The sequence below is a fragment of the Hemitrygon akajei genome, chromosome 13 (genome assembly GCF_048418815.1).
Source record: "Hemitrygon akajei chromosome 13, sHemAka1.3, whole genome shotgun sequence".
Classification (NCBI taxonomy): domain Eukaryota; kingdom Metazoa; phylum Chordata; class Chondrichthyes; order Myliobatiformes; family Dasyatidae; genus Hemitrygon; species Hemitrygon akajei.
The window spans coordinates 50677726-50749814 of record NC_133136.1 but is presented as its reverse complement, the minus strand read 5'-3'; positions in this window follow the sequence as shown (position 1 = coordinate 50749814).

Sequence of the window (72089 nt, the reverse complement as noted above, 5' to 3'; positions counted from 1 at the left end):
ATAAGTGTAGGAAAATATATATCATTCACTTTGGTAGAAGGAATAAAGGCATAGACTATTTCCTAAACAGGGAGAAAGGACGTGTTGCCATTGAAGATGAGGGTCACGAGAATGATCTCAGGAAGGAAAGGGTTAATGTGTGAAGAGTGTTTGATGACCCTGGGCCTGTACTCTTTTGGTTTCACTCACTAAAAAGAAACCGAGCAACACAGTTGATAACAACCCTTCACTCCCAGATGAGCTCAAAGCTTTCTATGCTCACTTTGACCATCAAAACATGGAGGAATTTTTTTGAACTCCTACACTTCCCAATGGCCCTGTGATTCCTGTCTCTGAGGCTGACATCAGAGCATCTTTCAGGAGGGTGAACCCTCAGAAAACATCCGGCCCAGATGCAGTACCTAGCCAAGTACTAAAGATCTGTACTGATCAACTGGCTAGAATTCACCAGCATCTTTAACCCCTTGTCTTGGCAGTCTGTGGTGCCTATCTGCTTCAAGTTCATCATCATCCAATTATGATGGTGTCTAAGTAACCAGCCTCAGTGATTATTGTCCAGTAGCACTGTGATGAAGTGCTTTGAGAGATTGGTGATGAAGCATATCAACTCTTGCTTGAGAAATGACTTAGATCCACTCCAATTTACCTACCAGCTCAACTGGTCCACAGCAGATGCCACTTCATTGGCTCTTCACTCAACCCTGTAAATTCTGGACAATGAAGATGCATACATCAGGATACCCTTTTATCGACAACAGCTTGGTATTCAGTACCATCAGCCCTTCAAAACTAATCAATAAACCATAAAACCTGGGTGTCAATACCCTCTTGTGCAATTGGACCCTCTATTTCCTCACTTACAGACCCCAGTTAGTTTGGATTTGCAACAACATCGCCTCCTCAATCTCCCTCAGCGCATGTACATCACAAGGCTGTGTGCTTAGCCCCCTGCTCTATTCGCTTTATAATCATAACTGTGAGGCTAAGCACAGCTCCAATGCCATATTTAAATTTGCTGGTGACACCACTGTCACTGGCCAAATCAAAGGTGGTGACAAACCAGCATATAGGAGGGAGATTGCAAATCTGGCTGAGTGGTGCCACAACAACAACCTCTCACTAAATGTCAACAAGACCAAAGATTTCACTGTTCAATTTTTTTTTTAGAAGTGTTGCTTCCTCAGAAATTTATTTTGTTTATGATAGACTGCAATTTCAGACTACGTGTATCATGTAGGAATTAGGAGAAATAAGAAATTAACTTTTACTGAAAATAATGCAGTTAATTGCATAACGTGTCGACACTTTGCAATAATTCAGCTAATCTAAAAATGTGTTGTTGGTTCTTTTCATTTGTATTCAGTGTCTGAGGCTTCTCACTTAAGAGTCCAACAATTATCAGCCAGCATTGATGGATTCCAGTTGCCCTGATGCCATTTCTCATATCCACTATGCCCTAGTGAAACCTTTCACCATGCTCTTCACAGACAGTACCAAGATTTATAGTCTAAATGGGAATGCAGAAAATGAACCTTTAGTGATACGTTGCACTTCACGGTTTTGTATGCTTGAAGCATGTTGTCAACCAACCACACGTAGTTTGGTGCTCTGTAGTTCCTAAGAAAATTTTAAACATCCTGAATGCCTTCCATGCCATTTTCTCCAGTCCCACTAGTTCTTCAAATTGTCTGACATTGATGACTTGTTTGATTTGTAGACCAACAAAAATACCTTCCTTAACCTTGGCATCAATTCTGACTCAAATTATGAATTGAATTAACAAATATAGGCAATTTCAAAAAGATGGTACATGATATGGAGATTTCATGGTGATTTTCATGATCAGCAGCCCAAATTCCATATGATTCACCTGAAAATATTCAAAAAGCAAGATTTTTGTTGCCCAGTGTTTCAGAAGGAGGAAACCAGAGGTCCTCAACAGAGGATCAGAGGTGGAGAGGGTCATCAACTTCTATTTCCTCGGTGTTAACATTTCAGAGGATTTGTCCTGGGCCCAGCATGGAAACACCCTTATGAAGAAAGCAGAGCAGCACCTATACTTTCTCAAAAGTGTGTGAAGATTTGGTATGACATCTAAAACTTTGACAAAGTACTCTGAAGTATATTGACTGGTTGCATCATGGCCTGGTATGGAAACACCAATGCCCTTGAATGGAAAATCTTACAAAATTGGTGGATACAGCCCAGTTGATCATAGGTAAAACCTTCCCCGTCACTGTAGTACTCCCTGTCACAGAAAAGCAGCATCCATCATCAAGGACCTGCACCACATAGGCCATGCTCTCTTTTCACTGCTGCCATCTGGAAGGATGGTCAGGAGCCTTAGGAATCACACCACCAGATTCAGCAACAATTATTACCTCTCAACCATCAGGCTCCTGAACCAAAGGGGATAACTTCACTCAATTTCAATTGCCCCATCACTGAAGTGTTCCCACAAGCCATGGACTCACTTTCAAGGATTCTTCATTTCATGTTCTTGATATTTATTGCTTATTTATTTAATTAATTAATTATTTGGATTTTTTTTTTTTTTTTTTTGTTTGTTTGTATTTGCAGTTAGTTGTCTTTTGCATACTAGTTGTTTTCCGTCCTGTTTGGGCTGGTCCTTCATTGATTCTATTGTGTTTCTTGGATTTACTGTATATGGTCACAAGGAAACAAACCTCAGGATTGTATATGGTGACATATATGTATTTTCATAATAAATTTACATTAAACTTTGAACTTTAGAAGAATGTGAGGAGATCGCATTGAAACCTATCGAATATTGAAAAGCCTAGATTGTGTGATGTGGAGAGGATGTTTCCTATGGTGGGGGAATCTAGGGCCAAAGGGCACAACTTCGGAAAAGAAGAATGTCCCTTTAGAACGGAGATGAGGGGGAATTTCTTTAGCCAGAGCATGATAAATCTGTGGAATTCATTGCCACAGAACACTGTGGAGACCAAGTCAATGGGTATATTTAAAGTGGACATTGATATGTTCTTAATTAGACCAGGCATCAAAGGTTATGGGGAGAAGGCAGGAGAATGGGGTTGAGGGATAATAAATCATCCACAGTAGAATGATGGAGCCAACTCGATGAGTCAAATGGCCTAATTCTGCTCCTATGTCTTATAGTCTTATAGCTACATCTGTGCCATAAACAGGTGCCCCAAGAGCAGGTGGCCAAGTTCTTCCCTGTTATTGAGAGACGGTGCTGTTTCCTTAATCCCAATTTTGCCTTGAAGTTTGTACTCCATTCCAGCCAACTCTTATCAACTGTATTTTTGGAGCCTGCTTTTTATTGCATCGTGACTAAATCTCATTGCATATTGTGATTGTTAAGGGAGCATTTCCCTTCATTCACTAATAGTATTGTTAGGTGATCAAGACAATAAAATAATGTTCTTCATCATGTTGTGGCCACTTGCTTCAACTTACAGTAGTGTTCAATTTATCAGAGTCCTTTCCATGCTCTATTCTAACTGTCTTTATATGATAAAGAAAGGACTATACAATTAGCCAATGAAATTGCGATTTTGTTTATCATCACCTTTACAGTAATGGGAATACGTATCTTCCATTTACCGAAGTTTTACGCAGCGGAAGGAGTCAAAGTCCATGATTTGCACTTTTCCTGCTTTCAACTTGTCTTAGACACTCACCAATTGTCTTCCCAAAGCCTTCCCACCATCTACAGTGCACTAGAATAAAATACCTACAAAGCATGTATTCAGCTCAAGCGACAATGCTTACCATCTTTTATATTGCAGAAGATATAGCTACAGTAAGCAATTAGGAAGGTAAGTGCTATGTTGGCCTTTATTGCAAGAGAATCTGAGTATAAAAGTACCTGTGTTTTGTTGCAATTATATATAGAGCCCTAGAGAAAAAGCATTGGGATGGAATATTGTGTATAGATTTGACATCCCTACCTAAAGAAGAATATGCTTATGATAAAGTGCAGTGTAATTTCACAAGGTTTATACCAGAGATGACAGATATTTGAGTGAGAAGAGATTAAGCACATTATATCTATGCTTTTCATTCAGAAGAATGAAAGATGGTCTCACTGAAGCATGCAACGTTCTTATGGGGCTTGAAAGGGTAAATATTGGAGTTGATGTTCCCCGTCTGGAGCATCTAAACCCTGGTTTCACTATCTCATTAAAAAGGACTGAGATGAAAAAAAACTTCTTCATCCAGAGACAGTGAATTGTCCACCCGAGAGGGCTGTAGAGGACCAGTCACCGAGCGTATTCAAAATACGAGGAAAATCAGGAGCCATGGGGTTAATTCAGCAAATTGGTGCTCAGTTTGAACACCAGCCATGCTCTTATTTAAAGACAGTGCAGGCATGAGGGAGCCAAATGGCTTACATCTTTTCTATTTTTTATGTTCATCCAGTTTCATCAATGCTAATATAATGTTGCCAAACACATCATTTCTCAAACATTCAAAGTTTGTCAGAAGCACAGTTTACACCACAGGCCAATGGGGCTATAAGGAAAAGCTGGCAGAATTTAATGGGATGGACAATCAAATTGCCCCACTAATGCTTCTTCAGACATATCATTAAATGTTAAAAGTGTAAAAAGCTGCTGACATTAACATGATGTATAAAACAAATATTCAGATCCAAGTGCAATCATTCTCATCTTATTAGTGTTATTATCATATGTAATCTACATCTCAATTCCTTTCCAGAGAATTACTGTCATAAATGTTGTAAGTGCTGTGATTGTGAAAGGTCTTCCAATGGGTTCAGCAAGTCTGGGTAACTAATCATAAATCCTGTCATTTTGGATAAAACCGTTCACCCAGAGAAAATAAAGACTTGATTTTGCTTATGCAAAAATAAACCAAGTTCAAGTCAGCTGAGGCTTATGATACTGATGTGGGCTTAATACAAACAAAGCTGTTTCCTTGACACTTGATGCCAATCATCGTATAAAAGACTACACACCTGCCTTATTATTGATGTTGAAAATTTCACCAACCTCATTTGATGACTGAGCAATTTTTGAACTTAATGTAGCTGCTCATTGTTCTGCATATTTCATCTGATGAAGGTCATCATCACCTCTTACAGTCATTCATCATTATTCTCAGGCAGTGTACTGTCATATCTCACCAGTAAAGACAGATTACTGCCCTAAAGAAGAGATCATTCACTAAAGTACATAAGATACAGGCTTTCTGGTATTACTGAGTAATCATAATTATTGTCAATTCTGTCTCTTATTATGTAAAGCACAGAAAAGCACAATAGATTTTTACTTCTTGCTAAGCATGAACATAATACTAAAACAAATAGCAGCAGGTGAGTGCATTGCCTGCATTGGTAATTGTGGCTTATTTTTCTGTTATTGTACATTATTTTCTTCCTACATTGTACACGTAACTATGGCAGTTTGACTTAAGAATGGTCTGCAGAAATCAGAAATGTTGTGTTATGCATGCAATGATAATAACTTGGACAAAGATTTTACTTATAAAATCCTAATTAGGTCAGTTATGTTATTTCTACAGCTTTGGAAACTTCCTTAGATCAGTTAATACCATGGGAAAAATGTAGTCTATTTTGCAGTAATTCTTTTTTCCATTCAGTTCTCTGTGTTATTTCAGAGAGTCATGATCTGCAATGCCAAGCTTAGTGCTTTCTCTCTCCCCTGATTTTTCACACACACACACACTCACTTCAATCAGTTTTAATTGGAACATTATGTGTGTGGGAGAATCACAGAGCAGTAGTAAATGAACAGGCCGTTCAGCCCACTTTACTGTGCACAATAAATTATGCTAATGTTGCATAATTACTTTAAATCCTAAGGATAGTGTTGGTACAGGAGATATGATCATCTGCAGGTTTCCTTGCAAAGGAACACACACCGTTGTGGAAAGGGGTCACCGCATCACAAACTATCCACGTACTTGCACCATCAGACACCTCCTACTCCACCTGTATCAAAAGTTGAAGTTTTCACATTGGTCTCTTTAGTCATCTCATTACCCAGAGAACTGGAGAGCAAGTTACCCTTGACTTGAAGAAGAAGGAAAAAGCAAATAACAATCAAGAATGCATTTTAGGTAATGGAGCTGTAATCGCATTTGTCCGCAATATTTGAAATTTAAGTTCATTCACACAGGCTGGTTTGAAGTGGGTATGGTGAACAATGCTGGTAATCAAACATTTAATCTGAAGCCCCATTGAATTAGATCCTTGGATTTCATCTGAATCATGAAAGTGAGTGTCAGGGCAAATGTCAGTCCTCCAAAGCTGCATTGTTAGATGACTATAATTTAAGCCATCTGCATTGTTGGCAGCAATCCTCAGATAAGTCTCAAACGAGTATGAAAGAGGAAATTGAGGGTAGAGAGATCATGAGTCGAAAATAGACCTCGAGGTCTCTGAGTAGCAAGGACATTTCTGCTTCTCTCATTTCCACGTGAAAACCATTTTAACAGACTGCTATTGATTGGTACCTATTTGTTACAGCTATGTCGATGAGGAAACCCATCATCTGTCAACAACAGCATTAACAAGGAAAAGAATTTTAAAATGGGTGTGAGGCCACTATCCACATAATGAAAGAGCCTGCATCTGCTGAAGGAAGCTGGCAGCAATGTCTAACAATCGTCCACTCAGGGAAATGGCCTCTTCCAATCATCTTCAGGGTGCAGAGTTTCTCCTTTGGTTCTTCTTTTACACGAAATAGCAAAATCCAGTTTCTATTCCCAAAGGTTTTATACTTCATCCTTCTTAATTAAGCAGCATGTTCTAATTTACTCTAAAGCATCCCTAACTTTTTGTTTATGCTAGAGTCACTATTACCTGTGACAGAGCGAAGAAATGTGGCACGTGATTCAATCTTCAATCGTCAGTACATTTCAATGTCCAGAAGATGAAAAAGACCTGTTTAAGGTTGATAGGCTCTCTTTAAGTACTTGAACATGATACAACCAGAAAGTATCAATGGATCAAGTCACTAAATATATCAACCAAGAAGCATTGTCAAAGAATAGCACAAAGTGAAAAATGTCTACAAAGCAACACCATAAAATCACTGTTGAGTATTGTAACTGTATTTTTTTCATTTTTATTCATCCACAGGACGTCAGTGTTTTTTGCATGACCAGCAGTAACTGCTTATCACAAATTAAGCTTAAGAATCTTGCAGTGAAAAACTTTTGAACCATTGCAGTCCAATTAATGATGTTAGAATGAAGAAGATGAAGTTCTTCTCCTTGGAACAAAAATGTGTGAAAGGCCATTTGAGAGATGGTCAAGTTCACAATGGTTTTGGGTAGCAGAAATGCAGTGAAGCTGTTATTTTAGTGGATAATCCAAGAAATGGGGACCCAGTTTTAATATTCTGGATTACAGATACAGGAAATATTCTTTTATTATACACAGCCATTCATGCTTGATGCAAAGTTCTCATCTAGTAAATTATTGTAGGAGCACTTAGCTCTGTCCCTATCTTGCTGCTTTTGCCAATAAACATATATTATATTGTCATTATCGTTAAACTAGAGTTGCTCCCCTAACTTGACAGATGGAATTTAAAGCAGACAAGTGCAAGGCCCCATGCTATCCATGTATTTATACAAACTTTTCTTAAATATTGAAATCAAGCTTGCATGCACCACTTGTGCTGGCAGCTTATTCCACACTCTCACGACCCTGTGAGTGAAGAAGTTTCCCCTCATGTTCCCCTTAAACTTTTCACCTTTCACCCTTGACCCATGACCTCTTGTTGTAGCCCCACCCAACCTCCATGGTAAAGTCCTAATTGCATTTACCCTATCTATACTCCTCATAATTTTATATACCTTTATAAAACCTCCTTTCAAACTTCTACATTCTGAAGAATACAGTCCTAACCAATTCAATCTTTCCTTATAACTCAGGTCCTCCAGACCCGGCAACATCCTGTAAATTTTCTCTGTACTCTTTCAACCTTATTTAAATCTTTCCTGTAGGTAGGTGACCAAAACTGGACACAATACTCCAAATTAGGCCTCACTAACATCTTATACAACTTCAACATAACATCACATCTCCTGTACTCAATACATTGATTTATGAAGGTCAATCTGTCAAATGGTTTCTTCACGACCCTGTCTATCTCTGACACCACTATCGATGAATAATGGGCCTGTATTCCCAAATCCCTTTGTTCTACACAGACTCCTCAGTGCCACTGTGTAAGACCTCCCCTGGTTGATCCTACCAAAGTGTAAAACCTTGCACTTATCTGCATTAAATTCTATCTGCCACTTTTCCAGCTAATGCAGGTCCCTCTGCAATGCATGAAAGCTTTCCTCACTGTCCACTACAGCCCCAATCTTGGTGTCATCCACAAATTTGCTGATCCAGTTAACCACGCTATCATCCAGATCATTGATATAGATGACTAACAACAAAGGACCCAGCACCAATCCCTGCAGCACACCACCTCGAGTCAGAGAGATAACCATCTAGTTCACTTCTGTTATGTATAATTTATGTAGATGCTTTTGATATGAATGTATACAGCACGATTAACATGTTTGTTGATGATACCAAATTAGGAGGTCTTGATGACAGTAAGGCAGGATGATCTTGATCAGTTCAAGAGAAGGGCTAAGGAATGACAAATGGATTTCAGCTGAGATAAGTATGAGGTGATTTATTTTGCACATGCAAACCGAGGTAGGATTTATACAGTGAATGGCAGGGTACTGACAAATGAAGTGAAATAGAGGGATAGGTACACAGTTCACTGAAAGTAGCTGCACAAGTAAACAGGAAGGCCTTTAGTGCCATGGTCTCCATCAGTCGAAGCATAGAGTTTAGGAATAGAGGCATTATATTGCAGTTATGTAAGTCATTAGAGAGGTTGCACTTGTATTATTGTGTGTAGTTTTGATCAGAGTATTATAGGGTAGACCTTGTCAAGCTAGAGAAGATGCAGAAGAGATTTTTGAGGACACCACCTTAACTAGAAGGCCGAAGTTATAGGGAAGGGTTGGCCATGCTGGATCTTTTTCCTGGGGCACAGGAAAATGAGGGGTAACCTCAGAGAAGATTATAAAATCTTGAGGGATATGGATAAGGTAGGCAGTCATAGTCTTTTCCTTATGGTTGGGGAGTCTAAGAATAGAGGACAGATACAAGATAAAAGGTGAAAGATTTAAAATAGACCTAAGAGGTAATTTATTTACACAGAAGGTAATGAGTGACTGGGATGAGCTGCCAGAAGAAATGGTTGAGGCAGGTCCAAGTGTAACATTTAAAAGACATTTGGATAGGTACTTGGAGGGGAGAAGCTTGGAGGATTATGGTCTGAATGTGGGCATCTGGGACCAGCAGTGGATGCTGGGATGCTGTGGTCAGTATGGATCAGTGGACTGAGGGACCTGCTTCCGTGCTGTATTACTCTAAATATTTACTGAGCATCTTAATTACTTCATAAATTTAAATTGATCAGACATGAATCCTAACTAAAATGAACAGATGATTTATTTAAAATACTCTTTAAGAATAAGTCCACATTAAGAGATTTATGTTCTTAATTTCTAACCACAGCTACTGCTCCCTCATTCCCCATCCATCTCATAGCATTTGATCATATTCTTAATTTCCTCATTAGCCTATTGACCTAATGGTCACTACAATTTATTCCCACAGTAACCCTACTTTCATCATCTTGGAGATATTCCTTTTGCCCTGTCTATTCCTCCATGTCTTAAAGCTAACTTCTTTTTTTCTCATTCCTAACTCTTGTGAAGCATGTAGTACTTGAATCATTTCTGTTTGCACATATGCTGCTCCACCTGCATTTTCTGCACTCAGTTCAGATTTCCAGGACCTGCAGTTTTTATTCCACTGTCACTGATGTTTAGCTTTCCATCCGGCTTCCCACTAGATAGCTTGTCCCATCTGAGGCTTCTTGATCTTTAGAACTGGAGGAGAGAAAATGCTACAATGGTGATTAAGATTTTTAGATGAATCTCCACCAGCTTTTGCAGAAAGTAAAACAGTTAATGTTTCAGACAGAAGTTCTGATGAAAGGCTACACGCCTGAAATGTTAACGGTTTCTCCTTCCAGAGGTGCTGACTGACCTGCAGTATGTTTCAGTGGTTTCTGCTTTGTTTTCAGATTTTGATTGGTTTTCAGACTTTGATTGATTTTCCTCTGTTAGCTTTTCTCCCAGCCTAACACCTGATCTTTTTGAGTCTCACTGCTTGCTGGTTCCTCCAAAACCTGAAGCTCAAAGATATCTGCTTTATCATTATCTGAGCTGGCAGCTAGAATGGTAAGATCAAGAGATGATATTATTTCATCACACGATCATCTTCCTCTCTATTCTTTAACTGGCAAGATAATAAACCTACCAATGGCCACAGATTTAAAGATGTGGGATATCTTTGTGTTCTTTTCCTCCAGATTTTTGCAGCTGCATGTTCTTATGTGCACTTTCTCCAGCAAGGAAGAGGAAAGTGTGTCGGCCAGCACCCTGCAATGCTTGGGTAATGCAGCAAAATCAAGGGTAAGCAACTGCCATGTGATCAAGTTGGTAGTTGTAGGAGTAAAGTTTGCTCTTACTCTTCAATATCAGGATGTAACGAGGCATTTGAAAGGTAAACCGGAGCCCTCGTTGTTAAAGATTGTTGGTAAGGGTGATGATAGCTTTAATTATGTTTTATTGAATTGCGTAGTAGTTAAAGCCAGAAGTATGATTGATACAGTTGGTCAGTTGAAGAGTAATGCTCTGATCTTGCTAACTTATATCAAACCTCTAGCACCTTGCATCAATACCTAATTTCTTGATTATTTGTCCAAACTTCACCATTTGTGTAGAGATTCCATGCATCTCCCCTTTGTTATTCTGCCTGTCTTAAAGCTAGATGTAGCCCTCATGTAAAGTGCTGGCTATGAGGCAACAAATGAATGAGGCATAATCCTCACATCAGTTTAGAAAGACTGAACAAGTTCTTCCCTCATGCTGACCAGAAGTATAAAAACTCCAAAGCCACACTTCCAAATACTTCTCAATGCTGGATAGATTAACTTGAAAGTAGAGATAGCTGACACTTCAATATGAATACTCAATGTTATTAACTTCCCCCTTATTTTACTTCATAACAGAAACATTAAAACAATTTTGTGTTAGAATACTAAATATCTGTAAAAGAGTAATTGTGCTATGATGGTATCTTGACAAAATGTCATAAGGCAGGGGCAGTGAAACTAATCTCAGGTGAGTAATTAAGCAAACCAGTTTATTTGTATAGCACTTATCAAACACAAGGCAGTTCAAAGAACAAGATATAAAATTCAGACATCAAATTTCAGACAATATATAAGAGAATAAAATCACACAACAAAATAGATATGATAAATAGAAGTTACAGTTCAGGAGGTTCTCATTAAAAGCTATAGCAAAAAGAAAAGTTTTAAGCTTTAACTTAAAAGAGTTTAAAGTTGGGGCAGACTTCAGATCCTCTGGAAGGTTATTCCAGACATGTAGAGCAGAGTAACTAAAAGCTGCTTCACTATGTTTAATTTTGACCCTAGGGTCAGTTAGCAGACCCGCACCAATCAATCAGAGAGCTCCGGAAGGTTCATAATGCAGCAAGAGATCGGACATGAACTTTGGCCCTAGACCATTCAGTGCTTTATAAACCTGTAGTAATATTTTAAAGGCAATCTTCTGATGGACAGGAAGCCAGTGTAGTGATCTGAGAACTGGAGTGATAAGTTCTACTTTCTTGGTCTCAGTGAGGACTCTAGCAGCAGGGTTCTGAATGAGCTGCAGCTGTCTTAGGGATTTTTTACAGAGACCTGTGAAAACACCATTACAGTAGTCAAGCCTACTAAAATAAATTCATGGATGAGTTTTTCTAAGACATAAGCCCTTTAACTCTTGCTCTATTTTTAAGATGGTAGCAGGCTAAATTTGTAATTATCTTAATGTGGCAGTTAAGATTTAAGTCTGAGTTCGTCACAACACCAAGGTTCCTGGCTTCGCTCGTGGACTGTAACAACAGGGATTCTAAGTGAGCACTGACTTTTCATCATTCTTTTTTTGGCATCAAAAACAGTTATTTTCAGTTTCTCATTGTTTAATGGAGGTAATTCTGGCTCATCCAATCAGTGATTTGTTTAAAACAGTTTTGCAGTGATTGTATGGGACCACAGTCACTTGATAACATAGTTATATAAATCTGAGTGTCACTAAATAGCCAACAGCAAAACAACAGCTCTCTTCACAACTCATACAATTTACAACTCCAGGGGAAAGTAAATGGGTCTGTGCAACATGACCTCTCAATTTATTGCCACCCGTTTCATGTTTTCACCAGATTAATTTAAAGTAAGTTCTTGTCTGAACTTGTAATAGCACCTAATATACATAAATGAGTTTTATTTTTCTAAGTTGTTCCATTAGTTGCACTGTTTCACATTATCTGCCTGTCACCATGACAAAAACAATGTTCAACTGATATCACTGAAATTTATTTCTTGTGAGATAAACAGATTTAGATTACATTTTCTTTCCTTCAGATTATAGTGTCCCTAAAAAAGTGTTTAGAAGAACATCTAGATTAAAAACAAAGAAAACTCAAAAGAAACAAACAAATTCAATTAACAATTAACATTTGTTTGGCACTGTTGGATGAAAATGTGGAACAGCACATTTAATTACAGCCTTGACATTACTACACAGATCAGAACAATTCTGGAAACCAATTTAACCAACTTTCTCACATGGGGCTAGTAAAGAAGGGCAATAAATGCTTTCTTAGCTAGCATTGCCTGGATCCCACACAGGTACTAGGAAAGTCACTTTGCAATATCCTATGACTGTATATTTTTATATAAATCCATTGGTTTTTCTTTCCTCAGTCCAAATTGCATAATTTTAAGAACATAAGAGATAGGAGCAGGAGTAGGCCATCTAGCCCATTGAGCCTGCTCCGCCATTCAATAAGATCATGGCTGATCTGGCCATGGGCTCATCTCCACCTACCTCTGCCTAATTTTTCACCCAGTCACCTCATTGCTTATTTCCTTTATGCACTCTGTTTTTCAAAGGTACTGCTCATGTTGTAGAGCTCAAGGTAGATCAAAAATTTGGTATCCGTGAATTTTTTAAAGGATTAGTGAATTAGATAAAATATATTTGCCTTGAGACTAGAAACATCGTGAACAGCAGCGTTGAATAGAGGGTAGCGTATTAGCAACCAGATATATACTCTGCTTCGACACATACAAACAAGCTGGATGAACTCCGCGGGTGGGGCAGCATCCACTGAAACAAGCAGGCAACATTTCTAGCTGAAACCCTTTGTCTCGGCTCAAAATGTTGACCGATTGTTTCAATGGATGCTGCCCGACCTGCTGAGTTCCTCCAGCTTGTTTGTACGTGTTGATTTGACCACAGCATCTGCAGTGTATACACTCTGCTTGATTTGCTTGTTCATTAATGGAATCTAGAAAGCTTTGCTGATTTTTCAACAATTGATACTACCTAACATGAATTTCATTTCAAATATTTAATGGATAGAGGCCCCGCAGAACTGCATGCCCATCCCGTCAAAATGATTATCTGAGGGAGATTACAATTCATTTTATGGGAAAGGACCAAATGCTTTAAGCTATGAAATCCAGAGATCAATGGGAAATTGCAACTTGCACTTTTAATAAAAGGTAAAAAAATAAACACTTGCTCCTAAAATAAATCTATCCACTCTGCAAGCACAAATGAAACAATATGCTGTCAGTAGCAGCAGACACATTTGTACTCTAACCATTTATGTCACAATTTGAGGAAATTGATTCAAATTCAGAACTGAACAAATCTACATGAAGAGGGTCACTTTGTCTGATTCCGGCAAATGCTTACAATATGCTGCCTGTTTACATCATATTGCAGGCAGTAATAGTGTTTGGGGAGCCAAGAAGGGGTAGCATCTCTGGTGAAGCGACTTATCCCGTCATTTCTGGGGCAACTAGCTCACTTCTGGTTTTTAAGGGACAATTAGCTCTCACCTGTGACTTCAAGTAGCTGTTTGCTTGCTACAGTAGCCACACCCTAGTATACTGCTTTGACAAAGGGGCTAAGCTAGATGAGGGTAACCAGCAGTCCTCGTACCCCATTGAGACAGGGACCATGCCTTCCCGCGTGCAAAGTCAGCTCTGAGGGATGAAATCGACAGTGAGATCCAACGGCCAGGAAAGTGGTTCTGCAATGCTTCGTGGAGAGCAAAGGCGTGACAAGTGTTACGTTCCCCAGTAACCGGGTAGTTTTCCAGCAAAGATAGATGGATCCACCGAAGGCTGATGCTACTATTTTCAAACGTTTTTATTTATAAAGGGGCACAAACGTATGGTTAATACAAAACATTCAGATCATATACGTCGTCACAACTCAATCTAAAGCACAGGTATAGTAATAATCAATCAGAAATAAGCTCTACAGTTGTCTAGGGGTAATGTAGATATATATTGTTTACTGGATATTTAAAAGTCTTTTTGCGGTCACTGCAGTTCCACCAGCCGCCGTCAGTTGTGGTGTCGCGTTGGTGCACTTTTGTTAGAAAGAGAGAGAGAGAGATGTCATTAAACAGCTTCACCTGCCCGGGTCCCTACGGAGCACCGCCGTGGAATCAGAAGAGCAGGCTTCCCGGTTGTTAGTTAAAAGCGATTGTCCGTGATTCCATCCACAGACTCCCGATCCGGAGTCAAACGCACATGGCTTCCTTCAGAATGGTGTCCCGCTCCGACGGGAAGCACTATCGTGTCTTCCTTGTGTCTCTCCTTGGTGCGTCCCTGAGCCCCGCCTCGGCAGCCCACCTTTCTATCTGGACTGGCAGGGTTGTAGATGTCAATCAGGGTGGGGGGGGGGGGGTGAGGCGATTTTTCCCCCATTACCTATCTCACATGGCCCTGAAGGGTTGCACGTAGCCCACGTCCTTATTCCACAAAAGGTGCCTCCCAAGACAATGGCTGTGTCCAAGGCTTTGTCTTGCTGAGTGGCCAGCCCACATTCCAGACCGTAAGGCTCTCTCTCTCTTGCGATTCTCCCAAAGGAGGGGGCTGAGGTCATAACACAAGTCATAGAAAAAGTCATGGTCATCCACTGCAACCAGGGAAGACCACATTCGTGACAAATACTAGTACCTCTGGATCTGGACTTCCAAGGCCGAGCGAGTGGAACTATCCCAGTTCAATGGCTTTTCCTCTTTAAAAACTCTCCCTCACAGGTTTCAACTGTCATTGTCAGATATGACATAATATGTACATGGGATGTAACACCAAGTTTGATTAGCTTTGTTTTATTTGAAAGTGCATTATTGATTGATATGAAGTTGTATTTAAATAAGAGTCAAAAAATAAACTTTTGGTTAATTGAATGAATCATAATATTTTTTGAATAATCACTTACTCTTTTTTCACAAGTCATGGAAGTAACCACAATAACCTTTAATTCTTAAGAATTTGCTCTCTGAATGAAGTGGCCATGATTAAAGCCAGGACATTATACATTTAAAAAAACAGGAGAATAGAATGACCTGTCAACAGTGTTTCTGTTAGCAATTGCAGTATTCATTGCAATGCATGGAATTCTAGATAATCCTGACCTCAAACCCTGCACTTCCTTGTCTGATAGAGATTTATTTCTGCATGCTACTACAACTGAGGACTAAGGATGAATGACAGCTACATTTCTAAGTATTTCCTCTAGTGAAGGACAGATGCAGTCTTCAGATATATTGCACAACTACCGATGGCAATTATAGCTGAGAAAGGACTAAGAAGTAATTGATTTGACAGCTAGTTCTTTCTGGTTAACAGGTTAATTCTTAATGTAAATTATAACCTTTTAAAAATAGAGCAATGGTGTCAGTTACATTTTGTTTCTTTTGAGAAAAGGTGAACAGCTATATAAAAAAACGTAATACCGCTGAAAATGTTCTTTTGTAATCATGGTGATGTCTCTTTTATATTGTCGCCATATTTAGATAAAAATAGTCTAAAATCCTCGAATAATAATAGTATGGAAGGCAGCATAGCAACCAGCAACGTAAAACCAGTGCAGCAGTCTGTCAAAGAATAGCGCAAGTAGTTTATCAGCAATGAGCTCTGCATTCAGTTTTCAATTGGTCTTTGAACTGACTCTTTGCAGACAACCTTCATAGCCATCTGCCAGAGGTTTTAACATAGTGGATCTGATACTGATTACTCAGTCTGTGCCATGGAGCAATCAGTTATATGTTGGTTAAACTCCCAAGATCTATGAATGGTTAATTTCTTCTGATTATTTGTAGGTCAATAGCTATGTTTCTAACTGACACATATGTATTTACAACTTGTTTATGATACAGCTTTCTTTACTGGTACACACAATAGCTGAATATCCAGTATGTTGTGATGTTCTGGATCTGACAGCAATAATGTAACTGCAACTGCAATTGCTGGGGAAATTATTCTTATAATTAAATTAAGTGTGACCAATATCAGTACCAGTTGAACCAAATATTCAGCAGACTTAACTAATTTATGCCAAATTGCCAAATTCAACTCTGAACTTATTTCATGAGTGTCACAAAACAAGTATAACTATCATCAAAGTTTACAATCCATGTTTAGTAATACTATTTCTTGTGATAGAAAGCGATGCTTTGTAAAAGGAGCCGTGAACCTGCCAGATTGTTGTGTAATCACAGCTGGTTCAGCAATATAAAGATAAAGCGTGTTCCTTCTCACTACAGCCTACATTTGAGTTCAGTCCCATAGCAAGACACTCTGCCTTCAAACTACCTCTTCAGTGACCTCAGCACTATTCGGTGATTGAAAAGCCAACAACATTTGATACACAGACAACTGTGCAGGCCAATTCATTGGGTGTATTTAAGGCTGAAATTGATAGGTTCTTTGACTCAACATCAAAGGTTATGGGGAGAAGGCCGAGAAATGGGATTGAGGAGGGGAGAAAAGGATAAGCCATGATTGAATGGTGGAGCAGAAGTGGGGATGTTCACAGATGTCTGCACAATGTCCTGCACCATTCGTGACTCCTCAGATAGTGAAACAGTCTATGCCCAAATGCAGCAGGACCTGACAATATCCAGGCTTGGGCTAACAACTGGCAAGTAAGATTTGAGCCATGCAAGTACCAGGCAATGAGCATCTACAACAAGAGAGGCTCTAACCATTGTCCCTTGACATTCAGTGGCACCACCATCACTGAATCAACATCCTGAGAGTTACCATTGACAGGAAATTGAATTGGTCTAGCCATGTAAACACTGTGGCTACCAGAACAGGTCAAAAGCTACGAATCCTGCTGCATGTAGCTCATTTCCTGACTCCCCAAAGCCTGCCCACCATCTACAAGGCTCAAGTCAGGAGTGTAATGGAATACTCACCACTCACCTGGATGAGTGCAACTCCATCAACACTCAAGAAGCTTGACACCACCAGTACAAGGCAGCCCACTTGATCGGTACCCCTTCCACAAGCATCTGATCTCTCCACCATCGATGAACAGTTGCAGCAGTGTGTACTATCTACAAGATGCACTGCAGCAGCACACCGAAGTTCCTAAGGCAGTACCTTTCAGACCCACAATTCCCTCCCTAACTGTGGGTCTACCTACATCTCAGGGACTGCTGCAGTTCAAGAAGGCAGTTGACCACCACCTTTACAAGGGCAGCTAGGGATGAGCAATAAGTGCTGGCTTAGCTGGCGATGCCCACATCCCGTACATGAATAAATAAAAAATGAGTTGTTGGGCCAAATTGTCTAATTCTGTTCCGATGTCTTATGGTCTAACATCTGAGGACAACCAGGAAAGGGCAACAAATAACAGTCCTGCCAGTGAAGTCCAGATCCTAATCAAAAACCAGAAAAAAAAAATCACAAGCAACTACGTTCAATTATCTAGGATTTTCTAACATGTCCTGCCTGGGTGTGGATACCAGTGTGGAGCTAGTATGTAAAATAGTGAAAAGAAGCGTCTGGAGAAAGGTATCAATGAATGTGTGAAGAAACTGAGTGTTAGGGTGTCTCAGGAAAAGGTGACAAGCTCAGATAGTTCCTTGACGAACTCAGTGTGTTCAGCAGAACGAGATACAGAACAGGAGAAACATCAATCCTCCTGAGAAGGAGGCTCCTCTAGTTTTAGACGAAACCAGAATAAATATCTGTTTGACATTGAACAGCTGGTGAAACATATTTTTGCAGGAAGAAAATAGCCCCTAATAGATTCCATTTTATAGGTTATAAGTTAACAGCAGGTGTGAAGACATTTACAGCAATGTCAGTAACAAACTAGAGTTTGGACTGAGTTCAGGAAAACCAATATACAAGGGGTGATTGATAAGTTCATGGCCTAAGGTAGAAGGGGTCAATTTTAGAAAACCTAGCACATTTATTTTTCAGCATAGTCCCCTCCTACATTTACACACTTAGTCCAGCGGTCATGGAACATACGGATCTTGGACCTCCAGAAAGTGTCCACAGCAGGGGTGATTGATAAGTTTGTGACCTAAGGTTGAAGGAGATGAGTTATACAGCTCTCGTTACATGCACATGCAGTTCAACTCTTTGATTATGCAGAAAGTTTGAAGTTAATAACATCTCCTTCTACCTTAGGCCATGAACTTATCAATCACCCCGATAAGTTATTAACTTCAAACTTTCTGCATAATCAAAGAGTTGAACTGCATGTGCATGTAATGAGAGCTGTATAACTCATCTCCTACCTTAGGCCACGAACTTATCAATCACTCATGCTGTGGACACTTTCTGGAGGTCCAAGATCTGTATGCTCCATGACCACTGGACTAAGTGTGTAAATGTTGGAGGGGACTATGTTGAAAAATAAATGTGCTAGGTTTGCTAAAATTGACTCCTTCTACCTTAGGCCACAAACTTATCAATCATCCCTCGTATTTTAGACAAAAAAAACCTAAATATATTAGTTCAAGCCCAAGTATTTAATGATAATGTTTCCAAGAAAAGGCACAAAGAGATGGACAGTTGGGAGTGTACAATAACTGCTGGCTTTTCCTCTGATTCCTACATATTGAATAATGAATCATCTTCATGGGAAAATAGAACTTGCTGATGAGGAAGGTAGCAATTTGAATTTAATAATTATAATGACAGGGAAGGGGAAGGGAGGTGGAAAAATAATTGCAACAGTTCTTTAAAAATAAAGCCTATGAGGCTTTCAATGTCAAATTTCACAAGTAGGATCTGAGGCAGGCGTTAGAAGTCAGAGATATAGCAAAGCAATTAAAATCCCATTCAGAAGTTAAACAGTTCACAAAGATCTCAAGCAAAATTTTGAAGCAGTTATTTGTGCTTTTATTCCCTTATGGGAAATTCCCCTACCATGCAGCACAGTAGTGTAGTGGTTAGCGCAACAATTTACAGTACTGGTGACACGGGTTCGATTCCTGCTGCTGCCTGTAAGGAGCTTGTACGTTCTCCCCGTGACTATGTGGATTTCCTCTGTGTGCTCTGGTTTCATCCCACAGTCCAAGTACGGACTGGTTGGTAGGTTAATTGATCATTATAAATTATCCTGTGATTAGGCTCAGATTAAATCAAGGGATTGCTGAGTGACACAGCTCAAAGGGCCAGAAGGGCCTATATTTTACCATATCTCAATAATTAAACACAGTAATTAAATTCCCATTTTTGGCATGGCCAGTTTTTTTTTGGTTTAACCCTAAAAACCCTCAAAAAGAGTAATGGTGAGTCTCCTTTTTAAATCACTGGAATATCTTTTTCTATCTTGATACATATGAATGAATGGCGAGGCCAGGCAGACTGGTCAAGAATCAGGCATTCATTCAAATCCTCCCCTATAAGATGCTCATGAACCAGCAGGGCTTATAAATTGGTAAATTGGTATATTATTGCCACATGTACTGAGGAGCAGGGAAAAATCTGCCTTGCATATTGTCCATGCAGACCAATTCCTTGCCACAGTGCATTGAGGGAGTATAACATAAAAATAATAACAGAATGCAAAATAAATTGCTTCAGTTACAAAGAAAATAAAGTGTTATTGTTACGGAGAAAGTGCAGTGTATGTAGACAATAAGGTGCAAGCAATAATGACGGTACCATTCACTAGTCTTAGAACAGCAGGACAGAAGCTGTTTTTCAGCATTGTGTCATGTTCTTTCGGTCTTTTACCTGATGGGAATGGAGAGATGGTAAAATGTATGGGGCGAGAGGAGTCTTTGATTATGCTCGATGCTTTGCTCCAGTTGATAGACAGATAGATAGATAGATAGATAGATAGATAGATAGATACTTTATTCATCCCCATGGGGAAATTCAACTTTTTTCCAATGTCCCATACACTTGTTGTAGCAAAACTAATTACATACAATACTTAACTCAGTAAAAAATATGATATGCATCTAAATCACTATCTCAAAAAGCATTAATAATAGCTTTTAAAAAGTTCTTAAGTCCTGGCGGTAGAATTGTAAAGCCTAATGGCATTGGGGAGTATTGACCTCTTCATCCTGTCTGAGGAGCATTGCATCGATAGTAACCTGTCGCTGAAACTGCTTCTCTGTCTCTGGATGGTGCTATGTAGAGGATGTTCAGAGTTATCCATAATTGACCGTAGCCTACTCAGCGCCCTTCGCTCAGCTACCGATGTTAAACTCTCCAGTACTTTGCCCACGACAGAGCCCGCCTTCCTTACCAGCTTGTTAAGACGTGAGGCGTCCCTCTTCTTAATGCTTCCTCCCCAACACGCCACCACAAAGAAGAGGGCGCTCTCCACAACTGACCTATAGAACATCTTCAGCATCTCACTACAGACATTGAATGACGCCAACCTTCTTAGGAAGTACAATCGACTCTGTGCCTTCCTGCACAAGGCATCTGTGTTGGCAGTCCAGTCTAGCTTCTCGTCTAACTGTACTCCCAGATACTTGTAGGTCTTAACCTGCTCCACACATTCTCCATTAATGATCACTGGCTCCATATGAGGCCTAGATCTCCTAAAGTCCACCACCATCTCCTTGGTCTTGGTGATATTGAGACGCAGGTAGTTTGAGTTGGACCATATCACAAAGTCCTGTATCAGTTTCCTATACTCCTCCTCCTCCTGTCCATTCCTGACACACCCCACTATGGCCGTGTCATCAGCGAACTTCTGCACATGGCAGGACTCCGAGTTATATTGGAAGTTGTGAGAAGTGTAGACAAAGTTCATGGAGAGGAGTTTAGTTTCTGTGATGTGCTCAGCTGTGTTTACAACTCCCTGCAGTCAGGGGTAGAGTAGACATCATAACAAATTGTGATGCATCCAGACAAGATGCTTTCTATAGTGCATCGATAAAATTCAGAGAAGCTCAAAGGCTCATGCCAAATTACTTTAGCCTCATGAGGAAATAGAGGCATGGGTGAGCCTTTTTGGCCATGGCACCTATATGGTTGGACCAGGACAGGATGCTGGTCATGTTCACACCTAGAAACGTGAAGCGTTCAACCCTCTCAAGCTCAACACTGGTAATGCAAACTGCCTCCCTTCCTGAAATCAATGACTAGCCCTTACCCCATCTTCCCGTTGCCTTAACATCCATCACATCATGCTCTGCAAGTTCTGCCATCTTCAATTGAATCCTGCCACCAAACCCCCATTCTCCATTTGCCACAGGGATCACACTCTCCATGATTCCCTTGTCCATTTGTCTCTCCCCACTGTAGATAGGGAGACCACTTTGTAGAGCATCTTTACACCACTCACACAAGCAGGATTTGCTGGTGGCTAACCATTTTGATTCCACTGCCCAGACCCACACTCAGGCTGGAGGCGCAACATCTCATATTCCATCTGGGTAGCCTCCAATCTGACACTAATTTCTCTGATGTCTGGCATTTTCTTCCCCCTTACCCTTTTCTCTTTTACTATCCCAATTCTGGCTCCCCTCTTTTCTTTTCCTCACCTGCCTCTCACCTCCACTTGTGCCCCTCTTCCTTCCCTTTCTCCCATGGTCCACTTTCCTCTCCTATCAGATTCCTTCTTCTTATCCTTTACCTTTTCCACCTGTCACCTCCCAGCTTCTCACATACCCTCCTCTCTTGTCCACCTACCTTCCTTCTCACCTGGTTTCATGTATCAGCATCTAGCCAGTACTCCCTTCCATCCCCTTCTCCACCTTCTTATTCTGGCATCCTCCTCCTCCCATTTCAGTCCTGTTTATGTGTATTACTCTGGTTTTCCAGCATCTGCAAGATCTTTTGTGCTTATGACCAGCTTTTCTGTTCTGCTGACACTGAGGGTAAAATTGTCGTGACATCATGTCACTATGATCTCTATCTCTTACCTGTACTCAGAATCATCATTAATTGAGATACAGCCCACTGTGGAGGTATTTCTGCAAACCTGTAGATGGAGTTAGAGCAGAATCAATCTTGGTTATACAGGGAGCAGATCAGGACACTGCCTTGTGAGGCACCAGTGTTGAGGATAATAGTGGCAGAGGTTTTCTCCCTATCCTTACTGATTGCGATCTGTTGTTCAGGAGGTTGAGAATTGAGTTGTAGAAGGTTTGAGTCCCAGGTTTAGGAGTTAGCAGATGGGCTTAGATGAATTTGTTTGGAATTATTGTATTGAAGGTGGAAGCATAGTTAATAAACACAAGACTGATGTAGGTGTCTTTATTGTCCAGATGGTTTCATAGAGCTGCTTCAGCAGCAGGCAAATTGCAATGGATCAAAGTTGTCTCGAAGGATGAAGTTAATGTGGGTCATGACCAGCCTCTTGACGCACTTCTTGATAATGGATGCCAGAGCCATGTGGCAGTAGTCATTAAGATATGTTCCCTTGTTTTTCTTAGATATCAAAATGATGGCAGTCTTCCTAAACCAGGTGGGAACCTCAGAATGAAGCATGGAAAGGTTAAAAATGTTTGCAGTTGTATATAAAAATAACCCCCACCAGCCAATGTACACAGGACACTGTCCAGGTGTTCACTCTTAGAACTTTGTTAGCTCTCCAGTTGACTGCTCTTATGCCTACAATGTTGACTGCTGGTTCAGGTTCACTTGAGGCTATGGGCAGTCACATTCCAATCTCCTTCTATTCAAAAGTGCATAGAATGCATTAAGCTTATCAGGAAGGAATGTGCTGTTGTAAGCTGTGCTGCCCAACTTTGTTTTGTAACCCATTAGATCAGGTAGGCCCTGCCACAACTGGCTGCTGGTCTGGAATCAGTTTTGGACTGAAATTGATGCTTTGCGAAGCTGATAACTTTACCGAGGTTGCATATCTATTTCTTATTCTAGTCAGTTTACATTTGCATTTCATAATGTCGCTAGCCTTATAATTCTAGATAAAATTAATTACACAAATTTAAATTACTGTTAATTGTTTTTACAATGATTGATATGCTTGTATTTAAACCTCTGAAAATTCACTTGTTACATGCCAATGCATTGGACTTTGTTTTCCCTTACATTGTCATGGCGACTGAGAATCTAGAGAAGCCAAACACTATTGGGAAAACATTGAACTTGATGTGTAGTTATTGTCACACTGGGATATGCTGTCATCAGTTGAATCAATATAATGCCTGTCTCCATAGGCACAGCCACTGACAGAATCCATGATATATGCACTGATGCTTGTGAAGAGTTGTTTAATCATGTTCAGTAAAGCATGTACTTTGCAACTGAATATGTTGAAGCTAGTCATGCTGCGTTCCCAGCCCAGTTGATTAGATTCATCCACTTTGAATTTAAAAAAATTGTATACAAAATATACACCTAGAGGCCAATTTACTAAGTACACTTGTAAACCTGCTCATTAATGCAAATATCCAGTCAGACAATCATATGGCAGCAACACAATGCATAAAAACATGCAGATATGATCAAGAGGGTTTGGTTGTTTTTCAGACTAAACATTAGCATGGGGAAGAAATGTGATCGGAGTTTGACCATGGAATATTTGGAGCCAGACACGGTGGTTTGTGTAACTCCTGGGATTTTTACACAACTGTCTCTAGAGTTTACCGAAAATGGTGCAAAAAACAAAAAAAAATCCCGTGAACGACAGTTCTGTGGGCAGAAAATGCTTTGTTAATGAGAGAGGTGTGAGGAGAATGGTCAGACTGGTCCAAGCTGACAGGAAAGCAACAGTTACTGCAATAATCGTGTGTTACAACAGAGGTGTGCAGAAGAGCATCACTAAACACACAACACATCAAACCAAGAAGATAATGGGCTGCCACAGCACAGGACCACAAAGATACACTCAGTGGTGACTTTTTTGCATACAGGCAGTACCGAGCTCAAGATTGTGGATCAGATTTAGTTGTTTTTTAAGTTCATAGAAATGGGCTTGGGAATAGGGGTGGAGTTACAGATCAAATTAGGGTTTAGTGACAGTGGTGTGGAGAAGTTAGAGGTTAGATTAGGGGTTAGGGGCAGGAAAGTGGAAGAGTTCAAGGTCAGGCCTCTGTTCTACACTCTTTTTGTGATAGAAGTCATGACCATAAGATATAGGAGCAGAAGTAGGCTATTTGGCCCATCGAGTCTGCTCCACCATTCAATCATGGGCTGATCCACTTCATCCAGTCATCCCTACTCCCCTGTTTTCAACCCGTACCCTTTGATACCCTGGCTAATCATGAACCTATCTATCTCTGCCTTAAATAAGACCAATGACTTGACCTCTACAGCCGCTCATGGCAACAAATTCTACAGATTTACCTCCCTCTGACTAAAGTAATTTCTCCGTATCTCAGTTCTAAAAGGACGTCCTTCAAACTTGAAGTCATGCTGTCTTATTCTAGAATCCCCTACCACGGGAAATAACTCTGCTATATCTAATCTGTCCAGCCTTTTAACATTCGGAATGTTTCTATGAGATCCCCCCTCATTCTCCTGAACTCCAGGGAACACAGCCCAAGAGCTGCCAGACGTTCCTCATATGGTAACCCTTTCATTCCTGGAATCATTCTCATGAATCTTCTCTGAACCCTCTCCAATGTCAGTATATCCTTTCTAAAATAAGGACCCCAAAAGTGCACACAATACTCCAAGTCCTGCAACATGGATAAATACCAAAGGTAATCTACAGTCTAGTCGTCCACACTACGCTGGAAGGCCAGTGATGTGAATGGGTGGTGAAGGTCATCCACAGCCCAGGTCCCCACTCTACATCTGACAGCCAGCGATCTGGCCAGCTGATGAAGGACATCCATAGTCCAGGCCTCCAATCCACACTCAAATGACAGTGGCCAGGAGGCACAAGGAGCACAGGTGAAGTCTGCTGGCATGCCCAGACTAGAGCTTTGGAATTCTGGGTCCCGTGTAATGAAAATTATTTTAAAAATTATTCTGTGTTCTTTTTCGATTCAGCTCAGGGCATTAGCATATGTATTCACAAACAAAGGAGACACTGCACCTGTGTTAAGCCACCTTATTAGAACTAGCACAAATGTTTACAGTAGTGGCAATACAGAAATCAAAATAATATTTATTATCCACTAAATAAGCTGATGTGCAGAATGTTGACAAATTTTCACAGTCTTTTCTCTCCCTCTCACTCTGACTTGACATACTCTAACTCTCTCAATGTACTTATCCCCTATTTTCTCCAACTCTTACCACTAGTACAGGTCGTGACAAAGCTCTCCCCTGCACGAAGGAAGTGCCTCAGTTTTATACCCTTTATGATTCCTTCAAAGCATAGTATCATGATTACTCCGATACTTTTCTATCCCTTGGTGGTACAAGCTGCACCCCCTTATTTCTTACATCCATCATCCAGAACCATGTGTTTTTCCACAATTATCCACTATTATGTCTGTAGACATGGACTCCCTTAGCTTTCTCAAAACATTGCTATGGACTGGTTCTCTTGTAATTTCTCAAAACAATCCCACTCCAAGCTAACACCATTTTGTCTTAAGACTTCCATTTTATTTCAGCATATACCAAGGAGAAATGACATTTAACTCTTTCCTTACATCCCGTTATCATCTAGTCCAGGGGTTGATACCAATGATCGGAGCCCAAAGGTCAATTGGTAGTCTGGAAGGTGAAGCATGAACTGAAGACTGGAGACTGGAGGACTGTTTATGTACTTGTGTTGCCCCAGCACACCTCTAGGTTGTGTTGAATGTTAATGCAAAAAAGCATTATATGTTTCAGTGTTCATATAATAAATAACTCTGAATCTGAACATTTGCACCCTTCTTCCAAGTAACGTTCTCACCCAGTTTAGTGTACAGTAACTGGCAAAACCTGCAGTATTATCTTCTTTTTCCTCACCAAAATCAACAATATAAATTGGAAGTAGCTGAGGTCCCAGCACTGTTCCAATGGGAACCCCACTAATCATTGCCTTGGACTCTGATAAACTCCTACTCTGTTTAGTCTCCATCAAACAGTTTTCAATCCATGTCAATACATTACCCCCACCCCCCAATAACACACAATGCAATGTGGCACTCCAGGAGCATGGTCGACAGTCCACCCACACATTCCTCGTGGCCAACACTATCTATTGTTCTTGTTTTAAAATGCATTCATGGGATTATGGTGGGATGTTCAAGTTAATTTATTGTTGCATTTTAGCTTGGGTTATACAGTTACTCTCTGTGTGTTTGTAGGTCACCCTGACTTGTTGGGAGTGGGCCAGTGGTGAGAGTGGGAGTGTCAGGCTTGGCTCAAAGAAGGCTTTGGCTCAGGAGAGGCATTGGCTCTGGGAAAATTGACCGTGTAAGTTTCTGTTAAGTTTCCTTTTTTTCTTACTGTGTCACGGGTTCTTAGTGCAGTTTAAATGGCCGCTGTGTGTTCTTCAGATGTTGGAGACCTGGGAGAGCCAGATTCCCCCAGGGAATAACATCTGCATGAAGTGCATCTAGCTACAGCTCCTTGAAGACCGTGTTAGGGATCTGGAGCAGGAGCTGGATGACCTTCGGCTTGAAAGGGAGAGTGAGGAGGTCATCAAAGTTACAGGGAAGTAGTCACCCGTAAGTTGCAGGAGGCAAGTAAAAGTACCCTGATGGCAGTTATATACAAACAGTAGCTGGGATATGGACTACAGATTACAACAGGATATAGAAAAGGCATATCAAAAGGGCAATATTATGATAGTCATGGGAAATTTTAACATGCAGGTCAATTGGGAAAATCAGGATGGATCCCAAGAGAGTGAATTTGTTGAATGACTATGAGATGGCTCTTTAGAGCAGTTTGCCATTGAGCCAATTGGCCATATATTGAATTGGATGTTATGTAAAGTACTGGAGGCAATTAGGGAGCTTAAGGTAGAGGAATCCTAAGAAGACAGTGAATATAAAATGATTGAGTTCAACTTGAACTTTGATTGGGAGAAAGTAACATCTGATATAGCAGTATTTTAGTGGAGTAAAGGAAACTAGTGGTCTGAGAGAAGAGCTAACCAAAGTAAATTGAAGGGAGGTGCTGGCAGAGATGTCAGCTGAGCAACAATAGCTTGAGTTTCTGGAAAAAGTGAGGAAAGTGCAGGATAGATGTATTCCAAAAACAAAGAAATACTCAAATGGCAAAATAGTACAACTGTAGCTGACAAGGGGAAATCAAAATTAACGGAAAAGCAAGAGAGCATACAACAAAGGGCATACAACAAAGCAAAAATCAGCAGGAAAATAGAGGATTGGGAAGCTTTTAAAAGCCTACAGAAAACAACCAAAAGAATCATTAGGAAGGAAAAGATGAAATATGGAAGCAAGTTAGCAAACAATATCAAGGTGGATAGAAAAAGCTTTTTCAAGTACATAAAATTTAAAAGAGAGATGAGAGTGGATCTAGGACTGCTAGAAAATGAGGCCAGGGAAATAATAATCAGGGACAAGAAGTTGGCAAATTAACTAAGTAAGGATTTTGAAATAAGAACATAAGAAATAGGAGCAGTAGGCCATCTGGCCCATCAAGTCTGTTTCGTCATTCAATAAGATCATGGCTGATCTGGCCATGGACTTATCTCCACCTACCTGTCTTTTCCCCATAACCTTTAATTCCCCCAACTATGTGAAAATCTATCCAACCTTGTCTTAAATATATTTACTGAGGTAGCCTCCACTGTTTCATTGGGCAGAGAATTCCACAGATTCACCATTCTCTGAGAAATTCAGTTCCTCCTCGTCTCCATCCTAAATCTACTTCCCCAAATCTTGAGGCTATGTCTCCTAGTTCTCGTCTCACCTACAGTGGAAACAACTTTCCTGCCTCTATCTTATCTATCCCTGTCATAATTTTATATGTTTCTATAAGATCTCCTCTCATTCTCTAATGCAGCGAGTACAGACTCAATCTCTCCTCATTGTCTCACCCCCACATCTTTGGAATCAACTCCTCTGCACTGACTCCAAAGCCAATATATCCTTCCTCAAGTAAGGAGACCAGAACAGCACACAATACTCCAGGAACGGCCTCACCAGTACCCTGTACAGTTGCAGCATAACCTCCCTGCTCTTAAATTCAATTCTATTTGCCTTCTTGATAGCCGGCTGCACCTGCAAACCAACCTTTTTTGATTCTTGGACAAGCACTCCCAAGTCCCTCTGCACAGCAACATGTAATTCTTTACCATTTAAATAATAATCTGCTCTTCCATTTTCCTTCCAAAATGGATGACTTCGCATTTACCAACATTGTACTCCATCTGCCAGACTCTTGCCCATTCAATTAACCTACCTATATCTCTCTGCAGATCCTCTGTATCTTCTGCACAATTTGCTTTTCCACTTAATTTAGTATCATCAGCAAACTTAAATACACTATACTTGGTCCCCTCTTCCAGATCGGTAATGTATTTCGTGAACAGTTGCATGCCCAGCACTGACCCCTGTGGCACACCACTCCCCACTGATTTCCAACCAGAGTAACATGTATTTATCCAAACTCTCTGCCTTCTATTAGTCAACTAATCCTTTATCCATGCTAATACACCACCCCCCCCCCCCAACTCTGTGCATCTTTATCTTATGGATAAACCTTTTATGTGGTACCTTATTGAACGCCTTCTGGAAATCCAAGTAAATAACTTTCATCTGTTCCCCTCTATCCACTGTGCTCATTATATCCTCAAAGAACTCCAGTATGGTCTTATGGCAACTGGGGTGTGTTATAATTACCTCTTCCATGTGTAGGAGTGGGTTCTCTCCCCTGCTCATAGCATCCAGTCTACTTTTGTGCTTATCACAATAAACATGTCAGTTGAGCTAAATGAGCCTCTCTCATTTGTCATAATTGACAGAATGCTCACCATGGTACTAATCTATAATGTGGGAGTTTGTTAGACTTTCTGAAATTCCAAGTACACCACAGTCACTAATCTTCCCTTGTCTGTCCTATCAATTATAGACAGAGCACTATGTTGTTGAGTGGGTTCAGCACATGGTCATTCAGTGAGCAACATTATACCAAAGGGAGCTGGTAAAATAACATAATTTTAATTCAATAGTTTCATTCCTCCTGACATGGTGGGTGACAACCTGTATGCTTTAGTTGAGGCTTGGAAGTTCAGGGATTTGGCCAACAAGATTGAATTGCTGGGTTTTGAACTCTCAGTTAATCTGTGCAAAGTAAAAAGAAGAATATTTTTCTTCCTTAACTTGGCAAAGTCTTTGCTGAATAATGTATCAGCATTCTACATCTTTATTTGGCTTTTTCCTTTTCTGCCAGTTTAAGATGGCACTGGTGAAGCACTGCAACTACTTGCTGTTAGCAAACAAAACAAACAAAACTACAAACTACTTTAGTAATCACACTGTAGACAATCACTGCAAACAATAGCCTGTAACTTCCCTTTCGGAGTTAAGCGTTTGAACAGCCAGCACAGCCTGGCATTTTTGTGGTGTAAACTGAAGTCCCAAAGATACAGGACAGTTGTCAGATCAACGCAACGGGGCCTGGGTCCAAAAGCAGGAAATGAGCCCAATGTTTGGCCATCACTGGAGTAGACTTGGAGCTGATTTGATGCAGCAGAACCAAGGCAAGGCAGAGACGAAACAGCTGGACCTGAGCTTGGGCCCAAGAATCAGAATCAGGTTTAATATCACCAGCATACATCATGAAATTTGTCAGCTTAATGGCAGCAGAGCAATGCAGTACATGGTGAATATAGAAAAAAAACAACTTTAAAATTTCAAAATTGTGCAAAAACAGAAATAATAAAGGAAGGTAGAGTTCATTGGTTCAATGTCCATTTAGAAATCAGATGGTAGAGGGAAAGAAGCTGTTCCTGAATCACTTAGTGTGTGCCTTCAGGCTTCTGTACCTCCTTCTTGACAGTAACAATGAGAAGAGGGCATGTCCTGGGTGATTGGGGTCCTTAATAATAGACACCACCTTTCTAAGGCACCACTCCATGAAAATATCTTGGATACTACAGAGTACCCATCATGGAGCTGGCTGAGTTTACAACTTTTTGTAACTTCTTTCAATTGTGTGCAGTAGCACCCCACCTCCCCCCCCCCAACCCTCCACCACCCATACCAGAGAGTGGTGCAGTCTATCAGAACGCTCTTCATGGTACATCTGTAGATATTCTCGAGTGTTTTAGGTGACAAAACCAAATGTCCTCAAACTCCTAATGAAATATAGCTGCTGTCTTGCCTTCTTCAAAACTGCATCAATATGTTGGGACCAGGTTAGATCCTCAGAGATATTGACACTCAGGAGCTTGAAATTGCTCACTTCTGATTCATCTATAAGGATTGGCTTGTGTTCCCTTGTTTTACCCTATCTGATGTCCACAATCAGCTCTTTAGTCTTACTGACATTGAGAGCCAGGTTGTTGCTGCGACACCACCAAACTAGCTGGTATATTTCATTCCTGTATAAGCTCTTGTCTCTGTCTGAGATCCTGCCAACAATGGTTGCATCATCAGCAAATTTATAGATGGTGTTTGAGTTATGCCTAGCCACACAGTCATGGGTATAGAGAGAGTGGAGCAGTAGGCTAAGCACACATCCTTGAGGTACACCAATATTCAGCATCGGCAAGGAGGAGATTTTATTATCAATCCGCACAGATTGTAATCTTTTGGGTAGAATGTCGAGAATCCAATTGCAGAGGAAGATACAGATGCCAAGGATCTGCAGCTTTCTGATCCGGACTGAAGGATGATGGTTTGAAACACTATACGTACTTTAGTTAATGAACAGCGTCCTGACGTAGGAGTTTGTATTGTCCAGGTGATCTAAGGCTGCAGGAAGAGCCATTGAGATTACGTTTGCCATAGACTTATTGTGATGAAAGGCAAATTGCAGTGGGTTCATTTCCTTGCCGAGACAGGACTTGATCTTATCCATGACGACAGTTATTAAGGCAGTTCACACTACTCTTCTTCGGCACTGGTATAATTGTTGCTTTTTTGAAGCGGGTGGGAACTTCTGACCATAGCAGTGGGAGATTGAAAATGTCTGAATAAACCCATCAGTTGGTTGGCACAAGTTTTCAGAGCCTTAACAGGTACTCCATTGAGGCCTGCCACCTTGCGAAGGTTCACCCTCCTGAAAGACAGCCTGACGCCAGCCTCCGAGCGGGAGATTACAGGGTAACTGGGTGTAGCAGGGATCCGCACAGCTGTGGTTACAATCTCCCATTCAAAGCTGGCATAAAAGGTGCTGAGCCCTTCAGGTAGTGAAGATTACTGCCATTCATAATGATGAGTTTCACTTTGTAAGAAGTAATGTCCTTCAAACCCTGCTGGAGTAGACATGTATCCAACGTTGCCTCCAACCTCGCATGGGATTGTTTCTTTGCTCATGAAATAGCCCTCCATACATCATACCTGGTTTTCTTGTCCAGTCCTGTAAAAGAGCAAGGAAAGATCCAAAGTTTGATCAATTCACGCACAGCGCTGAATTGGAAAGGTCAGGTATGGGCCAAATTGAGGCTGCAGGGCCCAGGCCAAGAGCTTATCAGAAGTCAGGGTATTGGGGCCAGAGGCAAAGGACAGTCCAGATTAGCTCACAGCCCCACAAGGTTAACTCATTTCTGAGCTAAGGCTGTGGGCTTCTGAATCGGCTGCAATGATAACTAGCTTTGTGGCTGCGGACTCACTTTGGTGAACTTCATTTCTGAATGCTAGTTGTTTACTTTTATTGATTGCACGATTTGTTTTTTTTGTGCACTTTGGGTGTTTAACGGTCATTTTAGTGGGTTCTATTAGGCTTCATTGTTTCGAGGCTGCCTGTAAGGAGAATAAATCTTAAGGTTGTATAAAGTACACGCACTTTGATAATAAATGTACTTCATACTTTTGGTACATTGTACTGACAGAAAACAATGTTGCCACTTTCTCACCTACCTAGTCCATTTGTGCAATTGCACAGTTGAGGTGGTGGAGGAAGATCTACTGTCAATGTCTGCCACACCCTTCCCAATAAACCAAATGCAAACCAGTAAAAAGAACTTGAATTTATTCAGGGTCAACTACAATATATTTACTGGCTAGTCATCTTATTGATGCCTATGCAGGCATATGATAACCAAGTTTATTAGAAACAGTCAGAATTTAATATAGTTTATAGGTAAACCACTTTGGTACATCTTAGAGTAATAGTTATCATTGTGTTGCCCTTAAGGCATTTGTTTAGTTTATTATATTTTCACTTTAGTAATTCATTTGTAATCATTTTCTAGTTAAAGTTAAGGTTGTTGAAAGTAATTTCATTGTCTGTGATATATCGCGGCATGCGATGATGTCACACCCGGTTTTGCTGCGTCTTGTGGGAAAATACCGGTTTGGAGAAACGGGAAGGAGGGGGCTTGTGCGTGCATGATCAGCATGAGAAAAGTTTTCTTTCTACCCACTAGAAACATCATAGAAGCAACGCCGTAAGTTGATAAGATAATCGATATGTTGAAGCAAAAATGTTAACGCTGATTCTGTTAAAAGTAATGATGGTTGATAAAGTTTATGTTCTTTGTTATTTAAAGAGTTGTGGATAGTTTGTGTTGAAGTATTTAAAGCAGTTGATGGCGTAGGTAGATTCTGACTGTATGTTGTACTTTAATGTAATATTGTTTGTTGTAGTTTTATTTTTCCAAGTATTTATGATGTAAATGTGATGCCAAGAAGGAAACAAATACTGTATATATTCTGTATTGTTTTATCAACAGTTTTCACCATATGATAATGTGGAAGAGTGAACAGTAAATAGTTAATCTTACTGGGATCGTGCTCATTGACTCCAGTTTATACTTGATGTTTAGTTCAGAGTTTTTACACCTGTGCGAGAACTCTACAATCATATAAATTAAACTATTGTGATATACTATACATTGTAATTTTGGCCCCAATATTAAGCTTTTTTATGATGGATGGAAAAATGTAAGAACATAAGAAATAGAAGCAGGAGAAGGCTATTTGACATAAGAACATAAGAAGATAAGAAATAGGAGCAGGAGTAGGCCATCTGGCCCATCATGCCTGCTCGGCCATTCAATAAGATCATGGCTGATCTGGCCATGAACTCATCTCCACCTACCTGCCATTTCCCCATAACCCTTAATTCCACTACTATGCAAAAATCTGTCCAACCTTGTCTCATACTTACTGAGGTAGCCTCCACTACTTCATTGGGCAGAGAATTCTACAGATTCACCACCCTCTGGGAAAAGCAGTTCCTCCTCATCTCCATCCTAAATCTACTCCCCAGAATCTTGAGGCTATGTCCTCTAGTTCTAGATTATCTCTCACACCTGGTTCGATATTCAATAGCATCATGACTGATGTTTTTTTAGCTCAGTGCCACTACCGATTTGACATAAAAAATGTATTAAACTCTGTCTTAAATATACATAGTCGCTAAGTCTTTACAGTAGCCTTGGGTGAAGAACTAAAAGGACTGACTGCCCTCAAATCAAGTAATTTTGTCTCATCTTGATCCTGAATAGCCTAACTATGTCTAACCTGAGAACACAAACCCCTAGTTCTAGGTGAGGTAGCTGCTGAATTCAGAAGAACTTGAAGCTGTCTACCATCTCTACAGTAGCTTTGTTGATGATGACAGGGATGTACTTAAACCCCACACCCCACCGCTTAAGTCAACAATCAGCTCTTTCGTCTTGCTGAGGGTAAGATAGGTTTTTGCTCTGACACCATGCAATGAGGTTCATAATCATTATCTTGTACATCCCAGTTAGAAGAGGGAACTGCAGAGCTGACAAACTGCACAAGGGTACAACAGGTACAGTGGTCTAGCTTTGACCGTGACCTCCAAAGCTGAATGTGTGGAATTTGCACATTCTTCCGGTGACCACGAGCTCCCACATCCCCAAAACATATTTATGGATCAATTTGTCATTATTATGTATTTGTTATTTCAGTAATATTTGAGTAATCTTGTAAATATGTTGCCGATCAAGCATACTTTGTTTAAGTAATTCATTACGGGTTATATGAGGGATGATTGTTAAGTTCATGGCCTAAGGTAGAAAGAGACAATTTTAGAAAGCCTAGCACATTTATTTTGCAACATAGTCCCTTCCTGCATTTACACATTTAGTCCACCGGTCGTGGAGCATACGGATCTTGGACCTCCAGAAAGTGCCACTAATGGGTGATAGATAAGTTTGTGGCCTAAAGTAGAAGGAGATGAGTTACATACATGTGCAGGTCAACTCTTTAAGTGATTATGCAGGAAGTTTGAAGTTAATAACTCATCTCCTACTTTAGGCCACAAACTTATCAATCACCCAGATGAGTTATTAACTGATGAGTTATTAACTTCAAACTTTCTGCATAATCACTCAAAGAGTTGAACTGCATGTGCATGTAACGAGAGCTGTATAACTCATCTCCTTCTACAGTGCATAGTTCCCTGAAGGTGGAGTCTCATGTAGATAGGGTGGTGAAGAAGGCTTTTGGAACGCTGGCCTTTATAAATCAGAGCATTGAGTACAGAAGTTGGGATGTAATGTTAAAATTGTACAAGGCATTGGTAAGGCCAAATTTGGAATATTGTGTACAGTTCTGGTCACCGAATTATAGGAAAGATATCAATAAATTAGAGAGAGTGCAGAGACGATTTACTAGGATGTTACCTGGGTTTCAGCACTTAAGTTACAGAGAAAGGTTGAACAAGTTAGGTCTCTATTCATTGGAGCGTAGAAGGTTGAGGGGGGATTTGATCGAGGTATTTAAAATTTTGAGAGGGATAGATAGAGTTGACGTGAATAGGCTGTTTCCATTGAGAGTAGGGGAGATTCAAACGAGAGGACATGATTTGAGAGTTAGGGGGCAAAAGTTTAAGGGAAACACGAGGGGGTATTTCTTTACTCAGAGAGTGATAGCTGTGCGGAATGAGCTTCCTGTAGAAGTAGTAGAGGCCAGTTCAGTTGTGTCATTTAAGGTAAAATTGGATAGGTATATGGATAGGAAAGGAGTGGAGGGTTATGGGCTGAGTGCGGGTAGGTGGGACTAGGTGAGATTAAGAGTTCGGCACGGACTAGGAGGGCCGGAATGGCCTGTTTCCGTGCTGTGATTGTTATATGGTTATATATGGTTATAACCGCTGGACTAAGTGTGTAAATGTAGGAGGGGACTATGTTGAAAAATAAAAGTGCTAGTTTTTTTAAAAATTGACTCCTTCTACCTTCGGCCATGAACTTATCAATCACCCCTTGTATGTATAAGTACATGAACTGCATAGGTCATCACGCTACCATGTGATTTGCGCACACCTTGCTTAAAGTAAAACACAAAATTAGACTCACATTTCAGATTCCTGTGTCTTCCTTTGAATTAGTTTAATGTTTTGAAATTACAAAACATAATATTCATGATAAATCTCCCCTAGTTTAAATGGATAGCAGGACAATTAAATGGGAATTAATAAATATGTGAGCGAGAATAAGGCATTGAATGGTAAGACAGTGAAACAGTCTTGAGTGCTTTAAGAGCAGGTCCAGACTCAATAGACCAAATGGTTTTCTTTCCTGTTGTTAGGAAGTATTAATAAAGTCATGTCTACAACTACCCTGTCAAGAACTGTACAAATTTTGTATGTTTTAATGAGGTAATTTCTCCTGTGGCTGAAATCTAAAGGTTACAGGCCAAGTCTGATTAACCTTTCTTGTTAGGACAATCTTCTCCAACCAGGAACTAGGCAGGTGAACTGTCATTACATTCCCACTATAGCAAGATTCATACAAACCATTCCAGGAATATTCTCATCAGCACTCTATTTTCAGAGACTTACATCAAACACATTTTACCCCCCCCCCCCCAGCCACTCTCCTTTTTCCCTAGGGATCCCTCTCTCCATGATTTTCATCCCTCCTGGCACTTATCCCTACAAGCAGAAGAAGTGCCACACCTGGCCATTCACCTCCTCCTTCACTTCCATTCAGTGCTCCAAACAGTTCTTGCAGGTGAGGCAACACTTCAGCAGAAACTCTGTCAGGGTGATCTACATATTCAGTGTTCCCAATGTGGTATATGCTCCAGATCGGTAAGACCCGACGCAAATAGGGTCTTTGTCGAGCACTTTCGTTCCGTCTGCAACAAGCAAGATTTCTGGGTGGCCATCCATTTTCACTCCAGTCCCCATTCCCATTCCTACATGTCAGTCCATGGGCTCCTCTACAGCCACAATAAGGCCACTGTCAGGTTGGTGGAGCATCTCCCCATATTCCATCTGGGTAGGTACCAACCTAATGATATGAATATCAATCTCTCCAAATTCCAGGATTGTTTCCCTCTTCCCCTTCCCTTTTCTTCAATTCCTCACTATAGCCCACCTTTTACCTCTTCTCTTCTCTTCACCTGCTTGGTGCTCCTCCCCCTTCTCTTTCTCCCACGATCCACTCTCCTCTCCTATCAGATCCATTTTCCCCAGCCCTTTACCTTGTCCACTTATCACTTTCCAGCTTCTTACTTCATCCTCCCTAACCCACCTACCTGGCTTCACCTTCTGATTTGTACTCCTCCCCTCCCCCCCCCCACCATCTTATTCAGGCTTCTTCCCCCTTCATTTCCAGTCCTGGTGAAGGGTCTCGGCCTGAAAGGTCAACGGTTTATTCCTTTCCACTGCTGCTGCATGACCTGCTGAGTTCCTTCCCCCACCCCCACCTTTGGTGTGTGTTATTCTGGATTTCCAGCATCTGCAGAATCTCTTAAATTTACATTATTTCAGTAATATGTCTTAACTTTCAATTCAAATCCTCTTATAAATGCCAACATAACATTTGCATTACTCACTGCCTGCATGCTGAATTTCTGTGTCTCATTTACCAGGATGCTCAGATTTTTCATATCAACAACACATTTCAATCTCTCAACATTTAAAACGTGAGTGTCCTTTTTTTTTAAACAAAGTGAATGATCTCACATTTTACCACATTGCTTTCCATCAGCCATGCCCATCACTTGGTGTTCCTATATCCCTTGAAGCTCTTCTGGATCCATCTCACAAGTCATACCAGCAAATCATCAGCAAATCTGGATATAGTATAATGGTTATTCTCATCCATATCCATTACCAAACCTCACGGCACTCTTACATCCTCCCAAACATAAAATGATACATTTGTTCCTACCCTCCTTATTTTCTGCCCATTCATTTATATTGCATATAAATATTACCACAACAGGATAAGGAGTGCATGATGAGATATCAACGAATCCACACCACACCTATATTTCCTAGGCTGATTAAGCTATTAAAGCATATCTCTCCCTGAATTCTGAAACACAGCATACTACTTTTGTCTCCATAGTCACCTTTTACACTTTACTTAAATGGCATCTATAAGTTCACTGACGACACCACAGTTTTCAGCATAATCTCAGATAGCGATGAGGAGGTGTACAGGATTGAGATAGATTGGCTGGTTGAGGATGTGTTGCAACATCAGCAAGACCAAGGAATTAATTGTGGACTTCAGGCAGGGGAAGTCAGGAGAACACACACCAATACTGTGCTCAGTTCTGGTCGCCTCACAACAGGAAGGATGTGGAAGCCATAGAAAGGGTGCAGAGGAGATTAACAAGGATGTTGCCTGGATTGGGGAACATGCCTTATGAGAATAGGTTGAGTGAACTCGACCTTTTCTCCTTGGAGTGACGGAGGATGAGAGGTGACCTGATAGATGTGTATAAGATGATGAGAGGCATTGATCGTGTGGATAGTTAGAGGCTTTTTCCCAGGGCTGAAGTGGTTGCCACAAGAGAAGACAGGTTTAAGGTGCTGGGGAGTAGGTACAGAGGAGATGTCAGGGGTAAGATTTTTACACAGAGAGTGGTGAGTGTGTGGAATGGGCTGCCGGCAACAGTGGTGGAGGTAGATACAATAGGGTCTTTTAAGAGACTTTTGGATAGCTATATGGAACTTAGAAAACTAGAGGGCTATGGGCAAGCTTAGTAATTTCTAAGGTAAGGACATGTTCAGCACAGCTTAGTGGGCTGAAGGGCCTGTATTGTGCTGTAGGTTTTCTATGTTTCTACACCAGACCTCATCGAGGATTAAGTGGTGGAAAGGATTGAGCAGCTTCAAGTACCTGGTTGTCAGCATTTCAAAGGATCTATCCTAGACCCAACGCATTCATGCAAATATGAAAAAGGCTTGTTGGAGGCTATACTTCAGAAGTTTGAGGAGATTTAGTCTGTCATCAAAGACTCCAGCAAATTTCCATAAATGTGCCGTGATTGCATCACTGCCTGGAATGGAGGCTCCAATACACAGGATTGAAAGAGGCTGCAGAGGGTTGTAGACTCTGCCAGCTCCATCACAGGCACAAGCCTCCCCACCACCGAGGATATCTTCACAAGATGGTATCTCAAGAAGGCATCATCCATCATTTGGGACCCTCACCATCTGGGACTACCACCTCACTACTACCATTGGACAGAAGGTACAGGAACATGAAGACACACACTCAATGTTTTAGGAACAGCTTCTTCTACTCCACCACTAGATTTATGAATGATTCATAAACTCACATACATTACCTCACTATTCCTCTTTTGCACCTTTTTTGTAACTTAAGATAATTTTTTATGTTTTGCATTGTACTGCTGCTTCAAAACAACAAATTTCACAACATATGTCGATGATAATACACCTGATTCTGATTCTTATTGAGAATCAATCCACCCTTTCTTGGCTGCACCACCAGGTTTATTCCTTATATTGCCGGGAAAGATAATTCTTTCCCAGCTTCCTCCTCAAAGCACCATATTGCCTTTGTCAGTGGCCATCCTGATTCCTATTTTCTCCATATGTCCTCTTTGAAATAGCCATTGAGTTATGTGAATAGTCCTCATTATGCCCACTATTCTACAAGTAAACTTAGAAGTAAGTAACTATGTTACATTCCATTGTACTGCAAGTACTTCTGGATTTTGTGTCTGTTACCTTTAGATGAATTTTAATAGTTTCCTTCAAAATGTACTGATATTTTTCCTGCGACAAATGTTATAAATTACAAGCAATTTCGGTTTCATTTGCATAGTAAGCCATTTGCAAGCTTCTATTGCCAGTTTCATTACTAGTACTTGTCAGCCTTCTGAAATAATGATCTAAACTAATCAGAATACAATGAGTGTCTCATTCACTCTCTTCCTCAAGGTATAATGGTGCATCTCACTTGGTTCTGAAATTATGTATATTCGTCTCATGCCATATCCGTGTTGAGGAGGAGTTGTGTTTAAAGGAGGGAGAAAAGATGCCCAAATCTATGATGACTAATCTTGAAGCTCAACTAACAGATGAAAGAGACTCTCTCTGTAGGACGTCAGGCAGTTCTACACTTCCTAATGAGTGTGACTATAACATAAGACTTTGCCAATGGTAATAGAAGTCAATCTCTAATTTCAGTCCAAATCCTCCAGATATAGTTGGTACGAGATCTACAGTTTCATTGAAAACATTGTTCCCTGGTGTTAGATTTGAAGGCTTAGAGGAAATGAGCTGAGGTAGTGAACTTCACTGTTTTTTTGAGCATAGCAGAAAATTTGCTTCTATTACATCCACACAGCAGATTCTAAAAGTCAATAGGTGGTGCAATGTGAGTTTATTAGAAATTTTCTTTAACTACCTGTGAGGTTGTGACAGGGGACATTTGAAAAAGAGATTCACAGTGAAATGGTACACAATTATAGTTTAGCTGACTATATTGGATTTTGCCCAAGTTCTTTGTAAAAATAAAATAATGATTTGAATAAGATGAAAAAGGCAAGAAAGTGACTGCATCATAATCCACAATTTTGCACAACTTTGCAGAAAACTGTCTTTGGCTATAAAAGACGCACAAGGTGCTGAAGGAACTCAATGTCAGGCAGCATCTATGGAGGGGAAGAAACATCAATGCTTTGGGATGAGATCCTTCATCAGGACTAGAAAGGAAGGGAGAAGAAACCAGAATAAGAAGGTGGGGAGGGAAAGGAGTACAAGCTGGCAGGTGGTAAGTACAACTGGGTGAAAGGAAAGCTGGGTGGGTGAGGGAAGGGAGATGGGGATGGGGGATGAAAGAAGAAGAAAGGAGGTGATAGGTGGAAGAGGTAAAGGGCTGAAGAAGAAGGAATCTGATAGGAGAGGATAGTAGACCATGGAAGAAAGGTAAGGGGCACTAGAGGGAGGTGATGTGCAGGTGAGGAGAAGAGAAGGGATTAGAGGGGAACCAGAATGGGGAATGGAAAAAAGAAGAAGGGGAATGGATGAAATTACGAGAAGTTAGAGAAATTGATGTTCATACCATCAGGTTAGAGGCTATTCAGACAGAATATGAGGTGTTGTTTCTCCAACCTGAGTGTGGCGTAATTGTGGCGGTAGAGGAGGCCATACACTGATATGCTTTCATTGGAATGATAAGTCAAGTTGAAATGAGTGGCCCAGAGGAATTCCCACCTTTTGTGATTGATGGAGCCAAGGTGCTCGAAGAAGGGGTCCCCTAATCCATGTCAGGTCTCGCTGATGCAGAGGAGACTGCACTGGGTGCTGTGGATGAAATAGGTGACCCCCCTACTGACTTGTAGGTGAAGTGTAGCTTCACCTGGAAGGACAGCTTGGGGCCCTGAACGGCAATGGTGGAAGAGTTGTAGGGGTAGGTTTACTACTTGTCCCACTTGAAGGGATAAGTGTGATGAGAGAGCTACAGATGGTGATGAATCCAAGTAATGAAATGAAATGAATTTTTATTTATTTCGGTCAGTACAAACATAACGAAAAGCATAATTTTCAACAGTGATTTCATAAGTCAAAATTAAAAAATAAAATAAATGCAGAGTAAAGTCTAGAATTAACACAGACTCAGACTCAAAATAAACAACATGACACCAAAAAAAACCCCAAAGGTAAAACAAATAGTACTAGAAATGGAACTTATACAATTGAGCACTGAGTATGCACCCATGATGCCTTTAAGGAAGGCATTCCATGTAGGAATGTGGCAGCTAATAAATGGCAGTCAGAGTCTTAAAGGGACAGCAGCAGCTGACCAAACTCTGGTTAACTGGAGCACTGAAACTTGGATGCCTGTCGCTGTTCAGGTGGGACCATGACAAATAGGTGCCTAGAGGGTGATCAGTGGGGAGGGATGAGTGAACAAGGAAATCACCTAGAGTGTGACTCCTATGGAATGTGGTGAGTGAGGTGTATGGAAAGGCAAGGAATACTTTGTGTTAGTAGCATGTATCTACGCTTATAACATTTATGGCAAAGATGGAGAAACTGAGAAAATGAGTAACATTTTTCCAAGTGACAGGATGGGATGGGATGTAGTCAAGATAGCTCTGAGCGTCAGTAGGTTTATAAATTATATCAGTAGATGGGCTCATTAATGTAAATTTCTAATCAGTCAATCATGTGGCAGGAACTCAGTGCATAAAAGCACGCAGGCATGATCAAGAGGTTCAGTTGTTCTTCAGACCAAACATCCGAATGAGGAAGAAATGTGATCTAAGTGCTTTGACTGTGGAATGATTGTTGGTGCCAGAGAGGGAAGTTTGAATACCTGAGAAACTGCTGATCTCCTGGGATTTTCACACATAACTGTCTCTAGAGTTTTCAGAGAATGATACGAAAAACAAAAAAAAATCCAGTGAGAGGCAGTTCTGTAGGTGGAAATGCCTTGATAATGAGAGAGGTCAGAGGAGAATGGCTGACAGGAGGGTGACATTAACTCAAATAATCACGCGTTAAAACAGTGGTGTGCAGAAGAACATCTCTAAATGAATAACACATCAAACCTTGAAGTGGATGGGCTATAACGGCTGAAGGTCACAAACATTCACTCAGTGGCCACTTTATTAGATATAGGAGGTACCCAATAAAGTGTCCACTGAGTGTAGATATCTACTGACATCTTTTATAAGTTGAAATCTATTGAAATTTTTATAAATCTGGTTACCAAAAATAATGTGCTAGATATAGTTGCTCATGGGTTGGTAGGTGACCCAAGGGGAACCCTATCACTGTTCTATTAGCAGGAGGAATCGGTGAGGGCAGATGTGTGGGAAATGGAGATGTGAGTGAGGGCAGTGGAAGGGAAACCCCATTCTTTGAAAATGGAGGACATGTCAGAATGGAAAGCCTCATCCTAAGAACAGATGCGGCAAAGATGGAGGAACTGAGTAAAGAAAATAGCGTTTTTACATGCTATTATAAACAGTAATTATTCACAGGGTGGAAAGAGGCATAGTCAAGATAGCTGTAAGAATCAGTAGGTTTACTGACTATTACAGATTTTATATCTTTTATAGATACTGTATCTACTGATTGTTTTAAATTGAAATCCATGAAATTTTTATAAACTAATCTAATGAACCCTTTTATAACGCTCAAGACTTTCAGCATCAGCAGAATCTCTTGTGTTCATATATAAAATATCTTCCTGGTAGGAATGAGCATCCCACTATCTCATGGTTTCCACTGGGCTATAGAAGAAAATATCACAGACACAGGTGATTTTTATCACTGTGGTGGATATTCACTATTCAGAATCAGGGGGATTTTTTGCTAAGCTCTGCTCTTGAACGCAATAGAAAAAACTGCTCAAGGTTTAAGATGTTTATTGATAATTTTTAACTAGTATTATTTAGCCATTCTCTTGAGAAACAATACTGTCCAGGCTTGGAAGCCTACTGTTCTCTTAAATGAGACTGCGGACTAATCTGTAGAAGCAACATTGTCTGTTAACCTAAGACTCCTGCTGTCTGACTCAATTAAAGCAGTTGCAAAAATATTACATTACAATATCACTTAAAGACTGACAAAAAATAAATATTAGAAGACACTAAGGGTGGTGAGAAGTTACAGATATGAAGAAAGAGACCACTTCTCAGCCCCCATCCAAGAAGGATTTCTTTGTACAAGTATAGATTTCTTTTTTGTAACAGACATGTTTGTCTGTAATTCATTGTTATGTTTGATTTTGAACAAAGACACTCTTTGCGTGGTAAGCATCCGAGCCCCTCAAAGACATTTGCGTACTCCTGATTGAGGGTGTTGCTTGGTTATCTTTGGTCTGTGACAGCTTCTTCCACCAGGCCATCAGTGATTAATTCATGATGACACAATTGTACTTCTATGTTATATTGACCGTCCTGTTGTACATACTATTTATTACAAAATAATATAACTTGCACATTGCACATTTAAACGGAGACATAACGTAAAGATTTTTACTCCTCATGTATATGAAGGATGTAAGTAATAAAGTCAATTCAATTCGGCAAGTAAAGTCCATGTGCAATGCTGGCAGTGTACCGCTGTGTAATGGTGATGAGCAAAAATAGAACAGCCGCAGGAATTATGGTGAGTGAAGAGTCCAATGGGAGAGAATGAGAATGGGACAGATAAATAATACAAATAAGAGTGGGAGAGAGAGTGGAGGAAAGAGTTGGGGGGAGAGAGAGAAATAAGAATAGTTAACTCTTCTGGAATATGATTGGGTTTGAAAATGGAGACAGTGTTTGGAAGTAGGTGCTGTATGCAAGATAACAGAGCAATCGAGTTCAGATACTGAACGGTTTGAATATTTTACACTAGCAAATCAAATTCCAGATGACATTGTTTTTCCAACTTTACTGTCAAAAATGGTTAACTTATTATGCAGTCTAGTGCAACCTGCTAAGCCTGGCGAAAAGCCTTATGAGGGAATAGTTAAAGTCCTAAAGGACTATTATTCACTTAAACCTTTGAGTATTGCTGAGAGTTCAGATTTTCTAAAAGGAACCAAGAGGAAGAGGAGACATTTTCACAGTTTGTGGTAGTGCTGAAGCAACTGTGAACACTGTGATTTTGGGCAGTAGGTGAGAGACTTATGTGGTAGACTTATATGTAGTGAAGCAATTCAGAAACGTTTGCTTGCAGAAGACAGACTAATATTACAGAATGTAATTGAGATTAGTACATCTATGGAGATGGCGTGTAAAGAAGCACAGCACATCTTCCCAAGTTTATAAAGTTTTGACTTTAAAAATAAGACACTTATTGGCAATCGATGTTACCATTGTGGCAAAACTGGGCATACAGCAAAAAAACATGCTGCTGTTAAGAATTTAGTTTGCCAAAGATGTGTCAAAAAGGAACGGATCATATGTGCCTGTAAAAGTAAAAAAAATGTCAACCAAAAACACTAATAAATAAAAATGACTTTTGGAAAAACAGAAAGAAACATGTGGACAAGAGGAAGCATATTGTGGACGGACTGAGTGGCTCTCACTCTGTGGTTGAAGAAGCTTTGCATATTTTAGTGATGCAGCCAGTCAGGATGCTCTCAATTGTGTCCCTGTAGAAAGTTCTTAGGATTTGGGGACCCCATACCAGCCTTCTTCAACTGTGTGAGATGAAAGAGGCGCCATTGTGCTTTTTTCTCCACACAGATGGTGTGTACAGACCACATGAGATCCTTGGCGATGTGTATGCTGAGGAATTTAAAGCTGTTCACCCTCTCAACCACAGATCTATTGATGTTAATAAGGGTTAGCCCGTCTCCATTCCTCTCGTAATCCACAACCAGTTCCTTTATTGGTGTAACATGGAGGGAGAGGTTGTTTTTTTGACACTACCATGTCAGGGTGAAAACTTCTTCTCCATTGACTGCCTCATTATTATTTGAGATCAGGCCAATCAATGTAGTGTCATCAGCAAATTTAATTAGCAGGCTTGAGCTAACAAAGCAATAAATATCATGTGAGGACTTGTCTCCTTAGAGCTAGTTGTTATGTTTGTGGCACTGGGAAGTCATGGCCAAGAAGAACACACACAAGAAACGAAGAGGTGAGGAACAAATGTGCAGCTGTTTATTTTGCTTTCTACCCAGAATACCCTATCACATTATGTTCAGTATGTAACACACAGGGAAGCCTGATAGCAACTGGTAGGGTTCAAAATATACATAAATACATAACTATGACCATTCCCATTATCCCCTTTCTTTGACACTTCAAGGAATATAGATCCAGCATGGCCAACTTCTCTTTATAATTCAGGCCATCAAGTCCAGAGAGCATCCCCATGAGTCTCTTCTGCATCCTCACCAACTTGATAATGTTTTTCATATAACAGGATGTACACAATACTCCTCACCAATAACTTGTGTAACTGTAAAATAATATTCCTATTTCTACATTTGAACCCTAACTAATAAAGGTCAGCATGATAAATGGCTTCTTTACCACTCTGTCTACTTGCCTGGCCACGTTCAATGAACTGTGCACTTGCACGCCCTCTTGCCTCTGTTCCACAGTACTGGTTGGTGCCCTGCCTTTCACTATAATGTTTCACGATTGAAAATGTATCACCTCACACTTTGACCTCAAATGTTCTGCTGCTTTATTTAATTTTACTTCTCATACATTCCACAAGAACAAATTTTATTCAGATCTTAAATATTTTGGTTGTGTTTTGTGAATTCCGTGTGTCAAATTTCCATTACCTGAATAGTTGTAACATGGAGGTTGCCTGTGTTTCACATTTTTATTATTTTGTTCAGGAAAGCAATCCATTCTGAATCTACTCAGAGGGACTGCTTTCTGTTATATCTTTCATTCACTTTCAGAGAGTAAACAAAAATCAATCTAAAATTCAGAAACTGAAAAAAAAGACACACAAGGTGAATTGTACCATAATTACATTGAATCAGAGCAACTAGCTTAATCTGTTTTTTATGTAATATAATTGCTTAAAATTAGCCTCACTCTTTTTTTTCGGCAAAATATGTTGTATATTGCACTAATTGGACCCCTTCAAAAATTAGTGAGATTTGGCAAAAGTGGAGGGCTGTGTGCATTGGGAAGTCTGTCAAAGCTTAAAAAGGCTTCCCTTAATAGCAAAACAGCTGTACATGTGACTACATGGAGGTAAAAGGAAATGCAGAGGAGACGGAGCTTGGTGATTTGCTATGTATCTGAGCACTTTCCTTTGATGGTCTCTTAAGTCTTTTCTTCTGCAAAAGAGCTCAAGCCACAGTGGTATGTGTGCTGGTGTAAAGACTCTATATTGAATCATGCAGTTTAGCCACAATTCATATGAAAATATGAAGTGAAAATAACATCAATGAAGCTGGTTCCATTATCCATGCCATCGACAAAAAGAGACTGGCAGATGTTGGTGGCAAGATATTAATGCGATAATGCAAATCTTTTTTTATCAATGTCTCATTGAGATCCTTTAGACATAATATTTGACCTTTGTTGAGATTTGTTCAAATCCTCTTTTTTTTGCAAATCTCAACAAAGGTCAGATAATGTATTTAGACGTTGCAATTTATTGCAGCAATAGAGGAAGGGTGTGTTGTGCAAGCTGTAACACCATTAGCTGCACGACTTACATCGGGAAACATCAGGTCATTAGAGGTAATTCATGCAGGCATGGCAGAGAGCCCTGTGTAATGGTGATTGCATGTTTCAACATTAAGATTTCAAACAGATATTAAAAATCAGGATAAGAAGTAATCTGGTAGTGTTTGCCATACATCAGAAGAGGAAATCCATCACACTCCATGGCTGTTGCAATGTCATGGGTTGGCTTAGCAAGTAGATCCACAGAGGGAGATCCACAGAAGAGATGTCAGCAAGTATGAAATGACAAAAGGACTTATCATTCCATCCTTTTTTATTGCAAGAAGTGCAATTGCTCCACATCCCCAGTGTACTTTCCTTTGTGAACTGGCCTATTTGTGGTGGTCTCCTCTGGTCCTCTCCTTTTATCTTTCATCTTGCCCTTTGCCTGGGCTTCCCAGTATTGCAGCCTCACCCAGTACCATCCATACTGAGAGTAAATCCATTTTTATGCATGACTTGCAAATGAATCCAATTTCCAGGCTAATGTCTATAAGCCACTTAGGAAAAGTAAATTAATTCAAGCTCAACACCTGCAGACGTAATTGATTTCCTCAGGCAGAGGTTACCAGGTTCAGGCACAAATCTTCTCATTAAACAACCAACTTAATTTATATTATGGAATTACAAAAATTGATGCAACATCTTAATAGGAACATTGTGCCAATCTTCCAACTAATCTTACTAATGATTTCTCAGCTGGGAAATAAACTCAGAAGTGAGAAATTTAAATTGTTTTAACACTGAACTTTTAGACTTCTCCATTAACTTGAAGGTGACTTCCATGCAGTGGATGTGTCTGTCTGCCTGACTTTGCAGGGAAACCCCGGAGTTCTGCTGAGCAGGTTAGAATCTGCAACCTTAACTCAAATGAACCAATTGATTTTGTCACACCTCCCCGACGACCCAATAAGTATGATGAGCACCCATGTATCATGATCTCAGCTATATCTGATAAGACAATCCACAGACTGAAATTAGAGAGTTTCTGAATGATAGGTGAACCAAGACCTAATGATATATCCATGGGATTTCCTCTATCACTAAGGAGTATTGTACCCACATTGTAGTTGCAATTTAGAAAATGGGTCAATGACAGTACCAGTTCATAGACATTGAGGATATTCATAGATCCCCACATGGACAATGATTTATTCTTCTCATTATCATTCTCTGTCTTGCCAAGTGTACATAATCTCAATATTCCACATGCCCATTTAACTCAGTAACTTTCAACACTATATTCTCTACACTTCATCATCCTTTCTTCCTCCCTTGAACTTATGCAATGCAATCTATTCATCTCAAGTAAACCTGAACTGAATGTTCTGCATCAATGAAGTGACAGAACTGTTGTTCTTTGTTTCTAGGAGCAGAATATAGAGCAAGATAAAGACCATAAGACCATAAGACAAAGAAGCAGAAGTCAGCCATTCGACCCATCGAGTCTGCTCCTCCATTTCATCATGAGCCGATCCAATCTCCCCTTTAGTCTCATTCCCCCGCCTTCTCACCATAACCTTTGATGCCCTGACTACTCAGATACCTATCAATCTCTCCCTTAAATACACCCAATAACTTGGCCTCCACTGCTGCCTGTGGCAATAAATTCCATAGATTCACTACCCTCTGGCTAAAAAATTTTTTTTGCATCTCTGTTCTGAATGGGCACCCTGCAATCCTCAAGTCATGTCATCTTGTACTGGACTCCCCCACCATGGGAAACAACTTTGCCACATCCAATCTGTCCATGCCTTTCAACATTCGAAATGCTTCTATGAGGTCCCCACTCATTCTTCTAAACTCCAAGGAGTACAGTCCAAGAGCAGTCAAATGTTCCTCATATGTTAATGCTCTCATTCCCGTAATCATTCTAGTGAATCTTCTCTGAACCCTCTCCAATGTCAGCACATCCTTTCTTAAATAAGGAGTCCAAAACTGCACACAGTATTCCAAGTGAGGTCTTACCAGTGCCTTATAGAGCCTCAACATCACATCCTTGCTCCTATACTCTATTCCTCCAGAAATGAATGCCAACATTGCATTTGCTTTCTTCACCACCAACTCAACCTGGAGGTTAACCTTACGGGTATCCTGCATGAGGGCTCCCAAGTCCCGTTGCATCTCAGAACTTTGAATTCTCTCCCCATTTAAATAATAGTCTGCCCGTTTATTTCTTCTACCAAAATGCATGACCGTACACTTTCCGACATTATAATTCATTTGCCACTTCTTTGCCCATTCCCCCAATCTATCCGTCTCTCTGCAGACTCTGTTTCCTCAGCATTATCAGCCCCTCCACCTATCTTTGTATCATCAGCAAACTTAGCCACAAAGCCATCTATTCCATAATCCAAATCATTGATATACAACACAGACAGCCAACCAGAATGGGATCCCTTTATTCCCACTCTGTTTCCTGCCAATCAACCAACGCTCTATCCATGTATGTAACTTCCCCGTAATTCCATAGGCTCTTATCTTGTTTAGCAGCCTCATGTGCGGCACCTTGTCAAAGGCCTTCTGAAAATCCAAATACACAACATCCACTGCATCTCCCTTGTCGAGCCTACTTGTAATTTCCTCAAAAAATTGCACTAGGTTTGTCAGGCAGGATTTTCCTTTAAGGAAACCATGCTGAGTTCTGCCTATCTTGTCATATGCCTCCAGGTACTCCGTAACCTCAACCTTGACAATCAACTCCAACAACTTCCCAACCACCGATCTCAAGCTAACAGGTCTATAATTTCCTTTTTGCTTCCTTGCCCCCTTCTTAAATAGCAGAGTGACATTTGCAATCATCCAGTCCTCCAGAACCAGGCCAGAATCTATTGACTTTTTGAAAGATCATTGCTAATGTCTCCACAATCTCCACTGCTACTTCCTTCAGAACATGAGGGTGCATTCCATCTGGTCCAGGAGATTTATCTACCCTTAGACTATTCAGCTTCCTGAGTACTTTCTCTGTCGTAATTCTGACTGCGCATATTTCTCTTCCGTGATACCCTTGAACGTATGATATATTGCTGCTGATGTCTTCCTCAGTGCAGACTGATACAAAATACTCATTCAGTTCCTCCACCATCTCCTTATCTCCCATTACAATTTCTCCAGCATCATTTTCTATCGGTCCTATATCTACTCTCACCTGTCTGTTACTCTTTATATACTTGAAAAAGCTTTTAGTATCCTCTCTGATATTATTTGTTAGCTTCCTTTCATGGTTCATCTTTTCCCTCTTAATGATCTTCTTAGTTTCCTTTTGTAAGCTTTTAAAAACTTCCCAATCCTCTGTCTTCCCACTAATTTTTGCTTCCTTGTATGCCCTCTGCTTTGCTTTTACTTTGGCTTTGACTTCTCTTGTCAGCCACAGTTGCATCCTTTTTCCATTCGAAAATCTCTTCTTCTTTGGAATATATCTGTCTTGCACCTTCCTCACTTCTCGCATAAACTCCAGCCACTGCTGCTCTGCCGTCCTTCCCGCTAGTGTCCCTTTCCAGTCAACCTTGGCAGTTCCTCTCTCATGCCACTGTAATTTCCTTTACTCCACTGAAATACCGACACTTTGGATTTCGGCTTCTCTTTCTCAAATTTAACAGTGAACTCAATCATGTTGTGATCACTGCCTCCAAAGTGTTCCTTCACTTCCATCTCTCTAATCACCTCTGGTTCATAACACAATACCCAATCCAGTACAGCCGATCCCCTAGTGGGCTCAACAACAAGCTGTTCTAAAAAGCCATCTCATAGACATTCTACAAATTCTCTCTCTTGAGATCCAGTGCCGACCTGATTTTCCCAATCCACTCGCGTGTTAAAATCCCCTACAATTATCATAACACTGCCCTTCTGGCAAGCCTTTTCGATTTCCTATTGTAATTTGTAGTCCACATCACTGCAGCTGTTTGGAGGCTTGTAGATAACTGCCATCAGGGTCCTTTTACCCCTGCGATTTCTTAGCTCAACCCATAAAGATTCTGTACCTTCCGATCCTATGTCAACTCTTTCTAATGATTTAATATCATTTCTTACCATTAAAGCCACGCCACCCCCTCTACCTACCTGCTTATCCTTCCAATACAACGTGTATCCTTGGACATTCAGCTCCCAGAGATATGCATCCTTTAGCTACATCTCAGTGATGGCCACAATATACCTACCAATCTGTAACTGTACAACAAGATCATCCACCTTATTCTTTATGCTGCATGCATTTAAGTATAACACCTTAAGTCTAGTATTTGGTACTTTTTGCATTGATTGCACTGCAACTCATCCCAATGGCTGCAAATTTGCTCCATCGCCTGCCTGCCTGTCCTTCCTGACATCCCGTTCCCCCTTGCCTCAAATAACAGGAAAAACTGAAACCTAAACTTACCTTGCCTTGCTCGCTTCTGCCTAAGCCCGTTGAGCCAAAGCCCTTAAGCCTTCACTCTGCTCCCAGCTCACTCTGCTGCCCGCAAATGACGCTGCCTGCTGTATAAGGCTGTGTCCTTTTTAAATCTTCCCTGCTTCACTGCCTGACATCACACTACTGCGCAATCCCACCTCTCTTAACTCCAATGAGAAGAAGAAGAATAAGAAAAAAAAATCAAGATGGCTCCCGCCGCACTCCCATTCTGATATAAAAGGGAAATGGGGAGGACAAAAGGACACCATCACAAGATGTTACACAAATAGGTGCACTAGTAAAGGGCTTTCTTCTGAGAGATGCAGTGACCAGTCCCATTGTGACCTTACATCCACTAACTTCTCGTGTGTGGATCTGGGCACCTTCTTCTCCTACTCCAGCACACTGGATGGTGATAGTCCCTCTCTACTGATAAGTCATCAGATATTTACAAGTTGCTCCTCGTCATCATCTTCCCTTTTTGACATCCTCACATCTTGAATATAGCTGTAGCCACGTAAGGATCCTCTGCCAAACTTATGTCATAAGAAACAGAGATGGCATTCATAATAAGAGAGGTTTTATTCAGAAGGGCCTGGAGCAAGTTGAAATCACCACTGAATTAAACAAATTCACCTGTGTTTCACATCAGCTTCCTATGTCCTTGGAAATGCTTCTTGTACAAGTCATATTTATGGCACATCAAAAAAATAAAAATTCTGAACTTTTCTGAAAGAATTTAGTTGACCCAGTTAACTACCAGCCACCAATTTATTCTGCAATATCTACAATATAATTATTGTTACTACTGATCATTCTCAGCACATTAGTCCTTGGGTGTATAAAGTTCCTCATTAATTACATAGTGACTAATAGAGGAGTAAATAGTTGGAGGGTTTGGAAAAATTACAGGGAGGATGGGGAAACAGATGGTTACCATACAGCATTGTATTGTGAAAAGATCCCACATTCCACTGAAATTATCAGAGCAATAAATCTTACAGTTTTGACACTTCAGAGGATATCTAAGTTTTATTCTACAGATATATTGAGGCAAAATATCATGTTGAAATTTGAACAAACTGCAGAATATCAAAATTGCAGTAAATTTCATGGCTGCTTTCTGATTCATATAATTGTTTTCCAGTATACAGTATAAACATCTACATTATAGAAGCATAAGGCTTTAATAGAAGCATCTAGTTTCCTGTTTAGAGGAGGGGAAACTGATCATTTGAATATACTTTTCAATTTGTCTAATCTATTTTAAGTGGTGTGTAATGGAATCAATCTTTCATTCCACAGTAATTGAACTCCACCTACCTTGTTGCAAAACTTTTATTATTTGAATGCACGTGCTATTAACGTGAAATCTTTAGAGAAGTTCTGTTTGGAGAAAAAGGCTTGAACAAGCTCAAGATTGTTATTCTTCCTTAAACCATGCAAGATTTTACTGTACTGAAAAGTGCTATATGTAAGCTGCTGGTGCTGCTGAGTGTTTTTCAGCCCTACATATGAGCTTTCTCCCACACCTCATGCCCTGAGGTGAATTAGTACAGGGACTCTGCAACGCTATTGCTGCTGCTTAAAGGTTACAGATTTTGCTTCTAGTTCTACTTAACCTACTTAAATATTTCTCTTGGTTCACCATGGGCATAAGGTCTGGGAGAAAATTCATATACATAGTTAAAGAAAGAATTCTACATTTGTCTAGTTCTTTCCACATGGTTAAATATTCCAGAGCATCAAGAAGAAATATGTCACTATCTTTTTCCGTATTTTCTATTCTTGTTAAAGAATGTGAAGTTTGACTTAACATTTTTACACAAAATCTGGTAACTGCTGTTTGTTTAGCAGGATAACTGTTTTGGTCTAATAGAATCTTCAGTTTCAATAAAGTCCTCAGACATGTGGTAACTATAAAGATCTCTTCACTACTCCAGAAAATTTCTGAACCAATATCTGATATTCAGCCAGTGGTACAACTAGCCAAGACTTCCTGGGCCAAGGAGTGAGGGAAGTGACCTTTGGCATGGCTCTCAGTGTAAGGTCAGAGCAAGGACCAGAGAAAAATGCTAAAACACATTCTTTACAAGCCAATGGCTTATAACCAATAGAAAGGCTATGAATGAGGGAAAAAAAGCCCTCAGTGGATCATCAATAAATAGGTTGTACACTCAGTGGCCACTGTATTAGTTATGTGAACGTGTTAGGAGATCAGCAGTTTCTGAGATACTCAAATCACCCTTGATGACACCAACAATCATTCCATGGTCAACATTATTTAGATCACATTTCTTCCTCGTTCTGCTGTTAGACTGAACAACAACTGGATCGGTTGACCATGTCTGCATGCTTTATGAATTGAGTGCTGCCACATGATTGGTTGAATAGATACTTGAATTAACAAATAGGCATACAGGGGTACCTAACAAAGTGGCTACTGAGTGTATATGGGTGTTCTGAAAATGTTTTTGAAATAGCTTTACCTTGATCATTCATGTGAAACTTGTCATTTTCAATATTCACCAATCTTCCATGAAGAATGCCATCTCTGGTTTTCCATAAGACCACCAGACATAGGAGGAAAATTAGGCCATTCGGTCTGTCAAGTCTGCTCCGACATTCCATCATGGCTGATTTATTATCCCTTTCAATCACATTCTCCTGCATTCTCCCTGTAACCTTTTATACCTTGATTAATCAACAAGCTCTCAATCTCTGCCTTAAATATTCTTGGCTATGAATTCCACAACTCACCAACTGCTGATGAAATTTTTTTTTTCCTCATTTCTGTTCTAAATGGATGTCTGTCTATTCTGAGGCTGTGCCCTCTGGTCCTAGACTCGCCCACTATTGGAAACATCCTACCCTCATTCACTCTATCTAGGCTTTTCAATATTTGATAGATTTCAATGAGGTCTCCAATCGTGTTTCTAAACTCCAGTGAGTACAGTCACAGACCCATCCAACAATTCACATATGTTAACCCTTTCATTCTTGGGTACCTCGTCTGGATCCTCTTCAATGCCAGCATATCTTTTATTAGATATGAAACTCGAGACAGCTCACAATACTCAAGTGTAGTCTGACCAATGCCTTATAAAACATCAGCATTACATCTTTGCTTTTGTATTGTAGTCCTCTCAAAATTAATGCTAAAATTGCATTTGCCTTCTTTATCACCTACTCAGCCTACAAGTTAATTTTTAGGGAATCGTGCATGAGGACTCCTTAGTCCATTTGCACCTCTGATTTTTGAATTTTCTCCCCATTTAGAAAAGAGTCCATGCTTTTATTCCCTCTACTAAATTCCATAACCATGCACATCCCTATACCATATTCCATCTGCCCATTCTCCCAATCTGTCCATGACCTTCCAAAGACACCCTGCTTCCTTGACACAACCTGACTCTCCATCAATCTTTGTATCATCTGCAAACTTGGCCACAAAGCCCTAAATTCCCTCAACCAAATTGAGATATAATGTAAAAAGAAGTGGCCCCAACACCAAGCACTGTGGAGCACCACTAGTCTCTGGCAGCCAACTGAAGAAGGCCCCTTTATTCCCATTCTTTGCTTCCTGCCAGTCAGCCAAGCTTCTATCCATGCTAATATCTTTTCTGCAATACCATAGCCTCTTACCTTGTTAAGCGTCCTCATGTGCAGCACTTCATCAAAGGCTTTCTGTAAATCCAAATAAACAACATTTACTGACTCTCCTTTGTCTATCTTGCCTGTAATTTCCTTAAAGAGTTCCTAAACATTTGTCAGGTGAGATTCCCCTTATGGAGACCATGCTGACTTTGAACTATTTTGTCATGTGCCTCAAAGTACCTTGAAACCTCATCCTTTATAATAGTCTCCAATATTCTTCCAACCACTGAAGTCAGGCAAACTTACTGCCTTTCCTTACTTCTGCCTTCCTCTTTTCTTAAAGAGTAGAGCAACCTTAGCAATTTTAAAGTCCTCTGGAATCATTCCAAAACCTAGTGATTCTTGTAAGATCATTACTAATGTCTCCACGAGCTTGTCAGCTAACTCTTTCTGAACCTCGGGTGTAGTCCATTTGGTCCAGGTGATTTATCTACCTTCAGACTTTCCAGTTTCCCAAGCATCTTCACCTTAGTAATAGGAACGGCAGTCATTTCTGCTCCCTGATTCTTTCACATTTCTGTCATTTGATAGTGTATTCCACATGGAAGACTGACATGAAATACATAGTTAATTTGCCATTTCTTTGTCCCCCATTACTACTTTTTCAGTGTCATTTTCCAGTAGTCCAATATCCACTCTTGTTTCTCTTTTACTCTTTATTTGCAGTATCCAATAACAACTTTATGTATCCTCTTTTATATTATTGGCTAGCTTACCACATTTTATCTTTTTTCTCTTTATGGCCTTTCTAGTTGCTTTTTGTTGTTTTGTAGAAGCTTCCCAATCCTCCACCTTCCGACAAATTTTGCTATAATATGTCCTCTCTTTTGCTCTTATGCTGTATTTGACATTCCTTGTCAGCCATGTTTGCCTTTTCTTCCCTTTAGAATGCTTGTTCACCTGTGAGATGTATTGTTTCTGTGTCTTCCAAATTACTCCCCAAAACTCCAGCCGTTACATTCCGCCATCAGTCCCAGCTTCTCTCTAATGCCTCTGTAAATTCCCTTTATTCCACTGTAATATTGAGACATCTGATTTTTGCTTCTCCTTCTCAAACTGCAGGATGAATTCTATCATATTGTGACCACCAGCATCTAAGGGTTCTTTACCTTAAGCTCCTGAATCAAATCTTGGTCATTATATAACACTCAATCCAGGATTACCATTCCTCTAGTGGACTCAACGACAAGTTGATCCAAAAAGCCATCTTGTAGCCATTCTACAAATTCCCTCTTTTGGGATTCAGCCCCAACTGGATTTTCCCAATCTACCTTCATATTGAAATCCCCATAACTATCACAACATTACCTTTTTTACATGCCTTTTCTGTCTCCTGTTGTAATTTGTATCCCACACCCTGGCTACTGTTTGGAGGCCTGTGCATAGTATCCATTAGGGTCTTTTTACCCAGGCAGTTTCTTGACTCTGCTGACAAGGATTCTACATCTTCCGATCCTATGTCACCTCTTTCTTTGATTTTACTTTTTACCAACAGAAATCCCCCACCTCCTCTGCCTACCTGTCTATGCTTTTGATACAATCTATATCCAAATATGTTGAACTCCTAACTGCGATCTTCTTTCAACCAGGACTCAGCATTACCCACAACATCATATCTGCGAATCTCTAACTACATGAAAAGATGAATTGAAATTGATGAAATGATGAATGTTTTCAGTGATGAATGTGAAGCCATGAACTGGCTTAAACATTTTGTGCATGTGCAACAGCTGGATGGTTGATGACAATAAAAGCAATGAGAGTAGAATTTGTTTTCCATTGTGAATGGTTAACTGAATCTTCAGGCATTAGGGTATCCCTGACCCACTGAATATCAATTTGATCGTCTATTTTGAGTTGAGGTACTGCCTTCAATTTTGACCTTTCCCTATTCTTCTATGGAATTCTTATCAGATGAGGATGACAACTGGCTTCTTTGCACTGCACATTAGGTCTCACAACTGTGCCAAATTATATGTGTGTATGCATTGTTTGAGAAACTTGTAGAATGTGGACAAGAGAAAATTGTTTGTTAGCATTGAAGGGTCACTCAGGATCCCAAAACCGGGGATGCCAATATTTGATTAATGAGATATCTTGTTATTGTTCACATATTAATAAACAAATTAGTAGTTTGTCCCATTGAACCTGCTTTTGAAATAAGAAAATCTTTAATAAGATAATGGTCAATCCAATTATAACTTCAACTCCACGCTTCTATCTAACCCCAGTAACAATTCAACAAGTCTTTAAAAAAATCTGAATCACACTACTTAAAAACTATTCAGAGACCTTTCTTCCACTGTCCTTTACAAAACGGAGTTGCAAAGTTTCATAACCCTCAGAGGGAAAAATGTTCACTTTTTCTTTATCTGAAGTCAATGACCCCTTATTCTTAAATATTGACCTGATTCTAGATTTTCCCACAAGACAAAACAGACTCTCCTTATCCAGACTAACAAGATCCTTTGGGATTTTATTTGTTTTAGTTCAACCCGCTTTTACTTCTCGAGAAGCAAATAGATGCAAGTGTGACCTATCCAAACTTTTCTCTTGAGACAGTTGTTATTGAATCACTCTTGGTGTTTGTTGGGGGAATCTACAGAAAACTCATTGGCATTGAAAGAAAGCAAAGTTAAGGTGCATTTTAATAATGACAAATTACAAAGAATTTAAAAAGCACAAAAATACTTTCATGAGTATTCATCACAGTTATTCTGAAGCTCTCTCTATGTGCATATACCTGTTTCAATGTAGAATGAAAGAAGTGTTTGCTTGAAGTGCACAAACTTTTCACATCAAAAGATGCTAGCTTTCTCTAGATTCCAATTTTCTGTATGTTTTCAGGAGCATGGTTAACAGCTATTGGTGTAAAGGAGTGTTTTTATAAGGTTTAAGTTAAGCCACAGTGTTGGTTTAGTATAAAAGATGCTTTAACTTCCATATGAGAATTGGGAGCCTTGAGCAAGATTTAGATCCTAAAAGAGCTGATTGTACTGCAAGGCCCATTTTGCAATCAATTTTCCTAGGAGAGACTATATAAATAATACAAGGTGGCCAGTTTCTGCTAGGTTGCAATTATCTGGTTCACTTTCTTTTATATACTGAAATATTTATGCTTATTTTAGACTAAATCTTAGTTTTAAATGTTCCTGGCAAAGAGCATTACATGTTAGGTATGCATATTTCAATTTGTCTAAAGTGAATGTAGCATTTTTTCTACTATTGGAAGAACAGCAGCATGGGTAGCAGAGAAGGGAATATTTCCTATTGTCAATTCAGTTGCTGTCATGTATTTGCAAGCTGTCAGGATTGTTTTCAGTGTTTTTCCTCTACAAGATTTAATGGTAGAAAACGATAGAGAGTAAGAGATAAAAAGATTCTGAAGATCAATTAGCACCAGAAATAAACTAGATACAACCACCACTATCCAAAATGAAATGCAGTCATTCTCAGGATGTGGGTGTTAATGGCAAAGACTGTACTCACTCCCAGTCCTTGAGAAGGTGGTTTGAAGCTTCCTTCTTTAAGCTGTTACTGTTTAGTGTTTAGGGTGGTCCATGAACTAGTTAGTTCACAATGAAGAATGAAGGAATAATTTGTTCAGTGAAAAATTGGGATGTATCCTTGACTAAATGCAGCGCGTGGGCATAGGGAGGGGTTTCTGGTTTCACCAAGCAGAAACAGAGCTCCTAAATTTCCAGTTTAAGATGGTGCTGGTGAAACACAGCAATGACTTGCTGGCAGCAAAAACAACTAGCAATTACTTATTAATTACCTACACTTTTTCTCAAAAACAATCACTGCAATCAATAACCTGTAACTTCCCTTTCAGAGTCAAGCTTTTGAACCACTTGTACACCCTAGCATTTTTGTGGTGCAATGTGAACTGAAGTCTTGAAGGTTCAGGATGGTTGTGACATGGTGTGTACGGGCCGAATCGTGGCAGCAGAGCCTAGGCCCAAAAGCAAGGAACAAGCCAATGTTTGGCTGCTGAAGTGGACTGGAGGTGATTCGAAGCATCAGAACTGAAGCAAGGCAGAGCCAAAGCAGCGGGACCCAAACCTAAAAGAAAGGAACAGGCCGAGGTATAATACATTTAAGTGCTGGGCCTAATTGGAAAGTTAGAGTATGGGCCAAATAGAGGAAGTGGGTCCTGGGCCCAAGAGCATATCGAAGTGGCATGACCCACTGGCCAATTTAAATGATGGGCAGATTGAAAAGGTCAGGGTGTTGGGGCTAGAGGCCAGCGTTCAGCTCGCTGCTCATGAGGGTTATTCATCTCTATGCTGAACAGCTGTAGTTGTCTGCAACTAACGCCCCTGGATTGACTGTGACTGGCTTCCTGGCTGTGGACTCACTTTAATGAACTTCAGTTCTGAATGTTACTTGTTTTTTTTATTGTTTGCATGATTTGTTTATTTTACACATTGGGTGTTTGACGGTCTTCATTTTTTATTGTTTTCTATTGGGTTTCTTTGTAAAGAGACAAATCTCAAGGCTGTATATAATATACATACCTTGCTAATAAATGTACTCTGAACTTTCAAATTAATGAGGATTTTAAAATAAGAAATTAAAATTAATTTGAAATTAAACTAAAACCAGAACTTCACAACTTGTTTCCATGTTTGATTAGATTGATATTATTCTGAAGGCAAGGGGTGCCCAACACCTACCTGATACCTAGTGAAAAGCTCTTTCAAGATGATGTATTATGGTCATCAGAATCAGAATCAGAATCAGAATCAGAATCAGACTTTAATCTGCAAGTACCTATGCACATACAAGGAATTTACTTCCGGCAGATGTTGTCTCTCTGCTCATAACAATAATAATGATAAATATAAATGAAAATATAAATTGTACATACAGGTAGTGCAATCCAAGTAATAGATAGCCGACAGTTAACCGGCAGTTAACTGTTCAGCAAAGTGACCGCAGTAGGGAAAAAACTTCTCCAGTGCCTATTAGTCTAGTCTGGAGGGATCTGAAGCGCCTACCAGACGGAAGCAGATCAAACAGTCCGTGCGCAGGATGGGAGGAGTCCTTTATGATGTTCCCCACCCTCTTCTTCAACCTGGAAGAGTACAGGTCCACAATAGAGGGCAGGGAGGCTCCAATGATGCGCTCGGCAGTCCTCACTGTGCGCTGTAATCTGGTTCTATCCTGCTTGGTGGCGGCTCCAAACCACACAATGATGGAGGTGCACAGGACAGACTCAATGACTGCAGTGTAGAATTGCAGCAGCAATTCCTGAGGCAGACCGTATTTCCTCAAGAGCCGCAGGAAATACATCCGCTGCTGGGCCTTCTTCAGGATGGAGCTGATGTTCTGCTCCCACTTCAGATCCTGAGAGATGGTGGTTCCCAGGAACCTGAAGTTCTCCACGGTGGACACAGGGCTGCTGAGGACTGTGAGGGGAGACATAGCGGGGGGATGTCTCCTGAAATCCACTATCATCTCCTTTGTCTTGAGCGTGTTCAGCTCCAGATTGTTCCGACTGCACCAGAGCGCCAGTTGGTCCACCTGCTGTCGATATGCAGACTCATCACTATTCTGGATGAGTCCGATGACGGTAGTGTCGTCTGCAAACTTCAAAAGCTTCACATAGGGGTTGGAGGAGGTGCAGTCATTGGTGTAGAGGGAGAACAGCAGTGGAGAGAGGACACACCCCCGGGGGGCGCCGGTGTTGGTGATTCGAATATCCGAGGTGACCTGTCCCATCCTTACCTGCTGACTTCTGTTGGTCAGGAAGCTGTAAATCCAATCGCAGAGGTCAGGTGGCACAGTAAGGTGAGACAATTTGGAGCAGAGGGTATGAGGGACGATGGTGTTAAACGCCGAACTGAAATCCACAAACAGCATCCGAGCATAGGTCCCAGGACGATCCAGATGTTGCAGGATATAGTCATGGGATCTTTAATGCCACTTTGCAAACAAGCTAGTATTTATTTTCTAAAGAGGCTTCAAATTGTTCAACTAAAATTATGTTTGACTACAAAGAGAACTTGAAGAGCTTCCCTTTTGCTTTTGATCATCTCCTCCAAAAGTTCCATCAACAATTTGTGCTTTGTGTTGTATGTTATGTCAGTCTACAAGTAGTGATTGTTGCTTTAATGTTGTTATCTAGGTGTTTATTTATATACTTAAATAAATGTAGAACTTGTGTAAACCAGGGATTAAGGAAGATAATTACCTCACCTTACAAAATCAACTGTGTGATCTGCTTTTGCTTTTGGTCTGTAATAATGTATAGATTGATCTTCTAAGTTATGTTTTCAAGATCACTATTGTGGTTCGAGTCCTCCTGCACCCCCAACATAATTTATAATCCACCCACAGCAACACATCTACTTAACGAATGGTGTAGAGAATTATGGAGTCATTGAACAATGCAGCACACATTCAGGCATCTCAGTCTAACCAGCCTATGCCAACCACGCTCTTCATCCAGCTAATCTCTGCATCCCCGTATCCCTGTAAGCCCCACCCCTACATGTACCAAAGTGCTTCTTACATGTACCTACTGCTACCCTGTCCTCCAGAAGTTCAATCTGCATACTCACTATCCTCCACATGAAAAAAGTTGCCCCCTCGGGTCCCTTTTAAATCTTCCCCTCTCACCCTATAACCATATAACCATATAACAATTACAACATGGAAACAGGCCATCTCAGCCCCTTCTAGTCCGTGCCGACACTTACACTCACCTGGACCCACTGGCCCGCAATATAACCATATAACAATTACAACACGGAAACAGGCCATCCCGTGCCGACGCTTACACTCACCTGGTCCCACTGGCCCGCAATATAACCATATAACAATTACAGCACGGAAACCCTAAACCTAAGCCCCCTTGTTTGGAACTCTCCTACATGGTGGAAAAGACTGTTACAGTCTGTCTTATCTATATCTCTCATAATTTAAAACATTTCTATAAGATTGTTTGTCACAAAAAAATCAAGTCATTTGACAACATTCTTTTGGTGGTCTAACAACTTTTATAGAGAGTTCCAGAGAGAATCTATTTGAAAGAAAGCCACAGTCAGAAAGTTGCCTAGCACTCATAAGTTCAATCGTAGTTTAAAGTACACTTATATTTTCCAGTATATTAGAGAGTGAATGAGAGAGAGAATGCAACAGATTTTGGAAATCCTACTGTATATTGAAAATGAGAACCCTGACATGATATTAAAGGCAAAAGAAATGTAAATTCGGTCCTGATGAGCTACGATCATTCATTTGCTATTGTTGTGGGCAACCATACTGTACCTGCAGTTTCTCAAGCTACACGGAGCCACTGGAATTAAACTCAGGAGCCATGGTCATCTTGATTTTTATCCCCTCCTTACCCTGGAAGTAACATGCCTGACGGAGCTACCCATTCAGTTCATTGAAAATTAGCAGGTAATTGGTCCAGAGTCCCTGGAATTCTTCTCATAGCTCCATTGTGGAGTAGGCGTTCAGCTGAAGAATTGAGCCGCATTATATCTTTCTAATGGATGGACAAGAGATACTGTCTTTGAGTACAGCTTACAAATAAATACACGTTATTTAATGCACTTGTGGGTGGAGGCAGTTGATATCTGGTTTCATCGATAAATTTAATTTTGTTTCTGGAAACCCACATCAAATAAAGTAAACATTTGTTGCACATAGGCCATCAGGCATGGAGATGTGAAGTGTTTTAATCACCTTCTGTTATTACAGCAAATCCAATGTATGCAAGGCTTCAAAATCAATGCCCATGGTTTGCAATGGAGACACAAGTCACAGCAGATACTGAATCTGAAGCAATAAACAACCTGCTGGAAGAACTCAGCAGGTCAAATAGCATCTGTGGAGTTAGAGGACTGTTCCCCTTACAAGTGCTGCTTTGTCCAGGCAACAGAAAAATAATGACAGGAAGAACATTTCTATATTTCTGCCTGCAGTCATCTGCCCATTCACACTTGTGTGCAAAAGAACTTCAATCACAGGTGATGAAAATTCAATCTAGACAGTACAGCTTTAAAGGATTTGTACCCACCATACAAGAATCCAGCTGTCCTTTAACATCCTTTTGAAATGCTTGCAATTAGCCTACTGTGCGTGGTGGTGCATGAAGACAGGAAGATCACAGGCTCGACTTTTAGCCGCTATTCAAAATCTAACTTGAATTGGTAATGAAGCTTGAGAACACAGCAGTGCTGGCAACCGGATCAGAAATTTAAATTAAAATGCACAGTGGGTAGAAGGGGAGCAATTTGGGATCTCATGATTTTCCAGGCCCCACATGTTACTCCTGCTCCACAAACACCTCTACTCATACATTGCTTACCTGCAAAAACTGCACCCTATATTTTGAAAGGACTTAACAGATCTTGGATTATAGATTGTGTTTTTTCAAACAACAACAGCCATAAAAATATTTATCTTCTAATCTTCAGGGCTGATTAGATCATTCTGTTCCATGTGAATGCTCCCTGTTATTGACCCAATTATTATGAACATACAGCTTGTCAATAGATTTTGAACAAGGCTTGACATTGCTATCAAATGAGACTTGTCTAATTATTTCACTTCTAACCTTCTAAGTTGCTCTGGAAGCCATAGAGATTTCCCTGAGTTTTGGTTTCCACGACATCTAAAGACATGGTTAACTGGTTAATTGGCCAATGCAAATTACCCCTCTCATAGTTGAGTGCTTGAGGGAATTGATGAATATATGAGTAAGAATCAGCTTATAAAAAAGTAACTGAGTCTAATGGAAATGATCTGAGATCCCGCATTGTCTTGATGGGATGAATCGTCTGTAAGGAAATGTGAAATAAAAGAAATGAGTTTGATTTTATGCTACTGGAAGACAGCAGTAATTATTATAAAAATAGTAGAGTAGAGCCTCGTCCTTGCCAATGCCCAATCTCCATTGAAGGTGAGAGTAGGGATAAAGGCATGGATAGGACAGAGGGAATATCTTGGCAAGGATAATTGTGAAGGTTAGCAGGTGATTCCCATGTTTCTAGACCAGTTGGACAGCAAGGGACTGAGATTCTTGAAGACTATATGACAGGATTAGTGTCAAAGTTATTGCTAGCTATGCAATAGCCAATGCTAATACAATAAGTCATAGACTGAATTAGAAGGTTCACATAATCTAATTAATCATGAAGAAAACAAGGGATCCTCAGAAGCTTTCACAATGTATGTCTACAATGCTCAATAATTTTCGTTTCATTGTGAACTTATTTCGAAGTGTTCTGCAATAACGAGAATTGTCAGAAGAACACAATAGTGAGGAAGCAAATATGGTTTAAAGCTTAATGGAATGGAAAAAGATAAGGTCCCTGCTGTTACTGTTCTGCCATTTCCATTCCACATTCATGGATAAAAATTATGCACTATCTTTCAGAGAAACAACAACATAAATCTGACAAGTATGAAGATCAGAATATTGCTCAGAGCTTGTGTTCTGCTTAATTTTGAAACAGTTAAGAAATTCCAAACAGGGAGAAGATGATAGTTCTTCTGCTAACCAGCCTTGTACCATTGCAATAGGGAAAGGAATGATCAGCAGGCCCTCCTGTTCTTGCTTTAGAATATCAACAGACACACCTCTATCCCACAGTATGGTGAAAATTAAAGGGAAAAATCTGCAGATCCTGGAAATCTGAAGGAAACAACATAGAAAACCTAATGTTTCAGGTGAAAGATCCTATATCAGAATTAGGAAAAATATTAGCTTTGTGTGGCACTAAAGGAGAGGATAGGGATAGGAGCAGGGATGGGACAATGGAAACATCTCCGCTTTGCAGCAGAGTTGCAACAGTCTTCAAACAGAACCTGGGGAGCAGAGCAGTACAGCCAGTGGGATCTGCTAACTCCGCAACAGAGACCTGGGTTCAATCGTCAATCTGTATGCTGTCTGTCTGTTTTTTTGTTTGCTCTTTCTGCAGATTGATAGGTTAATTAGTTACTGAAAATTGCCCTTGGTGTACAGATGAGTGGTAGAATCTTTGGGGAGTTGATAAAAATTTGGAGAGAATAAAAGGCGAAATTAGCATTGGATGAGTGTACAGTAAATAGGTGATTGATGCCTCTTTCCGTGCTGTATATGTTGATGATGCTATGAAACATGCTCTTTTTGGTGTTTTCTGTTTTTACAATAACCTATATTCCAGCGGGACCTACATCAGATGGTAACAGATACAGGTAGAACTGGAGTAACAAAATTATGTACCAATAAATGGCTAACAAATTTGTCTTCGTGATTAAGCTGTTTAGTTGATTCTACAGGACAAGGTTCTGTGTGAAGCGTAGCAATCATAAAATATATATTATTGCTTAGATATAGGATAAATGGTTTATGACAACATAATCATTAGCAAAAGAAAATTTTATCCATCAATGCTTAAAGTAAATGCAAATATCAGGGTTACCCATTTCCAAATGTGTTAAAGCATCAGGTGTTCACATTCCTATCCAGAGAACTGAGCAAAGGTTCTAAACTAATGCTCCAGTCCTTTCTCTTCCTTCTCTTCTTTTACTGGAGTGGCTCCTTAGATGAAGATGACTTGCTTCCTCTCCAGTTCTGAGGTGCCTGGTGAGGCATACAGACTTCCCTCACAACTGTGGCAGGAGGTGCTTGGCAGGACAGATAATCCAGTGGGTAGTAATACATTTCTTCCACCATTTTCACAGGGCTTCTGTGTGATCTCGATGTGTGGATTTGATGTCCTCAGTGCCTACTGGACGCTCCTATCCATGTTGAGAAGCTTCGGGGAAGAAACTCAAAGGAGTCAATGGAGCTATTGTACATTTTCAAGGAGTTTTTCTTTTCAGAACATGATTGATTCTCTTCTTCCAGTACAGTACCATAAGAGTACTACAATTTCATTAAGTGTGATCTTTCAGATGGGTTATTAAGCCAAAGTTCTGCTGTCCGCAAGAGAGTCTAAGTGCTCTGGGACACCAGTTTGATGAAGAGTAGCAGGTTCTCCCCTGTTTGCTGTTGTTACTCCTTGATAATCATCACTAAAAAGCACAGTTAGATTTATATAAGACTCGCTGAGTCTGCTCTTCATGCACTATGTACAGTTTTAGTCATCCTATTATATTGTCAAGCTGGAGAAGGTGCAGAAGAGATTTACGAGGAAGCCGCCTGGACTAGAGGGTCTGAGTTATAGGGAGAGGTTGACCATGCTGGATCGTTCTTCCTTGGAGCAAAGGAGAATGAAGGGTGACCTCATAGAAGTTTAGAGAATCGTGTGAGTTATAGAACATAGAATATAGAATAGTACAGCACAGTACAGGCCCTTTGGCCCACAATGTTGTGCCGACCCTTAAACTCTGCTTCCTATATAACCCCCACCTTAAATTCCTCCATATACCTGTCTCGTAGTTTCTTAAATAGATAAGGTCATAGTCTTTTCCAAAGGGTTGAGAAGACCAAAACAAGAGGGCACATGTACAAGATGGAAAAGATTTAAAAACGACCTATTCAGTCATTTCCTTACACTGAGAGTGGAGAGGACCTGGAATGAGAAGTGGCCAAGGAGGGTACAATTGTAAATCTTAAGACACATTTGAACAAGTAAGTAGAGGGAAGGGACTTGTAAGGTTATGGACCAAACAACAGCATCTGAGACTTTCAGGGAGGCTGTTGTAGTTGACCTGGACCAAATGGGCCAAAGCACCTGCTTCTATGCTGGATTACCCCCTCACTCCATGTCTCCAGCATCTACTCCTTATCATCCTATCCGTTCACGTGACAGCGCAGAAATTTGTTGCCAAGTCCTCAAATATTTCAACAGTAACAGTATACTCAAAAGGTTCTTAATTCCCCCTAGAGCCGAGTAAGGTATCTTGAACTAATGAAAAGTGCCACATAAAGGAAAACCTTCCTTTTTTCATTTATTTCTTACAAGGCCTCCTTATACAATGACTGGGCTCTGACCCTTGAGCGCAGCTATATGTCCTCATACATGCTGAAGCTGAAGGAGAGTTTCACCTCCAAACATAATAGACAGGGTGCATTTATCAATGAAAATTGCTGCCTGAAGCACATTCTTTCTCATATCACAATGGGCGCAATAACATTTGCACATCGTTGCTGAGGTGACCTACAGCACACTGCTCATTAAATTGTTAATTATTCCAGGTTTACCTTATTGGCAAGTGGTATTTACTGTATACCTGCAAAGGTCATGGATCCAGACTTCCCAATTCATGTTAATTTTCATTGTCTGCTTGATCTAACTTATGAGGCTTTTACAAGGTTTCCTGGCCCATTTTAATGCATCTGCACTGGGACAGAAGAAGTTTGTACTGCTCCAAATAAGTCATCTTTTTTTATCTGTCATTTATTGAATACACTTTCTCTGGCTTTGTCAGTAACATAACCTGAACTTGACTCCATTTGTAATCAAGTCAAACCATAATAGATATAAGTAAGTGTACACACAGATCCACTCCGAGCACATGGACAGAAAATCCTTGTGTACACACTGCCTAAATTTCAGTGAGCATCAAATGGTGCCTGGTTATGTGTATGTGCGTTGCCAACTTTTAACAACTGGACGATATACAGTATTTAACAATATACGGTATCAAGTATTGTTGGGATTGTTGTGCACTTTCTTGCTGCTGTACAATTTGTACTTCACTACATTATGCTATTAAGCATAAGCTGACGTTTTCTTTTTAACAAAGATTTGTTTAATTTCCTTTGTATATCGTGGTCAAAACAGGTAGAACTGCCCGAGCTGCTGATGATAAGAAGGTGGCGAAGGCAGAAGATTTATTGTAAAAGAAGCACCATTTAATTAAGATGCATCTGATTCCTTCTCTTCTGAATTGCTACAGCATCCTATTGTGATTAGCATATTCAGGCACTCAAGCAGAAGAGTGTCAAGGTCCCATTGATACACAAAAGGTATCACCATCAATAAATATATTCGAGCTAGTTGCAAAGAACAAATGGTAATAAATTTTACGTGTGAGATGTTGGTTTGTTGTGCAAATGTTGCATGTTATTCCCTTGACTGGTATGACTGTTAGGATGGGAAATAGCTTCTTACCCCAGGCCATGAGTCAACTGAAGGCTCTGCCACCACCCAGGTCTCACCACTTATGAAACAGCAGTAGCATTATTTTGTTTACTTTTTAAACTTGTGTCACAAAGGTGCCTTTTCATATGAGGAGTGTTTGATGGCTCTGAGCCTGTACTCAATGGAATTTACAATAATGATGGGGGAATTGACTGAAATCTATAGAATGTTGAAAAGCCAAGATAGAATGGATGTGGAGGGGGTGTTTCATATGGTGGGGGTGTCTAGCACCAGAGGGCACAACCTCAGAATATCCATTTAGAATAGAGATAAGGAGGAATTTCTTTATCCAGAAGGTGCTAAATATGTGCAATTCATTGTCATAGGCAGCTTTGGAGGCCAGGTCATTGGGTGTATTTAAAGCAGAGGTTGATAGGTTGTCAATTAGTCAGAGCATGAAAAGGCTACCAGGAGAAGTCAGGAGAATGGGGCTGAGAGGGAAGTGGATCAGACATGATGAAATGGTGGAGCAGACTCGATGGGCCAAATGGCCTCATTCTGATCTTATGTCTTATGCTCTTATAGACTAAGCCTGAGCTGTTCTCTACATTTATACCCTCCTTTTCCCATTTAGTTAACTTCACATGCATTTACTATTTCCTCAGATTTACTTGTGGCACAAATGGTTTAAAAGCATCTTTTGAGATCTAGAGCTCAATTAATACTGTGAATGCTGTGAAGCTAACGTCCTCAAGTACATAAAACCTTCCAACTATAAACATACCATTTATTGATATGCTAAATAATATTATCCATCTGTTCTGCAAGCTGACTTAAAAGTCAGCTTGTCTGTTTGAAACAACCCATAGTCATATGCTACTCTACAGCAGTAATAAAGCAGGTGCAGTGAGCTAGTACCTGCTTTTATGAACAGAGCGTCTGTTAAGCTGCTCTATAGATAATACTTTGGTTCAACCTCAAACTGATTACTGTTTGCCGTTTACATTTAATAACTGAAGACTCACTCCCATTTATAACTCGAAACTCAAGAAAGCAACATAGTTGGAAGTTTACTGACACCTATTTCTGATCTTACAGGTGGCAGAGGTTGTGTTTAGAAAACCGATAGCAAACAACCAAGAAGTGTATATCCATTACAATTTATTCCTTTTCCACCATAAAGATCAGTCGGAAAAAAAGCTGAAAATCTTTATGCTGAATCCAGAATGTTCATGCGACCAGTTAAGTGTAGAGTGAAACTATTGCTTAGCAAATATTAACAATGACTACCAAAATACTGCACGTACTGGAAATCTGAACTAAAAGAGCAAGTCAGGCAGCATCTGTGTAAAGGGAAGAAGTTAACTTTCAATGCATTTTCACCAGAAGGTTGAAATTATATTTCACCACTGTTTGCAAAGGCTTTGTATATTTTCCCTATGACTACATGTGTTTCCTTTCGGGGCTCCACTTTCATCCCACATTCTAAGGATGTATGGGCAGGTTAGTAACTTAATTGGGCTGGAAGAAAATGTTACACCTTGCTGTATCTTTAAATAAAAGCATCAATAAAGAAATTGACACTTCCAACACCAGCAATGTCACAATGATTTTCCGTAATCACTCCACATTTCGTATTCAAAAATGTCAGGTACTCAGATGTGCAGTCATTTCTTCCCATTGATTCGACAGCTGTGACATTAATGAGTGACGTGGTATAATCTCGAAGCATGATCTTTTGGCTGAATGTGGCATTCAACAAAATTTCTACACTCAGAAACAAATCTTTTCTCAGTTGAATAATCACTCAGTTTCTGTGCTCCTAGCACAGATCTCACTGATCTGATTTGATGCAAATGATGTACTGTATGTTTCAACATTGAGATATCTGTGTGACAGATATTTAGTAACAAGAAATATGGCCACTAAAGAACATATCATTAATAGGGATTTATGGAACATTACAATACTTTATGTCCTACCTCATGCCAAAGATTCCAGTGGAAACTGTACAAGAGGTTCTATTGGAACATGGAAGGTAAGTGCTCCAGTTTCCTTCCACATTCCAAAGTCATACGGTTAGAGATAGCAAGTTGTGGGCATGTTGTGTTGGCACAAGAAGTGTGGCAACACTTGCAAACCGTTCCCAGCACTGATCTCACTGATTTGATTTGACGCAAAAACGCATTTCACTGTATGTTTCAATACTTTGATGTACATGAGACAAGTAATGCTAATTGATTTTTATTTTAAGTCTGTGTTAGAAGTATAGCTATGATACAACCAGATCAGGTTTCATGTCTAGAGCAGTACTCCGTAATGAGTAGTACCGCTGCTAAAATGCTAATTTTTTTTTCAAATGATAGATGATATTCTAGTTGGGAACAGTATTCAAGTTGTAGTGTTAAATATAGACAAAAAATTAAATAATAAATGAGACAAGAGGGTTCATATCTGTTTGAACTTCAGGAGCAACTGTTCACTATTGGGACCAGTCAACCAGTATTATATCACAGTACTGAATAAATATTTGAGTTTGTGCTTGATTACTTTTAGTGCTCATGGAAGCAGAATTTTTGCTCAAGAGATTAAGGAGGTGAAATAGAGCACATGACAGGATAGGCGGTCTGCATAAAGTAAGTATGAAGCCAAAAGATCTTTCTACTTGCATACTTTATTCTATATTTAACTTTACCAACTTTGCATGAGATTTACTTTAAAATATTCTGATGAAATTTTATTGAATGGATTGATGAAGGTTCTTGCCAGAGCTAATCTTTCAAAAAATGTATTACATTTGGTGTTCATTAGTACATTGCCATTATGTACTGAAATTTATTTACAGTGCCTTGTAAAATTATTAAGCCCCCAACACTTTGAGTATTACAATCAAGGATCTTGATCAATTTAACAGAGTATTTTTTTTGGTGAATCACATGCTCCTTTTTTCACAGTCAACCCAAAGAAAAGAGCAGGAAAAATTCTAAAGCTGTTCAACGAACCTGGCACAGTTTGGGCATTTTTGCAAGGAGGAATGGGGAAATCTTTCTCCACCATATTGCGCAAAGCTAATAGCTGCAAGAGGTGGTTCAGCTAATTACTGAGCAAAGGGGGATCAATGCTTTTGAACTGATGACATACATGTATTTGAATTTTAAGTTTTCATGATTTATATTTTTTCCTGCTTTTTGGGTCCTACTGTGAAAAAATAACAAATAAAAGTTCTGATTTAACTTGACCAAAGTCACTGGTTATAATACTCATTTATGTGAATAAAGGCATTTTTACAAGGCACTGTAGTCTTTGCCAGCAGTCCAGAATAGACACACCAGCAAAGTCAATATGTACTTTTGTGCCTCTGCTGAAATATAGAACTAGTTAGAGGTAGATAATGCTTTGTTGTACCTTCTGCTCCATTAGAATCAGAATCAGAATCAGATCTATTATCACTGACTTATAAGACAAATAAGACCTTAAGACCAAAAAACATAGGAGCAGAATGAGACCATTTGAACCATCAAGTCTGCTCTACCATTCAATCATGGATGAGTTACTTTTCCTCTCAAAGAAGTAATTCTTCTGCCTTCTCCCCATAATCTTTGACACCCTTACGGACCAAGAAGCTGTCGAAGTTAGTTCTGCCTGTTACGCTGCTTGTGGTTACAGCAGCAGTGAAGGTCCTCCATCTCTGTCTGCCATTTTCTCTCTTGTGGTTCGAGGACCTCATTTCTGCTTCTATGGTAGGGTGCCAAGTTTCCTTTCGTCTCCTGCATTTGCTCTGCCATTCAGGATTCCAGTGAAGTGCTGTCTTCTTGATAGAGTTGTCCTGTCTTCTCATCACATGCCCGATCCATCTCCAGTGTTTCCTCATGATGATTGTGGCCAGGGCCTCCTGGTGATACTGAAGCTTATGGTTAGAAATCTTTCCTGGCCAGAAAATGCAGAGGACCTTCTGGAGGCTCATGGTGTGGAATGATGACTGCTTGTCAAGGTCTTTCTCTGTCATGCGGCAGCTTTCTGACCCGTACAAGAGTGGGGACAGAACACAGCTCTGATACAGCTTCACCTTGGTATGCACACACCATAACTGGTTAATCTCCTTATGTTGCCCATTGATCTGAAGATGTTTCTAGCTTTGCTGAGACTACGCTGGTTGTCATCCCCAATCCAG